The sequence below is a fragment of the Rosa chinensis genome, chromosome 3 (assembly GCF_002994745.2).
Source record: "Rosa chinensis cultivar Old Blush chromosome 3, RchiOBHm-V2, whole genome shotgun sequence".
Lineage (NCBI taxonomy): Eukaryota > Viridiplantae > Streptophyta > Magnoliopsida > Rosales > Rosaceae > Rosa > Rosa chinensis.
In genome coordinates this window covers 21,678,056-21,737,675 of record NC_037090.1, presented here as the reverse complement: position 1 = coordinate 21,737,675, position 59,620 = coordinate 21,678,056, and the positions used below count along the sequence as shown (strand labels likewise).

At 40.6% G+C, this 59,620-nt stretch overlaps 4 protein-coding genes, 1 non-coding gene and 1 pseudogene across 6 annotated transcripts; 2 read left to right on the top strand and 4 right to left on the bottom strand.

Annotated features, from left to right (window-relative positions):
* Positions 1-13,059: 13,059 nt before the first annotated feature.
* On the bottom strand, positions 13,060-13,941 carry LOC121052285. The gene has a single exon (XM_040516998.1). The coding sequence runs from the start codon at positions 13,939-13,941 to the stop codon at positions 13,060-13,062; it is 882 nt and encodes a 293-aa protein (XP_040372932.1).
* Positions 13,942-21,499: 7,558 nt separating this feature from the next.
* Positions 21,500-21,603, bottom strand: LOC112195561. The gene has a single exon (XR_002934621.1). It is a non-coding gene; the product is annotated as a U6 spliceosomal RNA (small nuclear RNA).
* A 12,864-nt stretch (positions 21,604-34,467) lies between these two features.
* LOC112192294 lies at positions 34,468-35,486 on the bottom strand (annotated as a pseudogene).
* A 135-nt stretch (positions 35,487-35,621) lies between these two features.
* LOC112192293 (mediator of RNA polymerase II transcription subunit 27) lies at positions 35,622-40,062 on the bottom strand. The gene is made up of 8 exons (XM_024331952.2): positions 39,641-40,062; positions 39,376-39,541; positions 38,591-39,050; positions 37,015-37,074; positions 36,866-36,934; positions 36,722-36,765; positions 36,480-36,649; positions 35,622-35,888 (listed from the first exon to the last, which is right to left on the bottom strand). Exons 1-7 carry the CDS (start codon positions 39,912-39,914, stop codon positions 36,496-36,498), a joined length of 1,227 nt encoding a protein of 408 aa, XP_024187720.1. The 5' UTR covers positions 39,915-40,062; the 3' UTR covers positions 35,622-35,888; positions 36,480-36,495.
* A 1,720-nt stretch (positions 40,063-41,782) lies between these two features.
* On the top strand, positions 41,783-54,202 carry LOC112192292. Of its 2 annotated transcripts, XM_040516374.1 has the most exons (21): positions 41,783-42,376; positions 43,152-43,216; positions 43,318-43,390; positions 43,667-43,789; positions 44,323-44,492; positions 44,959-45,108; positions 45,873-46,016; positions 47,061-47,121; positions 47,515-47,828; positions 48,560-48,691; positions 49,431-49,550; positions 49,725-49,811; positions 49,990-50,112; positions 50,257-50,377; positions 50,459-50,584; positions 51,328-51,462; positions 51,831-51,982; positions 52,147-52,287; positions 53,092-53,412; positions 53,698-53,828; positions 53,932-54,201. In XM_040516374.1, exons 2-20 carry the CDS (start codon positions 43,160-43,162, stop codon positions 53,806-53,808), a joined length of 2,661 nt encoding a protein of 886 aa, XP_040372308.1. In that variant the 5' UTR covers positions 41,783-42,376; positions 43,152-43,159; the 3' UTR covers positions 53,809-53,828; positions 53,932-54,201. The 2 variants fall into 2 exon arrangements, with proteins under 2 accessions (XP_040372308.1, XP_040372307.1); XM_040516373.1 differs by having other exon boundaries at positions 53,698-54,202.
* A 751-nt stretch (positions 54,203-54,953) lies between these two features.
* LOC112195254 (protein CHROMOSOME TRANSMISSION FIDELITY 7) lies at positions 54,954-57,340 on the top strand. Its single transcript, XM_024335626.2, has 6 exons — positions 54,954-55,180; positions 55,360-55,630; positions 55,721-55,816; positions 55,942-56,010; positions 56,426-56,769; positions 57,063-57,340. Exons 1-6 carry the CDS (start codon positions 55,008-55,010, stop codon positions 57,202-57,204), a joined length of 1,095 nt encoding a protein of 364 aa, XP_024191394.1. The 5' UTR covers positions 54,954-55,007; the 3' UTR covers positions 57,205-57,340.
* Positions 57,341-59,620: the final 2,280 nt, after the last annotated feature.

Below are 59,620 nucleotides of genomic sequence, written 5' to 3'. Positions count from 1 at the left end.
TGTGGTGTGAACTTGGAACTTGGGCTTTTGAAAAATTTTCATGTTTAGGTTGGCTTTGGAGAAACATTGATGTATAGATTCAATGTGACTATGTCTTGTGGATTGATTTTTCAATGTTTGCTCGTGCCTAAGCTGTTATTTCATCCTTGATTAGAATTAGAACTAGGAAGGATTGGAGCATGCACTTTATGCCTCTATTGGCTAAGAAGGTTTTGCGTGTCAGCTGTACCACGTGTCTGGTACGGCTGACCAATCAGTGCCTTAGCAGGTGGGGTATTTTGGATATTTCACTTTTAAAAAGTAGGGATAGTTTCATAATAAGGATAAAGTTTGCTGAGTTTTAATTGGTCAGCGGCACCGCCACGTGGTTCGGCTGACGTACATAACAATTTTTCCTACTGGCTAGATGATCCATGAAAAAAATTACAATATAGGTCTACTCTCGCTTAGTCTTCTCTGATTTGACAATCAATGCATATCTAGATACTATTCAACTATCATAATCTGCTTGTCATAAAAATATTTGGTTAAAATCTCATTCACACAATGCTAGCACCTAAATTTGATTGCAAAAAACTTATTTAGTGACACTTTTTTAGTCACTTCGGGTCTTGGGAGTTTTTCCTGTCTCACAACTTAGAAAACTTTTTTCTCTAATTTCTATGTGGGATCATTCTCATAGCTCACTAATATTTTATTTCAAGCTTTTCAAAATAGTTGTTGGTGACAAAAAAATTTCGATTGGACTTTGACTCACCAATAAATTCAAACTAGAGTGGGAGCTGATCAATAGAAATCGAGAAGTTTCATTTGATTGTTGACTCCATTCACTTGAAGAGGAGGGGCGTGTACTTGCAAAAAACCCTCTGATGTCTAACTCTGTAACTTTCTCAGTCGAGTGTAGTAAACAAGTTGAAATGAGATGTGTCACCGGCTGTCGGGTCTTCTATTTATAGGCGGATCATTACTTGGGTTCCTAGTACTGACCTCTTACTTTTGCACAACAAGTAGCTCATGACTTGCGATGCAAGCCTCGAACTAGTAACTTGTGCCACACACAATGAGATTTGCCTCGGGCCTTACTCCACTCAACCTAATTGCCCGCTGCCACTTGTCGCTTATTCCTTGAATTAGGATGACTAATCATTATCGCATTTATTGCTAGGTTCTTTGCCATAATTGTAGTTCAAAAAACCCATAATGCCCCCAAATTTTCTCTTTGGATACTCGTCCTAAGAGGAAATTTCCAAATCCCAACTCTGACCTAAGCCCGGCTTGGAGGTTCCCTCTCTTCTAACGCAGCACAATCTCCTTTTCCCTGTAGCCTTGATGGTGATTGTCACCTCGAGTCTCGATGGGGTAATACTTAATGCTCTACCAATGTATACCTTTAATTATTAAACATATCAAGTATAAAACTAACTTGGAGGTGGGTTGTCGTCTCAGCCGGTTTGGAATTTTGACGAGGTTACTGCCTCCTTGAGCACTCAAGGCGGTCGACTCTTTGAGCACTCAACGCGATCACCTCTTTATGTGTTCGCCTCCTCAAGTGCTGGCATCCTCGAGCACTGACCTCTTTGAGCGTTCGTCTTCTTAGGCGCTCACCTCCTTGAGTATTCAATAAGGTCGAAAAGATCTTTTAACCACTCCTTTCACTTCCCCATCCTGCCCCCTTGTCTTTCTTACTGTGTGTTCACAACGCAGGAAGAAAAACAGTTAATAGAATGGTAACCTCTCCTATGACTTGACTGCATGCGCTTGCAGTTTGTCGCTCTTACCAAGAGCCGAAATTTAAGAGAAGTTCATCAACAATATAAAAAACACAAATGTATTCAAAGTCTTAGGAGTTCTAAGTCAAACTATGCATGACAATGCTTTCTCCATCAATCGCCTTTATTCGTCTCTGAGGGTGAAATCATGTAAGATAGGGCTGTCGCCATCTCTATGTAAGGGTAAGGCCTATCTTGTGGCTTGTATCCTGATATAGCTGCCCCTGTCTTCTTCATGAGTCATTGTCGAGTTATAAGGTCTTCTCGAGCCTCCTTATTCTGGTTTTCTTTTCTGAGTTGCTCGAGTTCTTGCCTTAACCTTTATATCTCATCCACTGAAGGCAAGTTTGAGCTCCCAACTAGATTTGAGCCAACTCCGTTTGGAGCTTGTATTTTGTCACTCCTAGTCCTTAGTTATAAAAATGAGATTTTTTGATGTGCAACTCTTGGCATCACTTTTTATGAAAAAGCATTACCACAAATGGTTCCTCTTGTTGGTGACAAGAAAATTCTGATTGCATTTTGACTCACAAATAAGTTCGAACTGGAGCAAGAGCTGACCAATAGAAATCGAAAAGCTCTATTTGATTGTTGATTTCGTTCACTCGAAAGGGGAGGGGGTACTTATAGAAACCGTTCGATGCCTAACTCAGTAACTTTCTCAGTCGAGTGTAGTATATAAGTTGGAATTAGATGTGTTACCTGACTGTCGAATCTTTTATTTATAGGCGGATCATTGCTTGGGCTCCAAGTAGTGACCCTTAAACTTGCACTACAAGTATCTCATGATTTGGGTTGCAAGTCTCAAACTAGTAACTTGCGTTACACACTTTGAGACTTTCCTTGAGCCTTACTCCAATCCCCTCAACCTAATAGCGCGCTGCCACTTGTCACTTATTCTTGAATATTGCTGACTAAGCATTACCGCATTTATTATTGGGTCCTTTGCCATAATTGTAGGTCAAAAAATAGTCGATCACCATCACACCCGTTGTATGAGCTCAATGCCTCTCACTTATGGCTTGAGAGAGTCTTGTCTATGGGGAGTTCTTTCTTCATTTGACCATTGTGCCTTCAGGGAGCCTTGTCAACTTGAGACTTTTGTGTCACTCTTCACCTTGAGACTTTTGCCACTTCTAGGGAGCATTTTTCTCTTGGCGCCTTTGTGTTGCTTTGTCTTGGCACTTTTGTGTCATGCTTCGTTCATGGACCTTTACTCATCAACTTCTTTTTGGGACTTTAACCCTTCAAAGAGACTTTCACCTTTTCACTGAGGACCACATTATCCTCTCTTTCTTATTTTTTTTATTCTGCTCGATATATTGTTTTTTTTTAATTTCTTTGCCTTTTTTTTTCTCCTAATTATTTACTCAATTTCTTTTCTTGTACACAATCTTCTCTCTCTATCTCTGCCCGAAAAAAAAAGATTTGGAAGAAGGAAATTTGGTTTTAAATGCTCCAAAACAAAAATGAATGAAAGAACAAACAACAGGAAGGGGAAAAAGAGGCAAGATGCCTCAGATCCGGCTCGGAACCCAGGCAAAAGCGACTATGAAGGGCTTAGAGAAGCGTCATTGACTCTCAACTTAGGAGTGAAAACTCGAGCATAGAGGTTTTCTCTGGAGAAGAAGGCCAGCATCCCTCCTTCATTATTATTGCATCGTCAAACTGCTAATACACTATCGTATTATTACAAAAATCAAGTGGTGTTGGATTGATCTTTAATGTGGCTATGCTTATCAAACATCTTGTTTTATCATTAGAGTCATGGGCTTAGTAGTTCATTATAAAAATAACAGTGATTGGGTTTGGTAACAATGATGTGTATTTTGTTAAGAATAAAGCTAGCGAATTACCTTTTTGTGTACCACTTGCATCTCATCTTTTGGGGTAGCTAATGTAAAAAAAAATCCAAATATCAAAGTATTTTATTAAATGATATGGGAATGCCACATTAACTATGACAAAGTATTTATATCAAAAGGAAAACATCACCAATGATCACTGAGTTATGACCTGTTCGACACTTAACTCACTAACTTTTTAAAAATATTACTTAATTTACTCACTTTATATCTGTCTTGCACATAACTCACTCCCATCTATTGTGTCATTAAAAATTTGTATGGAGAGGATTATTTTCGTCAAATTACATATAAAATATTTAAAAAATAAAATATTAAAATAAAAATAAATTTTTTGAAGAAAGTTATTAGATTTTTTTTCTTTCAAATTTTTATACTTTTATGATAATTTCTAATAAAAAAGAATTAAAAAAAATTCAATTTTAATTTGAAAACAAAAAAAAATCTGTCATTTTTTTATTTAGAAAAAAATGTTTTTCAAGTTAGAAATGTATATTTAGTGTTTCGAAAAATAGACCATCAACTTTAATGGTTTCTAAAAAGAGATTTAACGTCAATGAGTTAAGTGTAAGATAATAGAAAATGTGAGTGGGTTAAGTGATATTTTTTAAAAGTCAATGGGTCAAGTGTCGATCGGGTCATAACTCAGTGACCAGTGATGATTTTTTTGCCTTGTATCAAAAACTCAAATAAAATACAATATAACCACAAAAAATAAAGTAACAAAAAGAAAAAGGGTCATTGACCAAAAGAGCCAGAATGAGCAAAAATTCTCCCATTTACACCGACAACAGATTTTTGTTCTCATCTACACAATTTAACATTAAATGACCATTTTACCATAAGCCTAATTAATAAACTACAGCATTGCTCACACTCTCTCTCTCTCTCTCTCTCTCCCCCACTGCTTCCTAGGCCCAAGGTCATGCTCTATCTTCCGGATAGTTTTGATAAGGATGGAGCCGAGGACAAGAGCAGCGCCGGCCAGGACGTTTTCGAGAAGCCGCCGGAGTCCGCCCTCGTCGGAACCTCCCAGGAGAAGACTCCCTTGCTCAATCTTGATCAGATTGGCGACGACGACGACGATCGTGATTATGAGAGATTTGGAGATATAGGAGATGGGAGCGGCGTCATTGTGGCCGTCGATGGTTGCGGTGAGGAAGGCGATGACGCTGTGGATTTGGGGAGGGATGCGAATCTGGTGACTTCGGAGGCAGAATCGGTGGAATTTAAGGTTTCGAACTACATGAAGGTAGTGAAATTGATTCCAAAGATTCGCAAGTGCTTTGAGTTCTGCCTCTATCCTTCTGCCTACTAGCGAACTCGAGTGAGATGCATGTTGAGGAGGGGCATAGCTGGTCTAGTCTGCTGGAGATGTTAAAAAGTGTGAGAGAAATAACTCGTGAAGTCGAAGATGGGAGTAGAAGATGTGGGTGCTCGGAGCATTTTCTGGGTGCCCAAATCAATTTTTATTTTTATTTTTTTGTGGTAAAATATGGGCAGAAGGCTTAGAAAGGAAAAGAAAAAAAAATGGTTCTATCGGGGGCAATAGACGTCTATTGGGAGGCAATAGATATTTTGAATTTATGTAATGTTTTCGTTTTTTTCCTTAATCAAAGTTTTATTTGTCTAATTTTATGGAGATTAGTTCCCATTTCAGTGATCAAAAGTTCTATTGGGGGGCAATAGAGGTTTTTTGTTCTCTTTTGGGGGGCAATACACGTCTATTTGGGGGCAATAGTCGTCTATTTGGGGGGCCCTTCAATAGAGGGGCAATAGAGGTTTTTAGAAAATTTCTGTGGCCGGCGGTTAGCGACCGGTGACAGAACTCCGGCGAAAGTTGGTCGGAATCCGGGGACTGTGATCGGCTCTAGCGAAGTCTCCCATGGTCTCTCTCTCTCTCTTTCTCTCTCTCTCTAAGTAACAAAGGGGTGAGGGTAAAATGGTATTAAAAAAATAAAAAAACAAAAAAATAAAGCCTTAATGGGGTATTAGGGAAGAGCTCCTTAGAGTGTTTTGGGTAAGAGGGAATTAAAAAAACTTAATGGGGTAAGTGAGAAAAAATCCCTTGAAATGGGGTAAATGGATAAAAAGCCGAAGAAAAAATAATTAGTTGGCTACCGCAATGACTTTTATATCCAAGAAATTCTAGTACTACCTTTGTAACGGCCCCAGTCCCGAATTCTATTCGGAAACCACTGAATTACCATTTGCCCAGTTTTCTTATTAAATTTAAATTAAGTTCAATTAGAAATCATACCATTACACAATTTATGTCAAAAACATTGAGTCCCCATCCGCATGCTCATATATGAATTTGGGCTGCCAAATGATTGTCTGAGTTACCACAGTCATACTCAGAAAATCGTTGGGCTACCACAGTCACACCCAAATAGTAGTTTGAGCTGCCACAGCATGCTCAAATAATAGTATTATGTCGCCAAATGTTTACTTAATGAATTGTTTGGCCACCAACAACATGCCCCAAAGAAAAAAAATCCACAAAATCAATTTTACTTAAGTATTAAGCACAACTCACTAACCAATTCATGAAATGATGTTGTTTGACGCGGAAACCAGTTGGCTTGCAAACTGTCTCTTTTGGGCGTGTGCGCAGGCGTGCCAGCACCGTGGGGTGCAGTCGTCGGGGCAGTCCCTTGACCTGACTTCTTCTTCAAGCGTTTGTGGACGAGGAGAGCACCAACCTCGCCACAAGGTTCTTCTCTAGCCTTCCGAGAAAGGACTTCTTGCCTTACGGATAAGGACTTTGGATGTGATCTCTTCGCGTCACCGAATCGATACTCAACGTCGTAGGTTGAGCAGAGAAATCACTGGGAAGTTTGGAGAAAGCACGGGTTTTGTTAAAGCGTGACTTTAGCTTCGCTGGGTTGCGAGGGCACTGGCAGTCGGCTCGTGAGGAGACTAGGACTGGAAGCACGGTCGCCTGGTTGATCTGGTGATGCTGACAGTAGGCTCGCGAGGAGACTAGGACTGGCGGGCGGTCACCGGGTTTCAACGAGGTTGAAGGTTTGCTCTTGGGAGGCTTTGTAATCGCTGGGATTGATTGATTCGAGAGAGGTATTTTTTCTGTCCTTGAAACCTAGTATTTATAACTAGGGTTTCGACTGTTCCTTGCCATAGAAGGATTATTGATTGAAGTTTCCTATTCAATCTCTGTTACTTGACTCCAATAAGGTTTCGTTTTTCTTATGGATTAAAGAATGGGCGAAGCTGTAACTCAAACTCAAGCAGGCTTATTTTTGGGCCGCAGGTATCGGCCCGCTACGCTAAATCCATTAAAGGATCTTGCCAAAAATACTTTTGGGCTCAAACATTGCCCCCCAGGCCCCGAAAGCAGGCCCGCGAAGATGTAACTGTTTGAAGGGGACTAAAACGACGCGCCAATCGCTTGAAACGATGTCATTAATGAAGGTTGCGTCCTTGCGCTTGCGAAAACGCCTTTCTGTCGTATCATTTCCCTCACAAAATTTCTTATTTAAACTCGCAGCCACTTCATACCTGTCACATCAGAAACTCTCTTAAGTACCTAAAACCCAGAAACCCTCTTACTGCCAAAACCTCCTTCGCCGAAACCCAGAAATGGCTCCTCCAAAGAAGATAATCATCGACCAAGAAGAGGAACTGAATGAAAAAGCCGCCCATGCCTGGGTAACCAACATCGGTGCCCGCATTCATCTCCACACTAATATTCAAAGACCCTTACTCCTCCGGCTCCCAAATCATCATGCCGGACTTGGCCCTGCGCCGCGGGATTCTATTCCAGAAGACGCAATCGCCTTCAATGGCCTACCTGTTCGTCGACCCATCCCAGTCCTCCGGAGGACTCTTGGAGATTTCACAAGTTGGGGTACCCAGAATCATCGAGCAAAGATAGGGCACTGGCCATCCTCCATTAGTGCGGCGGAGCTCTCCTGGTATCGCGAAACGCGCACACGGGATCTAGCTCTCTGGAACGCGGCAGGTATCACACATACTATCGATCTCTGTTTTAATCTTCCGCGCGGCCGCAATTGTTCGCCGCTCGCTGCCTTTCTTTGTTTCTGGAATACCGCCACCAACACTTTTGACTTTCGATTCGGTCAAATGAGTATCACCCTGCTGGATATTCTCGCCATCGCCGGCCTACCCATCGATGGCGAGCCTTACATACACGGTCAGTTTGACTCTGTCACCTTCACCTCGACCATGGCCCAGCATGGTCGCAGTGCTCACAGTGGTTCTTATCCACGATGGTTGTCATATTATAGTCGGGAACACAATGCGACCGGCGGGATCGCTTTCTTGGAGTATTGGCTCTGTAAATTTATCTTCTGCACTTCTTCTTGCAAGCCCACTGGTACTTGGACTTTGCTGGCAACGGCCCTCTACAATGGTCGTAATGTCGGGCTCGGGCAACTGGTGTTAGGCACCCTTTGTCGCACTTTGTACCAGGCCACTATGCATCCCTTTGAGGCTAGCATATCTGGCCCCTTTTGGATCTTGGACTTCTGGATCCAAACCTATTTCCCATTCTTCCGTCACGATGACATTCCACTGCTTCCACCGGCCGACCAACTCTTGGGTCAATGGTTCAGCCGCGAGGCAAGGTACTCATCTCCTCCCTACTCCGAATGCTTTACCTATCTGTATCTCCTGGATGAGATGCCATACTGCGACACAATATTGGGTAGAAGATTCCCACCTCCGCTTGAAAATGGATTCCTTCCTGGGGTTCCTCGCCACAGCGATCGTGCGCGCTTGACCTTTCGCCGCGTGATCTCTTGCTTAGATATCAGACTCGCTGCCGAGGAACTTAGTTACGAGCTTTACGCCCCCAACCATTTCGCTCGCCAGTTCGGCCTTGCCCAACTAGTGCCATTCCCGCTGTATGATGCCTAGAACTACAACACCTCTTGGCGCAGATTTGGCCCCCCTTCTGGGCTTGCGCCAGCACAAAGCATGCCCGCATTGGTTGATCTTCCCGATTGGGCTAAAGACATCGATGTTGTGGATGGGACTGAGGAAGAATATGAGGCATGGTGGGCAGAAGTTTCTGTTAACTGCTGGAGCCAGCGCAATGATGAACTCTTCGCGACCATTTTTGGGGAATTGAGATGTCCCTACCCTGCTGATATCGAGATACTTGATCGCTTCCCTAAAGACGCTGCACGACCTCCATCTCCTGCTGAGCCAGCTCCGCAGCCGGCACGAGCCTCGCGGCAGGCCCGAACTGGTATCGTAATCCGCAAGCCCCCTCAAAATGTAAGTACTTTAGTTTACATTTTATTCCTTCTTTCGCTCTTCCTTTTAACTCAAACTTTGTTGTACCAGGGAAATGTGCCACCTTCTGGCAGCCATGCAGTTAATGCTTCTCCAGCCACCGACCAGTCTGGAAAGCAAAAAAAAGTGATCTCGGAACCTGAGGTTGAAGATTCCTCTTCTGATGACGATCTTTCACAAACGGTAAGAACCCTTCACTCTTAGGACCGCGCTTTCTCCCCACGCTAAGTCTAATCCTTTAATTTTGGTAGGTTGATGCTACCTTGGCTCGCAAGCGCAATCGCTCGGACCCTCACACTGACCCCTGGGCAGAGGATGAACTAATTGCTGATCGACTGGTACAGAACAGGAAACCCTAATTAGAATTTACTTCCCACTTCGCGCATTCCTATAACTGTCCTTGCTCGCAGGTTCGTCGTCGATCCATCAGCTAAGCTAGAGAAGGCTCTTCGACCGCTGGTGAAGGCACATCTGCCTCGCAAGCCCAAGTGCCCATGGGTTCCGATAATCCTCCACCTCCCGCTAGCATCGAGAGGGACGTACAATTGGCCTTAATCCCGGTACAGGTTATAGATGACAGCTCGCCTGAAACGGAAGAAAGATAAACTCCTTTGGACGCAACGCCTGAGGAACCAATCGCTGCACATCCCATAACACAGATAGCGCCTAGCCCAATCTCCGGTGAAGCGGCTCAAGAGCTTGTACCGATGGCCATTCTTCCCGAGTCTCCAGTTGTAGGGGTACATTCTCTTGACAAGCATAATGCCTTGATCCTTATTTTATTCTTTGTGCACCCTAATGATCTCCCTTAACCACAGAATCCTGGTCCTACTAAGGAAGCGGCCATTGCTACGGAAGTACCTGGCACTGATCCTGCTGCCCAGCTGGCGAAGGCATGGCGATCCAGGAGCATGCCCCACATGCTCTTGAAGCGGGAGAAGAGTTGAATGCCGAACCGGAAACGGCCCCTGTTATAGAGCCTCATGGAGCTCATGTTGCTGCTGCTGAAGTACCATCGCCTGAGCCTCCTTCCAGACTGGAAAGGCTTGCTCGAGTACTTGAGGTGGCCCTCCCGGAGTTATAGATGAGGCCAGGGAGGGACTCCAACGTCTTCTGAGCCCCAACATCTTACTGCCTGGCGCATCCACCAGAGCTCTGGAATACTTGAGGGTTCTTTATCGCGAGCGAGCCCTTACTGAAAACGAGTTTACTGAGATAGACGAGCTGCTATAGAATCTTCCCCCACGAATTAACGAAAGAGCAGCTGCGACTGCGCAAGTCAGGCAAACTCAGGCAAGCTCAGGCCCACTATCGAGGTCTCACTCAACAAGCTGACAACTCTCGCGACTTCTCAGGGGACAGGGTTGTCCTTGTTAGGGACTTGCGAATCACGCAAAATCACCTTCGGTCCCAAATTCAAGATCTTCAAGCACAATTGACCGTTGTGACGGCACGCCTTGAACATGAGGAACCCTTACTGGAGCAACCTCTTGCGGCCTTTGAAGCATTGTCTCAGAATCTCTCTCAAGCGCGTGAGGCGACCCGACAAGCAGAGCGAGCTGCTGCAGACGCCAGTTTTCTCTTAGACGAACATCTACTGCGTCTAACCCATGCTGGCCGCAAGCTTTAGGCCTCTATTATTAGGCCCATTTTGTATGAACAATATTATTATTCATCTAATATATTTAGCCCACTTTGCCTGGCCTAAATATATGTTCGACTTTTGAAGTAGTCCAATGCTTACCTTTATTGCTATTGAAGTCGGTTTGAACAGATAATATCGAAACAAAGCGGTTATCTCCTTGAAAACTGCCCCGCTTCCCACGCGTTTTCAAGTGCCTTCATTTCCGAGATCTTTGCATTCAATTCAATTGATACTCTCATTGATGGCGTCGAAAATATTTCAACTGTCCATCACACGGCTGAGGCCATTGTGACTAGCCCTATAAATACCTGTACTTTGGAGAAGTGATAAACACAAGCAAACATGGCTTTACCAGAGATAGTTTCGCGATCCTTACTTCTCTTTCTTCAGTTTCTGAAATCTTCTCCTCATGATCTCACCCTCAGCCTCATAATCCCTAGGTCTTATGGCTTAATCTCAAGACCTGAGTAGGTCTTATGGCCTAATCTCAGGTCCAGCAGCATGTCTTTGGTCTCTGAAAATTCGGATGAGATTCACCGGTCTCAGTTAGACTGAAGAACACGTCGCGCTCCTAACGAGGCAGAACGAGATTCTGAGGGGTCCCTCTTCTCAGACTGCTTGCGTGGAGCAGGAGGGAGAAGGGTGGAAGGCCACTTTGAGGCCGCCTGTTCTTCTTCCGCGGCCTACCTCCAGGGTCTGACTACGAGGCTTCTGTTTTTCCCCTGGAGGTAGATGTGGTTATGAGTCACGCTCTCTCCGAAGACCATCTCCATCCCGGAGGATAATCAACTAGAAGGGTTGGGATGGATTATTTCCTTCCCTCTTCCTTCGGTACAAATAAGAGCAGCTGCGACTCAGATCGAAGGAGGATGTGGATGAAGAGAGGAAGAGTCCCAGCGGTACTGCCCACATCTTCCTTGCCGCAACTAGATCAAGAAACTCATAGCAGATCTACAATCCTTCAAGCCACTTTTGGCCTTGTAATTGTAAATATAACTGTTTCAATTTGTACTACTTTTGGCCGCAAAGCCACTCTATGAATGAATGTTTTTTGAGCACAAGTAAGAAATATTGTTATAAAATAAGGCCTCATGTACAGGCCACCATGTATTTAAATTTTCTTAACATGTATTGTCAAGGAATACAACAAAAGTTGGAAATTCTTCAAAAAAATAAGGCCTCAAAAGAATAAGGCCCCAAAAGAAGGCCTGGAAATTAATCAGAAATAAGGCCTCACAAGAAGGCCTCATGTTACAGAGAATGTGTAGAGTGTTGCCCCCCTAGTGTTCATAGGCTGAGCAAACACATGAGACTAAGGCCACAATTGAAGGCCTGAATACAGAGATGATGCGAGCCAACGAATACTATGGTTGCCCCACAGTCTGGGACGAAGGTTGGCCCGGTGGATCTTCGAACTCCCAAACACTAGGATAATATTTCTTCAGGAATCTCCTGTTTATGGGGTTGCGATGAAGTTCCCCATCCAAATCCATGAGGTGGAAAGCGCCACGTTCCAAAATGCGGTGAACAACAAAAGGGCCTTCCCATCGTGGAGTCCACTTACCGCGACCAGTCAATTTCTCACCAAAGGGCAAAAAAGCTTTCCAAACAAGGTCTCTCTCTTTGTAACTGCGACCATGCGTCCGCTTATCATAGGCGCGAGCGATACGCTGTTTTTCCATTACTAAATTATCCAAAGCCGCTAAGCGCTGCTCGCTTAAGTCTTCGTGTTCTTGCCACATCGCCTGGACATAATCTTCACCGATCAAGTGGTGCTGATCTTGCACATGTAAGGAATGAACGTTGATTTCCAAGGGTAAAACTGCGTCATGACCAAACATTAGTGCATAGGGTGTGGTAGCAGTAGGATTCCTCTTGGAGGTGCGATAAGCCCAGAGTGTCTCATACAAAGTGTAGTGCCACTGTCGAGGGTTTTCTACTAGCATCTTCTTTAACAGGGTAATAATAATCTTGTTGCGGGTTTCTGCTTGACCGTTGGACTGAGCATAATATGGAGTGCTGTGGATAAACTGGATGCCGAATCGTTGACAAGTTGCTCGACAGGACCTCCCATGAAAGCTGCCCCCCGGTCTGAAACGAGCACCTCGGGGATACCAAACCTTCAAATAATGTTACGAAAGATGAATTGGCGGATGGTGGCACCAGAAGCCTCCTTCAACGGTTCAGCTTCAACCCACTTGGTAAAGAAGTCAATAGCCACAATGATGAACTTATGTTGGAGAGAAGAATGGGGGTGAATCATTCCAATCAAGTCCAATGCCCAGCCTCGTGCAGGCTAAGGTTTAATGATAGGTTGCAAGGGAATATTGGGAATGTGCTGGACCGGACCGTGTGCCTGACAGTCTTGGCATCCTTTAGCAAAAGCGATACAGTCCTTCAAAATGCTAGGCCAATAATACCCGTGTCTTCTGATGAGCCATCGCATCTTAGGTCCCGCTTGATGGGCGCCGCAAATCCTTGTATGTACTTCGCGCATTAGTCATTTCGCTTCATGGCCATACGCAAAGCGAAAATCTATGCCATCCTCCCCACGCCGAAGCAGCTCATCGTCCCTGAGGAAGTAATTTAAGGCAAGAAAACGAGTCCTCTTGTCAGCTGTCTGGTCTGGCTGTTTGAGGTAATTGATCAATGGAATGCACCAATCAATGTCAATAGGCTCGAGGACAGCGATGACTGGATCATCAGGAGGGTCAGGCCGTGCGAGCCATGAAGGCAACGTGCGGCACTCGACTTTCAGAATGCGCTCGCGAACCCCGTACTTCAATGTAATGCCTGTAGCCAATTGAGCGAGTTCGTTGGCTGCGAAGTTGCGCTCGCGAGGGATGTACTCCAACCCCAAGTCATCAAACTGATCCAGCAACTCAATGGCGCGATTTAAATAGGGGACGAGCAAACAGCTTGCACATCTGTATTTCTCTTGAAGCTGATTTATCACAAGTAAGGAATCGCCGCGGACCTGAACATCTCTTACCCCTAGTTCCAGTAAGACTTCTAGGCCAATAATAAGGGCCTCGTACTCAGTTTGGTTGTTTGTACACTTAAACTCCAGTTGGAAAGAGTAAGAGAAATGATCGCCCGCTGGGTTTTTCAGGACAATCCCTGCCCCTGCTAATGTTTCAGTCCTTGAACCATAAAAAAAAATACCCAGGGCTGCAAGGAGACTGTGGCTTGATACCATATGGCGTACTCTGGAATGCGCGCCAAATCTGGTCGAGTGGTAGTTATGGGCGCTATCTCTAACTCTCTCACCACCGGGATATCCAAAGTAGGGTGATGTGCCAGAAAGTCTGCGATGGCCTGTCCTTTTACTGCTTTCTGGGGAACGTAATGTAGCGAGAATTCGGACAGGGCCAATACCCATTTGCCAATGCGGCCTCTCAGGATAGGTCGCGATAGCATGTACTTGACCAAATCGGTCTGAGCGATGATGCAAGTAGTAAAAGATAACATTTAGTGCCGCAACTTGCATGCGGAGAAGTACAATGTAAGGCACAGCTTTTCCATTGGAGTATACCAGGTTTCGCAGTTTGTAAGTGTCCTGCTGAGGTAGAAAATAGCATGTTCGATGCCTTCTTCATCATCCTGGGTGAGCAAGCTGCCAATGGAAGCCTCAGCTACTGATATATATAACTTCAATGGAAATCCAGCCCTCGGAGGAACAAGCACTGGCGGACTCGCGAGGTAGGCCTTGATTCTGTCGAAAGCCTCTTGATGTTTAGGCTCCCACACAAACTCAGCCTGACCCTGTAGTTTCAACAATGGGGAGAAGGGCTGGATTTTACCTGCAGAGTTAGAGATGAAACGTCTCAGAAAGTTGATCTTCCCCAGCAACCGCTGCAATTCCTTCTTTGTCCGTGGGGCGGTGGCATTGATGACTGCGATTGCTTTGTCTTCAGGGACCTCAATGCCCCTTTGATGGACAATGAAACCCAGAAAATCTCCTGCTTGAACTCCGAAAACGCATTTGGCGGGATTCATTCTGAGCTTGTGTTGCCGTATGCGCTCGAATACCTTCCTGAGATCAGTGATGTGGTCACCTTTCTTCTGAGATTTCACAACTACGTCATCGATGTAGACCTCTAAAATCTTCCCCAGGATGTCGTGGAAAATCAGGTTCATAGCTCTCTGGTACGTTGCTCCGGCATTTTTCAGTCCAAAAGGCATAACCACATATTCAAAAACACACGCGAAGCCAGGACAACGGAACGCCGTTTTATGTCTGTCTTCTTCTGCGACTAGAATCTGGTGATACCCTACGGTGCCGTCCATGAAAGATAATAATTCATGTCCTGCTACGCCGTCTACTAACATATCCGCGACCGGCATGTGGTAGACGTCTTTAGGTGTAGCGACATTAAGGTCTCTGTAGTCAACGCAGACCCTCATCTTGCCATTCTTCTTGCGAACTGGCACGATATTAGATAGCCATTGATTGTACTTGGCTACCCTGATAATGCCCGATTAATGCATTTTTTTGACTTCCTCTTTGACGAGGACTTGGGTTTCGGAATTCATTCGTCGCAGCTCTTGTTTCACATGCCTCTTGTCAGGGAGTGTTGGTAGTTGATGGCAAACCAAGTCCAGTGACAAGCCAGGCATGTCCTCATACTTCTCCACGAAGCAGTCTTTGAATTCATGTAATAAATCAATGAGCCTCTGTTTCTCGCTAGGCTCTAAGTAAGCACTGATGACCACTTCCATAGGCTCATCTGCTGTTCCGAGATTGACTTTCTCAGTAGGATCTCTGACTTTACGAGCTGTATCGTCCAGCGCTGCTGGAGCGAGCTGAATATCAACCTCAGCATCTTGTTCCTGGTCAGAGAGCTCTTCATGGACGAGCTCTAAGGTCACGACCCGATCGTAGGCCTCTTTTTCCACTAAGTACGATGATAGTCTTTGGTACAGCGAGTGGAAGGCCTCTATCCCTCCCTCTGGAAGGTTATAATCCATTAATCATTTAAGGGTTTGGGCACAGCGTGGCCAGGCTTTCCAAGCCTTCTTTTGCGAGCGTCAGCCCCCACTGTGCCAATTCAGAGGCCGTCACCCCTGTGGGGCGACCTTTGTCATCGATTCCACTGACCTGTAATGGAGTGATAGGCTCCAAATAGTACCTGGCACCTACATAGTTCGCGGAAACGGGGAATAGACGAGGATCCACTTTAATCACCTTTGCTTTATCTGTCTTCCTATTCCACATAACGAGCTCCTGATGAAGAGTCGACGAAACACAATAGCTCCTATGGATCCAGTCTCGGCCTAGAATAGCACTGTAGGCCGCATAGCAATCTGTCACAAAGAAAGCGTAAACTCCCTCAGCCGGGCCAACCTTGATGCGCAAGAAAAGAAGTCCCAGGGTCTTTGTTATAGTCCCTATGAAGTTTTTTAGCATGAGGGACGTAGACTGGATCTTTTCCTTCTTGATTCCGAGTAGGTGCATGGTTCTGGTAGTGATAACATTAACGGCAGCGCCGATATCTACCATGATCTTGCTAACCTTGATGCTACCAACTTCTGTGGTTATATATAGAGGTCTTATGTGTTGGACCATTGCAGGTGTAGGCTTGGTGAAGCTCATGAAGAATTCTTTGCTATGAGCATCCTCCGTCTCAAGCAGGACCGCTTCTTCCACAGGTGTCGTGACTGCTGATGTGATCTGCAAGGGTTGCACGGTGTTCTCCTCGGTTTCGAGGCATTCCTGAGCGGCGACCGGCAGTGCATACTGCGTGGGAAGGACGTAAACCATGTTGCAGGACGTATCAGCCGTATCTGTCTCCTCCATGTCGTCATCCAGATTAAGCTTGGGCTCTTTGACAGGGGCGTCAGTGTTGAACTGCTTAGCCAAGCGATCTACCAACGACTCCTCTGTAAGGCCTTTAACCTCACACTACTCGCGTTCCTGTACCACAGGTGTCTGCTTGGGCGAGTCTGGTTTCGGTTCCCCTTCTGCGCTTACCTTGGGGGAAGCGACCACTACACTCTGGACTCTTTTTGGTCTCCACTGTAAAGTATAGGTAGTCTTTTCCTTGCCCCCCAGTCTCTCGAAAACTGAAGGTTTACCTTCTGGTTCTTCAAGAAATAATCTGCGCCTGACATGAGGTCGCCTTGTCGGAGAACTCTCGTTTCGAGCTGGCGGAGGTATCCTTTCTTCGGTGATCCTGCAAAAAACACTGGGCTTATCTGCCCCTGTTGCTTGTTTTTGAAGGCTGCGGGGAGCCACTAATGGCTTAGCAGCGAGTGCCTCCATTTCCTTCTGATACTGCTCCGGTGATTTGACCAATTGCGAAGGCTTGATCAGGCCCTGATCCAGAGCCTCCAGAGCGCGCTTGGCTTCCCACAAACCTGCGTTGCAGTTTCCTTTTCCTGGAAGAGCTTATTTCCACTACCTTCCCTTTTTCCCTAGTGTACCACTTTCCTTCCTTGATGGTGGCAGCTGGAGCAGGTGGGATGTAGGGCTTGGTTAGAACGTCCTTTCGTTCGTTCGTGGCCTTCTCCACTTGTTTCTGATCGACCGCGGCTGCTTTCAGTTTCCTAAATAAGTTGGAGTCCTTTGGGGATGGTGGTGACTCTATTTTCTCTTTCCCTCTTGGGCTAGAAGGTTGATAGTTCCACGATGGTGAGGCCCACTTAATGGGCGGGAGAGAGCCAAAACGAAATGTCTACTCGACCTCTTCATGTGACACTTAGATGCCACACTCTTCTTTACATCGCGAGCATAGGATCACGGGTGAGGCTTTTCCAGCCGTTGTAGCCTTCTGCTTTGCAGGGGTTTCATCCTCGGCAGATTTTCCTTCGCTCCCCTTGGTCCGCAAATCCAAGGTCGTTTTCCTCTGATTTTGCTTAGCCCAGTTCACATCAACCATGTTGATCTCAGTGTCGGGAAAAGGGTTTAAGTCTACGAGCGCTGCCGCCGTTACTGGGGCTTCCACCTGCAAACTGCCATTATTAAGCCATACCTGAATCTGGTCTTTGAGCTTCACATAGTTTGCGGTATTATGGTTCCACAGGTTGTGGAATTTGCAGTACTTCTTCCCTTTCAACTGGTCTGGCCGAGGAAAAGGTCCTAAGTCGGTCTTCACCATCTTCGCGGCGATCATCTCATCCAGAATCTCGTGTGCCTTATTGGCATCATAAGTATACGTCGCAAACTCAGGTTTGGTGAAGGCCATTGATTTGAGCTTGACAGGTTCCTTGGAGATCTTCAGTTGCTTCAAGGCTGGATTCTTCCTCCCGGTCAACTCGTAAGTAGCGATATCATTCTCATCTTCCTCATCGTCATCCTGAACCACTTCTTCATTGTGGTGATGGTAGTAAGGGTCATAGGTGGCCGGCTGGTAGCTCAGGGCCGCTACAGTGCGATGTTTTCCTGGCACATATGTCCCTTTAGATGCATTCTTCCTTGCATCTGTTTCCCTGAGGAGATGTTCGAAGCTACCTACCTCTGTGATGAGCTCTCCCATTGATTGGATCATGCTGCCATGCTGCTTCTTCCACTGACGAGGTTCCAAACCTTTGACCGCTAGTTTGACTAACTCCTTCTCGGGCAGTATGACATTCAGCTTGGCTTTCTGAATTTGGAAGCGCTGAAGATAGGCCACAGAAAACTCTGTAGGCCTTTGGGCCATCTGGGTGAGAGAAGCCAAGTCAACCTCAGGTTCAATGGCCCCAAAGGTTTCTCGGAATAACTTCTCCATCGCGGGTCAATCTGCTACGATTCCCGGTCAAAGCTTCGAAAACCACCTAAAGGCAGCTCCTGAAAGAGAAGTGCCAAAGATCCTGCATTTGAGATGTCATCATTCTGGTACTGGCCACATTGTACCCTAAACCTGGCCAGATGGGTAGCCGCATTCTCTGTGTCTTCTCCTGAAAAAGTAGAAAAAATGATATTTTTATAACCCCCTGGGAAAGGGTGCGAGCATTACATGAGGCGGGAAAGGTCCCTCATAGACCCCATCCACTTGGGTTCTGGGGTTAGCCAGCCTGATCACCTCCTTGACCTCTTCACGTCTTACATACTCCGGACCCAGAGGCGGAGGAGGAGGTGTTGCCACAGTATGGCGAGCAGCCTGTAAGGGTAGGCTTCGAGACAAAAGCCTTTCTTCCTCCACTTTCCACTGTATTAGGAACAGCGGTAGTGATAACAGGCTCGCCAGCTTGTTGAGCAGTAACACTCTGGCCCTCAGTAGTGGCCGGGTGATTCTCTTCCCGTTCAGTAGACATTTCGGATGATTGAGCAGGATGAGAGAATCGTTGAATCACTTGTTCTTCAGAAAGACCACGACAGTCCGCGCGAGAGTGCAGTCTGTAACTGGAGGTCTTGTGTCTTGAGCAGTTAGCGCAAACCTTTTGGTAAGGGTTTTCGCTCGACTTCCCAATGGCTACGTTCACGAAGAGACACTATTATAGGTCCCATTGGGTTTGCCAAAATGTTTGACGCGGAAACCAGTTGGCTTGCAAACTGTCTCTTTTGGGCGTGTGCGCAGGCGTGTCAGCACCGTGGGGTGCAGTCGTCGGGGGAGTCCCTTGACCTGACTTCTTCTTCAAGCGTTTGTGGGTGAGGAGAGCACCAACCTCGCCACAAGGTTCTTCTCTAGCCTTCCGAGAAAGGACTTCTTGCCTTACGGATAAGGACTTTGGATGTGATCTCTTCGCGTCACCGAATCGATACTCAACGTCGTAGGTTGAGCAGAGCAATCACTGGGAAGTTTGGAGAAAGCACGGGTTTTGCTAAAGCGTGACTTTAGCTTCGCTGGGTTGCGAGGGCGTTACCCTTGCTTCGCTGGTTGTATCGGTGGCAGTAGTACTGGCAGTCAGCTGGCGAGGAGACTAGGACTGGAAGCACGGTCGCCGGGTTGATCTGGTGATGCTGACAGTCGGCTCGCGAGGAGACTAGGACTGGCGGGGGGTCACCGGGTTTCAACGAGGTTGAAGGTTTGCTCTGGAGAGGCTTTGTAATCGCTGGGATTGATTGATTCGAGAGAGGTATTTTTTCTGTCCTTGAAACCTAGTATTTATAACTAGGGTTTCGACTGTTCCTTGCCATAGAAGGATTATTGATTGAAGTTTCCTATTCAATCTCTGCTACTTGACTCCAATAAGGTTTCGTTTTCCTTATGGATTACGGAATGGGCGAAGCTGTAACCCAAACCTAAGCAGGCTTATTTTTGGGCAGCAGGTATCGGCCCGCTACGCTAAATCCATTAAAGGATCTTGCCAAAAATACTTTTGGGCTCAAATAGATGTTATAGTCTCCTCTTCGTAAGTGGGAGGTTGTGAGTTCGACTCACAAAAAACTAGTTCTAGCATTTGAGTTATTTATTTAATAAAAAAAAAAGTATTACACTTTGGTTTACTTTTTCATAGATTTTTATACTTGCAATTATACAACTCCATAGTCTAAAATTAGACATCATAGAATTCTCATCAATTTTCCGAAGCATTGATGGAGTAGAAATTGAATACTCAATAATATCGAAGTCTCACCACCATATGATCAAAAATGAAGAACATTTCAATCTAGTCTCATAGTTTAGACCTAATATAAATAAGGGAAATTCGTCCAAACAATGTCTGAACTTTTTCAGACTATTAATTTTCATACCTATATTTCAAAAAACATCAAAATGGTACCTGACGATTTAAGCTCGACCCAACTTCCATACCTAGCAACAGTAAAATCATTAACTTTGTTAACTTTTGAAGGGTATTTTCATCATTTTACTATTCATCCTCCTATCTCTCTGCAACTTCACCCTTTGTTCTCTCTTCTGGTTTCATTTCTCTGCACCTTTCATGTCATCGATCATAGTATTCCAACTAGTTGTACACCTTAATTTCTATCATCTCATCGAACAATGTTCTCACCAAAATCATATTCCCTACACGAGTAAGAGAAGAAAACATTGTAGTCCATGCAAAACATCTCTCTCAGGCATTTGATCGAACACCTTCTGGGCTTCACCAATTCGTCCCATCTTCGAATACAAATCAATCCATAGGCACGCCTTCGTCTCCTTCAAGCCCTTCAATTCCAGGCAGAAAATACAAGTACTCCAAGAACCCTGACCCTAGCTCGCACCCAGTGTTTCTCCGAGTCATCAGACCCACGAAGCTCTCGAGTATCTCTAGAGAGAAGCTAGAAATCAACCGAAAAGCCAACATCTCCGTCGGCGACGACAGGCTCCTCTTTGTGAAATGGGCATCATCAGTTCACTTTTCTTGGTTGATCTGATTTGGGTTTTCTTTTTTGACTTGTTTCTATGGTTGTTTTTCTCAAGAGACATGTGTTTGTTCAGACTACTTTGATTGATTTGTATTCGAAGCTGGGACGAATTGGTGAAGCCCAGAAGGTGTTCGATCACATGCCTGAGAGAGATGTTTTGCATGGAGTACAATGTTTTCTTCTCTTACTCGTGTAGGGAATATTATTTTGGCGAGGACATTGTTCGATGAGATGATAGAAAGGTGTACAACTAGTTGGAATACTATGATCGACAGCATGAAAGGTGCAGATAAGTGAAACCAGAAGAAAGAACAAAGGGTGAAGTTGCAGAGAGATCGGAGGATGAATAGTAAAATGACGAAAATACCCTTCAAAAGTTAACAGAGTTAACAATTTTACTGTTGCTAGGTACGGAAGTTGGGTCGGGCTTAAATCGTCAGGTACCATTTTGATGTTTTTTGAAATATAGGTATGAAAATTAATAGTCTGGAAAAGTTCAGACACTGTTTGGACGAATTTTCCTATAAATAATCCCAAACTGAAAATTAATCAACTACTCAAAACCCAAGACAATTATACAATATGAAATCACCTCAAAAGGTTACACCAACAAATTACAAATCCAATATTACAACTCTCAAGCTTAATAGCTTCAATTCGAACCATAGAAATAAAAATTCACATATGCAATTTAAAAAAAAAAAGTTTAAACTATTTCTCAATTTATGCATGTGATCATTGTGCAAGGCCTATGCTAATCTTCTCTGTATCGTTTTCTTGAGAGTGAAAAGTCTTATAAACACATAATTAGCCAAATTGTACATAACCCCACAGATTCTCCGTTTCATCCTTTGGATAAAGAAAAGGGAAAACAATTTGGGGACTGCAAGTTCTAGCAGCAGTAGTGCAATGGACACAGAGGGACTACATCAACCAAATACATGTCTTGGCAGCTATGATAACATTTCTGCCAATTATATGGAGCTGCCCCTAACAATTAATGATGGAATTAAAATGAGCAGATGGGAATCATTTGGGGTTCAGTTTAGATATGCCTTTCCATGGTGATGCTATTAATTGAGATAATATTGAAGGCAGCAATTAATGGTGGCCATAATGATGTTGGAGGGAATTGGTGCATAGACCCGAGAATGGAGGTGGTATGGAAAGTGATATCATATGGAGCTGCCTCCTTGCTTATTTGGAGATAACAATGCCGAAGTGATGAATGGTTGCCTCCTTGTTTGTTTGGAGGTATTGACATGGGCGATGATGATGGGCTTCAATTTTATTGAATTGTTGCAAAGGCCTTTCACTGCTTCCCCAGCAGCTGTGATTGCCATTGTGGAGTTGGGGATATGCAGTGAAATTTTTATTGAGTAGAACCTGATGAAAAGTATAAGTGGTCAAAAATATATTGACATGATAACAAAATGTTAAATGGCAAATTAAAAAAAAAAAAAAGTTGATTGTTGAAATTCTGACAACACACATTATAAAAATGAAGGTTACATATATCTGTACCTTTGGTAAATCACTAATTCGATTATCCAGAAATACTAAGTTTGTTTGCATCACCTTCATTTCTACCTCTTTGCTTTCTGCATATATGACTTCTCATCTCAACCATCCTAATGGAATTTAAACTCCTAAACACGCTCTAAGAGCTTCTGTTTTATGTCATACCATCTCAATTTCGCCTCAACTTATGGTTCAAGGGTTCCAGAAGGCAAGAACGGTGTGGTTGGCGGGTTTGATTTTTCGGTATTCTCACCTACCCAAAATTTACCTTTTCCATTTTTCTCATTTACTTTTAAGATTATTACTCTGTGATTTAATCATACTCTTGCAAAATCCAGTAAATCTAGTACTTATTAAATTAGTTGCATAAGTGATCCTAACCTATGTCACGAATGTGTAACAATCCCCAAAGGTATTTATAATTTTTTTTTTGTTTTAATTATTAGTGGGATGATGGTAGGCCTAAATAGAAAAATCCAAAAGACCGCACCAAATCGACTAATTTGGTTAATTTGGATTTTTTTTCCCGAAAATGACACACTTTAGGCCGGTTAGGTTTCATTATGCTAATTACCTAAGTTGGTCTTGGTCCTTAAATTTGATTTTTGTGTACAAACTCCAAATGATATCTGAATTATTGCGAAAGATATTTTTGGTACCTACAATTTTTTTTTTTTAACCCCAAATGGTACCTCAAGTATTGCGCCGTTACCAAATATAGTATTTCCTTACTTTTGTTTTTGTTTTTGTTTTTTCCCCTCCCCTCTTTTATGTCTTTATTGGTAATTTGACATGAGTTGACAACGTCAACTATTACTTGGAAAAAGAGAGAGGTCCAAATACTAATTTTGGAAGTATAAATAGAAGCTCCCATCAATATTAAGCATATGGCCATAAATAACATTAACTTGAGCCAAGTATACGTATCGATATCATGTGATTGACAATGTATAATCCGATTAAAAGGGGCACATGTCTGTAAATTAAAGCTGTTAAACAGCTGACGTGGCATGCTAACTCAGCTTCGGTGGGGCCCACTTGACAGGTAAAATTCTAAATTTAACCCTAGAGAGCTCAAGTGTTAGTTGGGAGCCATATCCCATGGTCGATTCTTCTTCCTTTTCCAAGCACCTCTCCCAATTAATGTGCTGACTTAATGACCGCTGCGGATTAACAGGGAATTCGCAATTACTAGTCTAATTTTCAAAACGAAAGTTTCAAACTTTAAAGAACATGAAACGAAATCACAACCAAGATTGATCTAAATCATTTTGGAATAGAAATTTGAAAGAACTGGGGAAACTGGATCAGACATCTTCTTTGTCGAAAACGAATCGATTGAATTAGGGAAAAATGATGATCGCTACGTTCATTGGGCTCCGAGCTTTTGCTTTGGAGGTATTAGCTGAATAATTGTTTGTTTGCAGGAGGTTTTGGAGGTTTCAGACTTCTGTGTGTCTTGAATAGAGTCAACGCCTTCGTTTTACAACCTCTATTTTTGAGTAGCAGTATGATGAGTCGAAGATCGGTTCGCAAAGTCCTTAGCAATTATAGAAGCCTCTGGCCAATGTTCCCATACCCTTCCCTTTCCTCCTACTCAGTACCATTTCTATTACCTCTTGTTAAGATTTGGCTATAAAAGAACTGAATCATATGCTTTTATACATTACGCCCAGAGTCTTCGAGATCTCTCGACCTGTTCTCGGTGGCTCAATGACCCGTGACTGGGTCCGATCAAAACGTCCTATTCTGACCACCCCCGGTTGGCTCACCGACATCAATCGCTTCGTCTCAATGTCCCCGCCATGTCTCTAGTCGTCATTCATCAAATCGTCAAGTCTAGAGAGAGAATCGACGACGAGAAGCTTGAAACTTTTCCTGCTGTTCGTGGCAATTTCCGGCGGCTCCGGCAGCCGATTTAATTGCATGAGTCTAGTGTTAATTCCAGAAATATTAGCTTGATGTGCCCCAATCCTCGGTTCGTTTATCCGTTGGATTCTGGGAACCACCACGAATGAGGAGTTAAGCATAGAATTGGCAACTTTCAAGTCGTGCACTAGAGGATAAATTCCCAATCTTGAATTGAAATTCTACTCTTTGGTACTTTCGACAGTTTGGATGAACTGTGGTGTTAGAATTGAAGTTGAAATATGCTGGTTATAAGTTTGATTTTATCCAAAAAAAAATATGCTTCTATACACTGACGCCATAATCCATAACCCATTTGATTCTTAAGCCAATACCAATCATTAAGCTGCCATTAAAGCTTTCTATTTACTTAACTATATCTTAGACGAGGGTAGCATGATGTCAGCAAATAGCAAGCGAAGAATTGATTTCCATCTGGGTTTCTGATGCCCAGGGCAGCCTTGAGGCTTCGACGTGCGAGGAGGAAGGAAGATGACCTCAATGAGAGCTATGGTTAATTTGGGAATTTTACCTATCAAGTAGGCCCCACCGAAGCTGAGTTGGCATGCCACGTCAGCAGTTTAACAGCTTTAATTCACGGAATGATCTATTAGATGAGAAATTATAGTACATGAGTGTTTTTGATGAAATTGGAAGTTGAGGGACTGAATTGATTTTGGACCCAAACCACAGGATAGTAACCAGTATTTAGCCCAACTTTATTTATTTAAATTGAATATTCATCTATTTTCAAAGGGTTTTGATCGAAGAGTTCTATAAATACTCTTCTCTTGAGACAAAGAGTTAACCTAGCTCTTTGTTATTGCTATCATTATATTACTCTACATCTTCCTCCTTTCCATTCATATTTCCTATTCCTTCGGTAATCGATAAACACTTGGCACCCCCGTTTACCGTTAGTCATGCAAAGCAGATTAGATGTTTTGTGAGACTTCAAGAGTTGTATCTTGGAGTTGTAGACCACTGTCATAACTTGCATGTAGGAAGGCATCTACGACTTTAGGACAACAAATGATGTGCCTCTCTTGTACTCACAGGCTTGACTCTTCAATTATCTTCACCTTTATATTATTTGTGTTTATATGTTGTACTTAATTGATTTTATAGATTTTGTTGCTTGATTAGGTTTCTTAAAAATGAATATTTGATATAATATACCTAGCAACTGATGTCCTCAATTAGTCAACTTTGGCCTATGCATGGTGTCTTCTCTATTGCTTTACTGGTCCTATCGTCAAACAACGAGTTCTATGCAAGGGCCCTTGGTATTTTCGATCTACAACAATGGTTCTCGTAGATTATGATTGTCATCTTAATGAAGTTAGATGTGATGCTCAATGGTATTCAGGTTTTAGGTCCAAATCAATGGCCCACCTTCGGCTTTCACTACTCCAGGCTTGGTGCAGAGGGTGGGTGGTCTCTTATGTAACGTCCCGAATCTAAATTTACTAGTTTACAAGTCTTTCGATGGGTAAACGACATTTACATTTACTTTTTGGCTCCGTTTCGACATTTTAGGGGGCCCTCAAAGTTGACTTTTTGTTCGGGTCAAAATTTGAGAAAATTTCCTTCATGAAAGTTGTAGTGGACGTTAAACCGAGCGCGTGCATATGTGGTACGTAAAAATCAGAGCTCAAATGCGAAAGTCATACGCGAAAATGTGAAAGTTACTGTTCACGATAAGTAGTATATATTTGAATTTCTACTGTTGGCCGTTAACTTTTCTTTTCTCTTTCTCTCTCCTCCTCCCCCCGCGTTTTTCTCTCTTCCTTCGGCGATCTGCAACTCCAGTGTTCTCTCTCTTCCGGCCACCTGACGGCGCAAGACCGGTGGCTACGGACTCGTCTCGACCTCCTCGTGGCTCCTACGGTGGTATCTCATGATAACTTGGCCGGAAAATGACGAACCAAGTCGTGAGAGTTTACTGTAGCAATTGATCGTTGACCTCAATTCCGGTCCCCTCCGGCGACAAAGCCAGGCTTTTTAGAAGTGCCTTGAGGCGTACTTGAAGCTCCCCAAATACCTTGGGGCGATTTGCAGCGTGGAGAGAGAAAGCATAATTAGAAAATTTTACTCTACTTCGGTTTGCTTAATTGTTCGGCCACTTAGAGGTATTTTCAGACTTGGCCATAGTTATGAAAGACGCTTGGAATGTTGAGTTGTTGATGCTGGTAAAATTTGGTAGCCAGATATGGTGGTTGACCGGCGGCGCGTGAGGGCGCGTCCGGCCGTTCCTGGTGAGTTCGTTTTGGTTTAGTGGGTAGTATATATTGTTACGAATTTATGGATACGTGTTTGGTGGAAATTGGAGGAGATTTGGTTATTAATCGGAATTTCCGAAGTTCAATAGTTTGGTTATTGATTTATGAGAATTCCACTATCGGATTTTTCTCAGCTTTGCCCTAGAAACCTTCAATTAATAGATGCAAATGATGAAGTTTTGGTTTAATCAGAGAAGAAATAGAAATGTTGATTTATGAGAATAGGACATTGGAATCGTATTTTATTCCGGATTGTTATTCACGAATTATAATTGTGTACAGGGCGATATACCGAATTATTGCTCGACGAAAGAACTTGTATGCGTGATCGCCTCAATAGTATTATGAGTGGACATTTATTTTAGGGCTAAATACAAATTACTACCTTGTAGTTTGGGTCCAAAATCAATTCAGTCCCTGAGCTTCTAATTTCATCAAAAACACCCTTGAACTTTCAATTTTGATATAATAGGTCCAATTTGTTAGTTTTTCGACAATTGAGTTATTTAACTTGTTAACGTGGCTCATATATGGCCTATGTTTTATGATGTGGTGTTGAGGTGACCTGCATAGTCAATTTAGGACTGAGTCCTACTATTGAAAATAAATAGTTTTTTCAACAAATAATTCAACTATAACTTGAATCCATAATAGAATATTGACGAATTGGACCTATTAGATCAAAATTGAAAGTGCAGGGGTGTTTTTGATGAAATTAGAAGTCCAGGGACTGAATTGATTTTGGACCTAAACCACAGGGTATTAACCAGTATTTAGCCCTTTATTTTAAATTAAATGTGCATGCAGTATATTATTAATTTCCGATTGAGGTTTAATTTATTATTTGAATTATTGAGTATTATGAGTTTATGAGCTTGATTTCTCTAGATTTATTATGCTCTATGAGTCACGGGATTTTTATTGGATTTTCTTTCCCAGGGCTTTCAATAGATTTTCAAGCTAATTATTTATGAGTTATTGAGTTGGGAAATGATTTTCAGGAAGTGACTGATTCAGAAAATATTATGAGAATTATTGATTTCGAATATCAGTTTTTATGAACATATACGAGTACGAAGGATTTAGCAAATATTTGAGCATAATTGAATTATCAAGATTTATTGAGCTTTGAGCTCCGCACTTATCAGCCTTGAAGTTAGATTGAGTTTTCTTTCCAAAAGCATTTATTGATTTACAGATATTTGATTTATACTTTCGAGGATGCTTTCGAGGATTTAATGAGATATTGAGGTTTGATTTAGCGAGATAATCCTGAGTTATGCTTTCGGTGAATTTTTAATGTTTTGTTGAAGTAACTGCGAGTTTCTTTCCTGAAGCAAGTAATTGAAAGAGGTTGTTTCCAGTTTATTGAGGAGGCTATCAGTCAGTGCATGCATGTGTTACCTAGTTGGCAGTCCCTTCTAGGTAATAGTCCGGTTGGCAGTCCCTTCCAGACTACAGTCCGGTTGGCAGTCCCTTCCAGACTACAGCCCGGTTGGCAGTCCCATCCGATGCGTCATCTGGTTGGCAGTCCCTTCCAGATGACATGAGGTAGTTAGTTGACAGTCCCTTCTAACTACCTGTGGTTAGTTGGCAATCCCTTCTATCCACCGCCTCCTGTTCCGGTTGGCAATCCCTTCTGATGTGTCTTCTGGGTGGCAGTCCCTCCCAGATAGCATGAGATGACTAGACAGCAGTCCTTTCTAGTCATCAAACGAACCTCTTGAAAATGATTTTTAAAAAGGATTGAGGATAAGATTTTAAGAGATTGCAGTAAAGATGATGATTAAAAGTATTTTCCAAGATTGTTACTGCATGCGAGATTTTAGAGAATAACTTGGGAAAGCATTAAGTTTTACTTATACATTCGAAAGTACTTATTTTTTTGTCCACTCACTCTAACGGATATTAGATGTTTTTTCCCTGGGCCCTTCGGTTTTAAATGCCCAGTTTGCAGGCCAGTTTAGCTTGAGGTCGAGCGTACTTGGGGTTGAGGCATAGCTGTCATAGCTTCCGCATTATAAAAGTATTGGTCGTTTATCTTGTATTCTACCTTCTTGTACGCCTAAGAAATAGATTGCTCTGATAACTCTTGAGATTAATATTCTTAAGTATCAGAATTGTTTGTGAAATGGGAGATGTTGTGATATAGGGAGCAGGGTGGCTCCAGGAGAATAAGGATGGATGATTTAGAAGTGTAAATGCTTTTCTACAGGTTTTGGGTTGTCCATTTTTAGGGGAAGTTCTGTCAAATTTTTTGTAGAATTTCTTCTAAGGTGGGCCCCGCAGGGCCTCTTCGGATTTCAGGGTGAAATCTGGGGCGGGTCCTGTCATCTTAAGTTGTGTCTTGGAAGTGGATGAGCACCGTATGCAGATGTATGATTCAGGTTGTGTCATCGTGGTGACGATGTGCACAAACCTTTGATTCTCCACAAAAGTTTAACATTTTATGTGAGTTTTGCTAATGATTGAAAATTTAAATTCTTGAATGTTCGTGGAATTTGTATTGTGTGTGGTTTTTTGGAGCATGGTTCTGCTGGATGTAGGGTTCCTCCTTGGGTTGGAGGCGATGCCTCTTGTTGCTGCTTCTTGGACCTCGGGTGCATCATTGCTACCGTAAGGCTTTGCTCCTTCATTCAGTGGTGCAAGCGGATGTTGTGATAGCCATTATTACCTCAGGCTCCCCCCTTGTTGTTGGGTCTAGGTATCCCACTTATGCATACCACATGTTGTTACCCAAGCGGCTATCCCTCCCACCTGTTGCTCAAACGAGCTTAAGTACTCCTTGTGTCCCTCTCCTTAGAGCATATGCAACAATAGACATTGCCTATAGGCTGAAAATATATAAAGATTGATACTATTCACATGAATTGCCTTTGCCTTCATGTTTTTTATGCCGCAGTTGAAGGCAATAATAATAGGCAAAGTATAATTTTAAATATAAAATCTATTTTGATAAGATTTTGAATTATCTTTGGATATTACATGTCATATATCTTTAAATATAAACATATATTAGATTTAGGATAAATTGTTGGTCTATCAACGTATGACATGTGTCAATGCTTCAATCATTATTATCGACAAAATATCTCATATTTTTGCAAGTTTTTATCCAATCTCAATTTGACACGTGTGAATTTCAGATAAATAATTATCTTCATAACAAAATATCTTTGATTTCAGATAAGATTTCCGGCCAATGGAAATCTCCCACTTGTTGTTACTTTAACTTCACATGTACAATGATTGACAACAAATAGACCTCATACTTCATCATCTACTCACACAACCTCATTCTACATCTCAATTTCTTCTGACTTCTTCCACCCAAACACTTCACCACATTCCTCCTCCTTCAAATGGAAGAGTTGAACAAGTGGCTGTTGCAGAGGCAACAAGAAAGTGTAGAAGACATTGAGCGGATCCAAGCCACAAATGGTCAGCTTTTTTCCCATAACTTGTTCTTTGATTGACGATTGCCCGTGATGCAGCATGTAGTAAAACGTACCCATGACCTACACAATTGAGTTTCTTCACAAGGAAGCCAATTAGTATTAGACATATTTAGAACACAGTGGAAGAGAAGGGAAAATAAACAATGAACAAAAGAGAGATTTGTAGCTTAGGAAAAAACTTTGGTGTGGAAAATGCCCATTTCACCAATGGGGTGTATTTATAATTTTTTCTAGGGTAATTTTTATTATTTAAAATATATGTTACCGTTTTTGTCTGTTGGGATATGTTACCAATGAGTTTCTTCAAATAAATACCCTTTTTTTTTTCCGACATAGTTCAAAAATTACTGTTGCTATCATGGAATCTACCAAAAAATTTAATTTATTTTTTAAATTGAATGAAGATGATGACTTGATATCATTATTTAGCAATTTTTTTATACAAATATGGGTGTGGGGGACTATTTCATGTCGTTCAATTGAGAAGGCAAAAGTTGCCTTTTGAATTGGTTGGGCAGGTGGCCCCACCACCTTGCCTTAGACTATTTCAACCCGTTGCATTTGATTTTTTGCCCGAGTTGACCAAAAGGCTGCCTTTTGGTATACGTAGGACTGTCAATTTCAACACGACTCGAAACCCGCACGAAATAAAGGGGGTTGAACCCGCACGATTAAAAAGCAGGTAGGCAACGAGTCAACCCATCATGACCCATTTATGTCACACCCTGAATTTTGAATAAATAAATTCAAATCCGAAACGCGATAACTTAACAAGTACAAGAAAAACACATAGAAAATTTTTCATTTAAATTAAGCAACTAAACAAACCGAGCTCACAATGTCAATACCGACTCGTTCTTTAGAGTCACATATTTACAGATAGTTTACAATTTAAACTGAATGACAATTCAATAAGTAAACACACCCACCACAACTCACTACACAGCGGAAGACTTAAAACTAAGATTACCCTTTGACGTCCACGCTACCGAACGTACCCCTTAGCTTCGACGATGATTAATCGATATTCTAACCTACACAATAAACCCTACACCATAGAATAGTGTACTGGGTTGAACAAACAAACCCGGTAAACTTTTTAAGCTCGTATGAGTAAACTCAATTAAAATGACTCACGTCACTCATGCTTATAATTTCTCAATTCGTGAGATAAATTAAAGCAACAACATTTAATTCCACAAAACACAACCACGAAATCACACTTCTTTCCTCTCAACATAAAGCATTTATCACCACAATGACGTGATAAAACATTTCTTGAATCTCTACGAGTCTCAACCACAACTGCACTCACATCATTAAAGTAAATAAAACCAGTAATTCCCTGCTTAGACAATTAGTTCAAGAGATCACTAAAAGCACACAATTCAAATCATAGCAACTCCTGCATATAACTTAGTTCAAGAGATTACATTAAAGCAAACAATACAAAAGGCAGTAATCCCTGCATATAACTTAGTTCATGAGATTACATTAAAACAAACAATACAAAGGCAGTAATCCCTGCATATAACTTAGTTCAGGAGATTACGTTAAAACAAACAATTCAAAAGGCAGTAATCCCTGCATATAACTTAGTTCAGGAGATTACTTTAAAATTCAACAATTAGAAAGAAAAGGAAAATCAATGAAGAAGTCAAACAACTCACACTAAAGTCAATAATCACCCATCAACTCCAAACTAAAGTCTATAGTTGATGATCACCCATCAACTTCGACTAGAGTAGATGATCACCCATCAACTCCCAATAAACACCAGATCTGAAGATCAGAAAACGGTCACCATTGTGACTCCAGATCCGAAGATCAGAAAATGGTCACCACTGTGACTCCAGATCCAAAGATTAGAAAACATTTACAAAGAATCCCACATGACTCAAAATGTTACCCCAACTCAATTACTCTTTCAACTCGACAAATCAACAAGCCCCTGATATAACAAATTTTCCACAAAGAGTAAACGTACAAAACCACATTCTGAATAATTCACAGTTCATACGCACATCACAATGTCACGCCATCCATAGATATATTTCACGTAAATATATATATATATATATATATATATATATATACACGTAGTCATTCATGCAGGAATGACCACTAATACCAACTATAGTTCTATAAATTATACTTCTCGAAAATCATTTTATATCAAAACATTGTTTTGACTTACCCATAAACCGTTGTCAATCAAGTTCATATATTTTAAAACAAATAATTTGTTTCGATAAATACGATTTTTCATGCTAACAATTAAATATACTAAATTAAAATATAACTACTTTATCAACCGAAACACCGTGAGATTTACTCATCTCCAAATCCTGCTGCGTCTTCACACAAACCAAGACAAGCACAAAATCATCCATACTCTGCTCACACAATTCCGTCAATCACCTAATCACATCAAGGTCGCGTTTAATACAACACAAATCACACAATTCACAAAACACAATTACACGACTATCCAACAGTCAGATCCTCACCCGAGACCATCCAACAACCTAGGAACACTTCTACGATCAATAAAACAAAACTGCAAGTCGATCGAACGGCCGAATCCTCACAGACCGAAAACCGATCGAATCGAAAATGCTAAAACCCTAACATGCTCAAACGATCTCCAAAAATTACAAACTATATAGCGAAATGCTCGTATCGACGAGTAGATCGAAATCAGGAATAGAAACTGTCCCCAGGGTGGCTGAAAGCCGCCGGAAAACACCACCACAGTGGCGGCACCGCCACCAGCCCAAAGTCGGAATTTGACAAAACTCACAACATGAAAGTTCTTAATCTCAACTCCAATTGAAACTTTCATAACTAGCATAAAGTTTGAATCAAAGCCATTTGGTCGGAATTTACCTCGCAAGTTTTGAAATTCGATCTTCAATCTTCAAAATTCGATCTCCACACTTTGAATCGTTGCAAACCATCTTGGGAGAAGCATCTACGTCCTCTGGGCTCCAAAAGCCCTCAAGAAACACCGGCTATGGTGCCCGGAATCGGAAGTTCCGATCTTGGTTCGAAGCATCGCCGTCGACAAACTTCCCGGCCTTGTAGCGCCTTCTACGGTGCTTCCCACGATGAATCACCACCACAGATGTGTAGAGGGGACTGAGGAGAGCAGGATTCCCTTTGGAATCGAAGCAAAAGGTGGCCGGAGGAGGAAGAACGACGCTGGCGAAGGTGAGGGGGCAAACCCGGGGTTGGGAGAGAGGAGAGAGAAAACTTTCCGAAAATGGAAAGTTGGTATTTTAGGATATTTTTCCTATTTAACCAAAATGGAAACTTTTTCCAATAGCCATAACTTCTTCATACGAACTCCGATTTTCGCGTTCCACATGTCCACGAACTCGTATTGACGACTCTACAATATCTGTGAATGAAGTTTTCATAGAATCCTAACGTATAAAAAGTCAACCTTTGCAACCCCCCTAAAACCATACTTTTCGAATAAAAAATTCGTCCGAAACACTTCCGCTCATTCCACGAGCCACGAAACCGTCCAATAACCATAAAATTAATTCCAGAAAATCCTTGGAAAATAGATACGAATTTCCGGGGCATCACAATTTAATAAACGGGTCGGCCACGGGTCAACCCGCCAACATAAAGTGAACCCGTATAATCCGATTATGCTATTCTTTTTCTTGAAATTTTAGACGTTGGGAGTATTTGATCCTAGGATTGGACAATTTGAAATATTTTGTTTCATCATTATTGGATTTAATTATTTATGAATTATATATAATTATTTATATTATTCGTCTTATGAAGTTTTTAGTGAATTTAATCAATTTATGCATGTTTTTAGTTAAATGGGTCGCAGTGTTAACCCTTAAATGGGTCATTTTGTCCAATACGACACGACTTATTTATTAAATGGGTTAAGTGGGTTGGAAACGGGTAACCCATTTAATAAATAGGTTGGGTTTGACCGTTTGAGTTTAAATTTTTGACACGATTAATAAATGGGTTAGAGTTGAGTTTGGGTTTGTGTCTTGTGACACGATATATACCTTGACCCGACACAAACCCAACCCGACACGATCCATTGACAGCCCTAGGTATAGGCGAAACCGCTGCAGATGGTCTTATAAAAGAGGATGGTTGGGGGCTGTTAATGCCCAGCTCTCTATAGAAGAGTAAGCCCTTGGGAACGAGTATGGTGGCAAAACTCGACCTAGATGAGTTTTAAAGTGAAGGCTAAGGGGCATCTATGGGGAAGAAATCATCCTCTATACCAGAAAGTACCTCGAGGGTGATGAATGCGGTTCTAAAAAAGGTTTTGTGAGACCATCTGTGTAAAAGACCAATTCAGAAGTTTTGATGCAGATTAAGATGACAGTACATTTAAATTGAGTACAAAAGGTGTACTAATATTTTTTTTACTTACTCTGTACTCCTGCTTTTTTCAGTGTCTTTGAGCTTCGTTGTATTTGTATCGTATTATGTGTGGCCTTGGATACTTATTTTCTTAGAACACTCTCCTTTCATATATTTAACAATAGGCAGACTCATCGAAGTGTCTACATTATTGTTAGGATATCATAAGTCATAACATTCAGCAGACACACCAAAGTATCTCTCACCAGAAAAGTTTCAAGACTAGTACACATCTAAAGAGTTTTATTTCAGGACTTTCTTATACCACTACTCCACACCAAGCCTCTTCTCCATCTCAAGAAGATTCTCATAAACCTTTTTCGGGTCAGCAAGAGACTTCGAAACACTCTCCTTCTGCAAGCATCTCTTGGCCCATGAAATCAGCTTGGGGCACTCGGCCTCTATACTGAAGTTTCCAAGTGTCTCACAAGCATGAAAGCAGCTGTAGAACGTGATGAGAGCAATGTCCAGGAAGGCAGGAACCCAAATCTCTCACCCATGAAATAAGGCTTGCCTCCAAGCTCTCCTTCCAACACCTTCAGGACTTCAATGAATTCCTTCTTTCCTGCCTCCTGCTCTTCTCCTTTTGCAGGCCATATCTTCCTGATTGCATCATATAACTTCTTATCAATGAAATCGGCCCAGAATCTGGCCTGGGCTCTCTGGTAAGGATCAGAGGGAAGCAGAGGAGCCTTATCCTTCCATACCTCATCAATATAATGCACAATGACGAGCGATTCACAGACTGGTTTGCCATTATGGATGAAAACCGGGATCTTCTTGCGGACCGGGTTCATCTTAAGAAGCCGTTGGCTCTTGTTCCTCAGGTCTTCTTCTCTGTACTCATATTTGATTCCCTTCTCGGCCAGAGCTACTCTGACCCTCATCCCAAACACGCTCGCATAAGCGTCCAATAGAATAACCTCGTCCGCCATGGAAACTGTTCACAAAGTTCTTCTAACTAGCTTATAGGTATGCTAACTAACTCGGAGACTGGTAAGTAAGAAACTAAGAATCCCAACAAAATCAAGGGGGTTTTATAGAGGTGTTTGAGGTATAGTCGTGGCTGATTTTGAGATAGGTGCCTGACGTGTTGCATGACGTTTGCTTGAGAAAATGAAGTGTGAAATGTTCTAGCTTGTTCAGGACGATGTGATAGTCAGGAGCAAACAAAAGTAGACATCATCCTTGGTTTGTACCAAAAGAAAAAAAAAAAAAGAAAAAAAAAAGGGAGACATCCTTGGTACAATACTGATAGAACATTTTCATCACACCTAGTAAAAGGTTCACATGCTATCTGCTGAACAAGGAGTTTCTAAATTTACAGATTTTAATAAAAAAGTCACAATTAAGAACCTCCTACTGTTCACAATATGATCACATACACGAACTCTCCAAAATATATGGATATTCTGCGGATGTCTTTTTATAAGTCAAAGCTAGTTAAAAACACCCAGACATGCTACGTCCTCTGACACAACTCAATATGCCCGACTAAAATAATTACCTGAATCAAAGCAAAACGCTTAGTTAGCATAATGAAATGGGAAACAAAACACATCAAACTATATACAACAGACTAATTAAAGAGTAAAAAACAAAAAATAAAAGAAAAAGAAGCAGAGTAATTCAAGGAAAAAAGAAAAGAGAAATGGTCAAATAAAGCATGATTTCTAACCAGTTACCACATATCTTACTTATAATATTCCGGATTTTCAACAACTAGAAAATAGTTTTTTTCCTTTGGACAAGTTGAAAGTTCAAAAATTGTGATAATTGTTGTCACTTGACCATCTTTACCTACCCATTTGGATAGGCACAGATTGTAAAGTGCAACACTAACAACCACCACAATTCAGATTATAGTTAAAACTGTATCCAGGAACCCAGAAAGAGAGATAAGAGCGGAGTCTCAGCATTCAGACCAATAGTAGTCTTCAAAGAGAATCCTCAACTTTCAGTAAAAGTCTATACTGACTGGTTTTGTTGATCTTTTTTTACAGCCGAGTAACATTCAAAATTCAGGTGGAAGCTCTTTAAATGACAAATTATCTTCTGGCTTTCCAATCCATTATGTATGATGATGATGACAATTTACCTGTTAGTGGTAGAGATCACCTTTCCTCCATAAAACAACCTACATGGTAAGTCTCGGTAAGATTTAAACTGGAGGATATATTCGATGTGGAGAACTGCCGGTAAGGACGATTAACCGGGGGCAACAGTAAAGCTGATTGTCGGTCCATAGCTAGCAGTCGTTCGCACTTACTGCGCTCAATAGAAGAAATTAATAACTTCAAAACCACTAAAGAAATTCAAAGTTAAAGGAGAAGGTTGTACCTGCAAACTTTTGTGAATAGAGTTTGGTAGCTGCAGATCCAGAGCTATAGAATACATGTAGAAAGTTAGACATAATTGTGTAGATTCTGCCCCTGTGCAAATAAATTAGTTCAGTGAGTTAACATGAACATGATAGAGACTAACCAAAAGGGAATATAGAGCTGTTTCAGCTTGAACTCCAAGAAAGTACTGCAAGGCCAAACCAGCATGTTCCTGCAATAATAATCGATAAGTATTCTAACCGAGGCCCAATTGCATAAGAATGAACTTCAACCGGAGTGTAAAGCTTATACCGTGATATGTTTAAACACATGATAAATTGAAAAACCTCTTGCATGAATGTAGCTGCCTCCCTGTTCAAGAATGAAATGAGGAACATGCACATCAGGGCAATTCATATCCTCTTTAAAAATAAAGGAAAAAAAAGTGAATATCCATATCAAGTGGGACCAACAAAGTTGCATGTTATCAGAAATCTAGTGAAAATCTGAAGGCTTGTCAAATAGTACGGAGGAAAACAATACATTATCTAAGGTAGCATACAGTCTGTATTACGGCTGATCAAGTTATAATCAGCAAATTAACTGAGCTCAGTATGTTGGAGTAATTGATGTAGTTAGCTTCCTAGCATAGACAGGGTTGCTCAACTAAATCAGGATTCATTAGCTGACTTCTTACGCTTTCCTTGTTGTCTATATCCCATAACAGCTATACAGTACATCAAGCTAATCTCTCTACTTTCAAGTTTATATCAGATCAGAGCAGGAGATCAATATTTCGAATCCCTCCCAAATAAGTTGAATTCCATATAATGGGCAGAAATGATGGAGACTGATGTAGGACGAAGCAAGCATGAGAGTGAGTATGGTTATGGAAGCACCAAGAAAGATAGAATTTTAAAAAATAGAACAGTTTTGGAAGATAAACAATGTTTGTAGCTGCTGTAATCTAATAGAGCTTAGGGAAATAGAGAATAGAGGGACTTTTCTTAAAAGATGAAACCATATATTAAGGCTTCAAATACTCCTTGGGGAGACATATGAAAGACAAGGTCCTCGAAGAACTGAAGACTTCGATGTACTCTCTGATTCAAACAGACTCTTAACAGCTCTTGATCCAAAAGATGTTCTAAATAAAACTAAATATTCTCATAGAATGACTGTTCTTTTATCAGTTTATTCATTTTACTGACTTGGACTCTTAAAGTACAATGGAGACTTAATAGATCTAGACTCATATACATAATCTAAGTGAAACTTAATAACTTTTACAATGAATCTTGGTTTATTATATTACTAACTTATACTGACTTGGACAAGTAAACCATGGAGACTTCTCATTGGACCAAACAGGCTGTAGCTAATGGGCTTTGTCTTGAGTATCCAAAGCGGACATTTTTTTTTCTAAACAAGCTGTAGCTAGTGCATGGGAGACTCACATGTTTCTTTTCTAATCACGTGGTAGCTGCTGCATTAGAGACCCACATGTAAGAGAAGGAGGGGAGGAGGAGAGAGGGGGAGGGAAGGGGGTGGTTTGGAGTATAAAATAAATGTTGGCTGGCAATCTGGCATTTAAGAGATTAAACTTTCGAAAATAATGATAAACCAACAAAATTTATTAAATTAACAAGAAGCAGAGTTTATGAGTTTGTCTTATTTTGATCCTGAGAGTCACTATCAATTCTAGAACTGGATGTCAAGATGTTAAGACCTATGGTTAGAACCTACATACGTATGCATGTCAAGTCATGCTCATATAAATACGATCTGGAACTACTTAAGCATGAGACAACTACTGAAACAGATCAAACAATATGAAATGTGAATCCTACTATTAAGTAATAATAGGCATGCAGGTAACATAGATTACCTCTTCTGGAGAAAAGAAAGCTACTGCATCTGGGTCAATAGAACCAGCAGGATGCAATGATACTACAGCTCTGAAGACAGACGGAAACAGCAACTCGATGACAGCAACCTTATCTATCGCAACATCAGCCAGTGGAGTTGCTCGTAACTTACTCGAACTATGAAAACTATGGTCCTTCACTGTTTCCAGTGGATTCTCATTAGCTGGCAGTGACGATGCTCTTTTTAACCAATCCAATCGTTCGTAGGTGAAAACTTTCAAGTTAGGCACCTTCTTTTCCAAGCTCATTAAAACCTCTGATAGTGTCTTACAATCTAGTAGCTCTTCTTGATTGTGTGTAGTCAATGATGGGGAAACACACGGTTTCTTTGAAACTGGTTCGTCACTCTGACTGTCCGATCCATCATCAAGGTGAGGAAAAAATCTTCTTTTCTGATCAGTGAAGGCCTTCAGAGCTAACCTAAAATATCGACATCATTCAAGAAATGGCTTCTTAGTTCAATACTCCGATTCAAAAAGTGAAAACAGAAAATAACAACCAGCTGCCAAATCAGTTGCGGCATTAAAAAATCACGATTCTGATTGATTCCTAAATAACAACTAACACTGTCTACTTATTAAAACCACACTCTTCTGCGAACCACCGAAAATTCATTATAATCAAGAACTATTCTCCTATTTCAATTGGACAAACTAGAATCCAGAACTGCTTTTGTATGAGGCAAGAGTATAAAGAGGCAATGTGCATAAGGAAGAAGATGAATTCTATCAGATTTGAGACTAACCTGGTCCTGTCCACTGCGGACGCGCCGGCCTGTCCGGCGAGCTGCCGTTTCCAAGCATAGGCGACGACGGCGCCGTCGGGACAAACCAACGGCATGTGCAGTCCCCAAGAATTACTTCGCGACCGGAGAGAATCATTCAGAACTCCAGACTCTTCTAGCTGCCTTCCTACCAAAAATCAACCCCAAAAGCCCTCAGAATTTTTCAAACCTCGGAGCCCTAAGAGAGAGAGAGAAAATGAGAAACAGAAGGAAGGAAGGAAGGTACCTATGGAGCGGAGGTCTTGGAGGTGCTGGCGCATGGAGGCGTCTTCATTGAGGAACAAGTGGAGCGGCTTGGTGCTCTGGTGAGGCTGCGCCGCCACGAACAGGGCCTCCAGAAGGCGGTCGGCGCCGAGCCTAATGTCCGCGATGAGGCGACCGGCTTGGCCGAGGCGGTCCATCGCCAAAGCCACCTGCTTCGGCGGCGCCTCCGCCGCCGTGGACCCTACCGAAGCTGGCGGAGTAGTAGTCGTCGTCGTCTGCGGTGGCTGTTGTTGCATCGTCTGAAACGTAGCGACAGGGCTTCGATCCCAAATCACTCTCTCTTCTTTTCTAATAATATAGAAAGATTCCACCGGCGACCCGGATGACCCGGCCCGTATCCGAAACCCGGCGCCGCGTAAGTATTACTCTAATATCGTTTAACTACAGCCGTCAGATGCATGTGGGACCTACATGCACAGGGACGGTGTAGATTTAAAGACCCATAACCTAAATTAAATTCATAACTGGAGTGGAGCGCAAGAGCTTCTTCTTCTTCTTCTTCTTCTTCTTCTTCTGCTTCTGCTTACGGTGTTGTTCTCTGTAGCAATATCAGAGCTTCACTTCAAGGTTAGAACTTTTTACAGTTTGATAATTTTTTTTAATTTTTTCTGTTTCGCTATTTCATACTATTAGTGTTTGGGCGTTTGGCTATCTTCTCTTTTGGGTCATTGACCCAAAGCACCAAAATAACAAAAAATTGTCCCACTTACCCCAGCAACAGATTTTTGTTCCCACACACACAATTTAACACAAAATGACCATTTTACCCTCAACTCAATTAAATAACTACAACCACTGCCACTCAATATCAATCTCTCTCTGGTCCCTCTCTCTCTCTCTCTCTCTCTCTCTCTCTCTCTCTCTCTCTCTCTCTCTCTCTCTCTCTCTCTCTCTCTCTCTCTCTCTCTCTCTCCCTCATTCCACACTTCCTACTGACTTCCGACTTCGACGCATGAGCCAGGCCGTTTCCAGCTCCGGCACTCGATCCACACAGCCTACCTCTCTCTTCCAGACTCCGGTGTCGAGGACCAACCCGCCGGTGCTGCGCATCTCATGCGTCGATCCACTCCCCGATCTTCACCTTGGAGCGACGTTGAGTTCTTGCCCAGATTCCGGCGTTCGATCCACTCCGCCGTCTCCGTGGCCTCACCGAGCGTTCGATCCACTCCGCTGCGCGTCACCGACGTTCGATCCACTCTGCCGTCGCTCCGATATCGTATCCTCCAATGCTAAATGCAGGCCGGTGGCAGAGGAGAAAGGAGAAAGATGATTTGGCCAATTTCGCAGCTCCGGTGCCCAAATCAGGACGTGTAGTGGAGGAGGAAGGCCTCTGGGATGCTGACCCGTCGTGGCAGAAGTTGCCGCACCGGAGGATTAGAGGTCACTGGTTCCTGGGTGCCCAGATTAGTTTATGGGTGCCCAGATTAGTTTATGGTTTATTTGTTTTTTTTTTTTTGGTAAAATAGAAAGAAAGAACAAAGAAAAAAAAGGTTTTATTAGGGGCTAATAGACGTCTATTGGGGGCCAGTAGACGTCTATTGGGGGGCAATAGATGTTTTGAATTGATGTAATCTCCTCGTTTTTTTTCTTTAATCAAAGTTTTATTTGTGTAGTTTTAGAAAGATTAATTACCATTTCGGTAATCTAAACGTCTATTGGGGGGCAATAGACGTCTACTGGGGGGCAATACATGGCTGATAGTCGTCTATTGGGGGCCAATAGACGTCTATTAGGGGGCAATAGATGTCTATTGGGGGCAAAAAAAACTTTCCGGTGAGATTTTCAGCAAGTTCCGGTGGGCGGCAGCCGGTGACTGGAATCCGGCGGCCGGTGACCGGATTCCGGCAAAAGTTGGCCGGAATCCGGCTGCCGGTGACCGGATTCCGGTGATTGGTGACCGGATTCCTGCGGCCGGTGACGAGCTCCGGCGAAGTCTGCTATGGTTTCTCTCTCTTCCATTTTCTCTATCTCTCTCTCTAAGTAACAAAGGGGTGAGGGGTAAAATGGTATTAAAAAAAAATTAAAAACAAAAAAAAAATCTTAATGGGGTATTAGGGAAGACTTCCTTAGAGTGTATTGGGTAAGAGAGAATTAAAAAAACTTAATGGGATAAGTGGGAAAAAAATCCCTAGAAATGGGGTAAATGGACAAAATCCCTTCTCTTTATGTATATATGAATTTGTGTCTACTTTTTCTGGAATGTTGGGTTGTTTCGAGGGGTTTGATTAGTTATTAGTAGGCCTAGCATCAGAGCCCGTGACCCGCAAACCCGCATGATAAAAGTCCGCACGAACCCGCCCAATTATTAATCCGGGCTGAGAAAAGCCCGCACGCCAAAAACCCGTAAATTAACGGGCCGTGCCGTGCTAGACCCGTTAAGCCCGTTGGAACCCGTTAAGTTATTTCTGAAAATTAAACCCTTTCTACGCGGCTTCAGGAATCCATGACTCTGCCTCTTTCTTTCAGCAATCCGCTCTCTACCTCTCTCGTAGACTCCATGACTCCATCTCTCTCTTCTTCATCCAAACCCACAATTTCAGAGTGAGAGAATCTGAGCTGGGATTGGGTTCTGAAGTGCTTATTGGGATTTGGGTTTGGTGGCCGCGCTCTGCTTCTTCTTGTTCTGCTACTTGTGTTTCTTATTGACTCGGATTGATCACCGACTCGCTGTCCCACCGAGTCCATTCATCAAATCGGGGTGAGTTCAAATTCTCGGTTTGTTTTCTATGTTGGTGCCACTTTGTATCAGTCTCGTGCTGTGATCTGAATGTTTGATCCAGATTCGTTGCTTAGTTTTTGTTCATTCTCGATCTTTAGAATCCGCGAGTTATTGATTTTGTTTGGTAACTGTTTCATTTGTGATCGATTCGAATTGGAATCAATCGGTTTCAATCTTCGATTGCTTTTGTGTACTGGATTGCTAATTCAAACTCGGTTTGCGATTTTGATTGTTGACTGGTAAGAGCAGTAGACTGTTAGCACTAGTTTTCTTTGGCTTCTGCTAAGTTGGGATGTTGTGGACCAGATTTGTGGTCGGTGTAGGGCTTCTTTACTCTCACTGTAAGAACAAATGCATTAAAACCAAAGTAGGACAACGCCCACCAGTGGCTACCAGACCATTTTTCTGTAGTCTGTTTGGAATTTGGTAACTGAGGTGGGAATTGAAAGCTTGAAGGAAGTGCTAATGTGTTACTGTTGGATTAGTAGTGCAATGAATTATGAATTAAAAAAAAAAGTAAAAAAAAAAAACTGCTTACGGGTCTTAACGGGTTCCAACGGATAACCCACAAACCCGCCGGGTTTAGCCCGCGAAACCCGTTAAGCTAACGGGTTCTTACTGGGTCGGCCCGTTAAAAACCCGGCCCGTTAAGAACCCGCACTATACCCGCACGTTGCCAGGCCTAGATTAGTAATTGATTCTTTGTTTATAGAGGTTTGGCTAATTGTTGTTGTTGTTGTTGTGTGAGGTGTAGAGATATAAATGGCAGGTTCTAAAAATGCCTCAAAGAAGAAGCAAAAGCGCGGTATCGACTTCAAGGTAATGAACTATTTGGGATTGAGTTTACTAAGCTCTGAAAGTTTGACATATGAATCCTGTGTTTTTTCTGTTTGTTATGTGTTTTATTTTGTTGTTTGCAGAAAATAAAGCGAAAGATTGGCAGAAAATTGCCACCAGCACAGAATGCTACTAATACTGAGATTAAATCTAAAGGTATTGACTTCATCCGTTTTTGGATTATATATATAAAGCTATTGTTTGTTGTAAATGTTCTGTTACTACATCAAAGGGAAAATTTTGTCGTCTCTTTTAACATACATATTATTTATCATGGTGGAAGTGGCTGAAATTTTGGCCGTTGTTTTCTTTACTTGAAAGTTAGATAGATATTATCCACCAGAATCAATGTTGCTCCTGAATTTTTAGTTCAAGTTCTTGTGGTTAACTAATATCTGGAATAAGTATTAAATATGGGTGATTTATGATCAGCAATTGTTCTCCCCGAGCAGAGTGTGGCATCCGAGAAGGCAGGATTAGCAGTGAACAAGAAAGGCTTGACTTTGAAAGAGCTTCTTCAACAAACATCTCATTACAGCTCAAAAGTCCGTAAAGGTATTTCTCTATTATTTACAGATTTCATTTTCAAAACATTAGCGGTATCTTGTAAAGTATGCTCCTTAGTTCAAAAAGCTTCAACATTGTCCTTATTATCTGCCATTTGGAATCAAGAAGGGAATAATAAAGTAAGGTTGAGAAACCAACGGTGGTAATGTACAGCATAAGTTTCAATTGAGTTTTCTTTTCAGCAGCCAAAGAAAGGGTAAAACAAATTTAATGCATATGATTAACACCCGTATATGCCTAATTCTGGTGGTTAAGATTTTCTCTACATTTGGGAGTCAATTTTTGCAATGTTTGGATATAGACCATAGACATTAATCTATGATTGCAACCTCTTTCTTTGATCATAAAGTCACTACATCAATGATTATATTATTCTGCACATTCATTTTATATTTACTGTGTTAAATTTGAATAAGTTACTTTCTTTCCAATACTTGTGTCTTTAGGAAGTATATCTGCCACATTTTTCTTCTATTGTATCTGCTTTTGACTCTAACATTCAAAGTTTTATCTCTCTGTAGACGCATTGTTGGGAATTAAGGATTTATTCCTTAAGCATCCAGAAGAGTTGAGGTTGCATAAGTATGCTGTTATTGAAAAGCTGCGGGAACGCATTGGTGATGATGATAGACTAGTTCGAGAAACGCTGTATCAACTTTTCAAGTCAGTGATTTTCCCTGGATTTAAGGAGGTAATTTTATGGTTTTCTAGTTTTTATGAATGTTTATAAGAAGTAGGAGAAAGGCAGTTATATTTGATTGTTCCCAACTGAGAAACTTTTGGGTGGTTAGTTGTGCTATTTCCTCTTGGTTGTTTCAAAATATATTCATCAACTCATTGTAAGTGTCATCCAATCATTGCCATGTACAACATGTGGCTAAAATTCTGCATGGTGGAGCAATAGGTATCTTGTATAATCAAAGCCAGTTCTTAGCTCGGGTGTCCTTCTTTCTTATGAGGCTTATTCTTTTGTCTTTCTTTTCTTTTTCTTATTATTATGAATCTTCATACTGTAAACAACAACTTAATAGTTCAAAACATATACAGCTCCTTTTGTTGCTCATATGGATTGTCTTTTTTTATTTATCATCATCATTTTATCGTTAGAATTGTTGGATTTAACTGACACTTTTTGTTCCTTTTTTTTTCTTGTCCAGGATAATCAAGAGCTTTTTGTTTCCTTGATGATGGCCTATATATTTAATTCAATGACACATTTAGCAATTGACGTTCGACTGATGGCTTTCAAAATTTTGGAGCTTGTTATCCAGTACTATCCACCTTCCTTTTTCTTGTATGCTGAAAAGGTATCTAAGACTCTGCTGTGAAATGTTTTGTGTCATTCTTTTATTAAGATTTTTGCTGGATGTTTTATTTGGAAGTAAGAAATTTGAGGATTACTGTTCATGTTTTGGTTATTGACTGTAAATTGTTATATGTTTTCTTGCTCTCATGCTTATATATTTTTTTCGTGGGATGGAATTTTGGTATATTCTCACCTGTGACAACATTTTTGTTTAGATCATCATGTTTTGAAATAGCACACCATCTCCTGCTAAATATTAATAGAAATAAACGGGGTAACTTTTGGGGCTACGATACCATATGTAAGGTGTTGCAGAATGAAGCCTTATTGTAAAACTATTCAGTTTTTTCAAGGCTCCAGTGGTATGATGTCTGTTTCTAATTCCCACCATTTCTCCTTGGGTTTCATTTGCTTTCGTTTTACTCCAAAAGAGTAGGTTACTGGATTTTGGTAATAGATGTAGGTGTTTAGGTCTTTATTTGAGGTAGAAATGGTGTCGAACTTGTTGAAACAGATACTTTTTGGCATTCCTCATACTCGAAAGGATCAAGTCTTTATCTTCATATGGTATCTTTATCTTTTACTTCAATGTTTCTTTCTTTATTTTCCCCCTGTTTTTAGTCGCTACATGCTGTAACTCTTATGCTGGCTGCTAATCCATCTACAGTTTAGATTAACTCAAATGACTATTACAGTGTCACAACTCTCTTGTGTGTTTAGGGATAACTATTGATACTTTTTGGATGTTTGCTTGCTTATTGACAGATTCTTCAAAACTTTGAGGATATTTTGCGAAAGAACCAGTTTTATTTAGAGGACAAGAGCAAGCTGAAGAATGCTCTTTCTGGGTTGGAGCAATGCTTGTTACTGCTTCCATGTAACAAGAAAGAAGTTGGCTCATGTGAACAGGTACTTTTTGTTCTCTCAAATTTTGAATACTACCTTCTTTGGTCAATGAATACTGCACGTTTTCTTTTATGTTTTGGTAAACTGTGTGCATCTTGCACCGCTTGTTGTCTTGTATGGTGGCATTTCTTCATTCCATGTTACTTCTGAAACTTCTGCTGCCATGCTTTGTTGTTATTAGTGTTGCTGATTTGCTATCCTCACCATTGCTGATCATCATCCTACAAAATTTTCACCAATGAATTCTATATCTATTGATGCTTTAGTCTCTCTTACTTTAAATCATGTCTTCCGGTTATGAGAAGTGGGGAAGCTTTATGCTTGTGATAAAAATTTCACCAATTGATCCCTTGTGCTTAGCCCAAGAGGTGAGGGAGGGTGGGCTAATATCTTAGGGTTGGGATAGGTTAAGGGTTGGACCTGAGGTCCTTCCAATATAACTAGTTTTAAAAGTTATACATTTTACTCTCATGATCGCAAAAATTTACATAGCACCTAAAACATGCTCATAAATTGTTTGAGTCTTAATATGTGCTATTTTTGAATGCATTTGGTTTGCAACTAAGCCGAACCTGTAAAGAAAAGGGTTTATTGTGAATTTGTGATAGAAACTTTTTATTGTAAAGTTAATACTTAATTGACCGAAAAAAAAATTAATACTGAAAATTTAAGGGCTGGTAGGTATGCATCCAATTTTTCAGGTAAATCATTATCTAATCATTTATTTTAAAAGGTGTTGATCATGGTCCAGACATGATACCATGAGAAATAAGATTGTTCAAACATGTGAAAAAAATTTCTTATGTCCATATGCAAATACAAAAAAACAGGTGAAAGTTTTGAAATTGTCTTTTATACTCATTATGTTTATGTCATGCATTATATTATGCTGATTTCAGATCAGACTTCTAAAGCTGGATGAACAATTTGCATTGGGAAAGGGTCTTTGAATTTTGCTTAATGAATTAAGCTTACAACTGTTTCATTTGTCATGCAAACGGCTTTCTAGTACAGTAATACACTAATACTTGACTTTTTACTTGATAGAATGATGCTGGACAAGCGATGCTGCATGCTTTTGACCCTGATGTGCCTGCAAAATCTGCTGGTATGTCAAATACTTGTGCCTTGTATCTATATAGTGTTATTGATAATGTTGTGCTGATGATTCCCTTCGTCTAGTGTATAGATCAATATGCACTTAGTAGCTGAAATGCTTGATCTTTCAGATGAAGTACTTTATATATGTGATATTAGTAGTCTCATAGTCTGCGACTCTGATTTCCTTAGTTTCTGATGCCTTGCATTTGGTACTGTTTCTTACAAGATGAGAAATCACAATTCACTGTGATATTATTATCTATAGTTTGTTCCTTAGTCCTTACATTCTGTTAGTAAGTTCAATTTGTGGGACAAGGCATTCAACTTCTGAGCTCCATTTTATTTCATGTGTTCTGTTTACCTTATATTGGCCTATCATCCTCTCTCTTTCTTTCTGTAGGGTTTTCTCTCATCATCCCAAAACTAAAAGACCTTGTGCCAGTTCTAGTCAATTGTTTCCAAGATTTTATTCCTGCAGTACAGACTGGTGAACATCTTGATGTGCAATCATTTGATTGTATGGTGTCTATACTTCACAGTATAAATCATGCAGTCCGGTTCTTTGTTTATATGATTGATGAGGGTACGTCAGAATCACGACCTTCTCATGGGGAGCTTGATGTGGCTATGTTGGGTGGAACTATCTCCATGACGCTGATGAAGAAGTTACTTGTTCTGTTTCCCCTGAACATGAGAAATCAACTTTCTGAGAAGGTAAAACAAGAAGTACTTCTTAGATCTCATCGTTTAACTTGCCTACTTTTTGCATGTCTCTTGGTTGGTTCAGTGTCACTTTCTTTTGAATCTGTTGTATAATAAGTGATGGCCTTCCTGTTTTTAATGGTATTAAAAATCTATAATATCCTCAATATTTCTGTGCTGAGCTACAATGGTTTTCTGAATTGTTTGCTATCTAATTTTCTCAAAATTGATATGTTGAGATATATTTAACAATACAGCTGTATATTCTCACCCTCAGTGTTTCCATTAAAACATCAACCTTTAATATTTCATTTTGTAAAAGTTGGGACAACTATATTACTAGTGGTATAGCATATTCTCTGTTTGACATGTGTACGTTTTAATTCATCTGTGTTATTTCTTGTATCTCTTGCAATTTCTATATTGTATTTTTGATTCCTACTATTCAGTTCATTTGTATCAAAAGTTTAAAACATGTTGAGGTTTTAGTCGAAGGTTGTAGCATATTTCCAGAAGTTTTTTATTATGCTGTGGGAGTATTATATTTGGCCAACACCTTGGCAACTCTCATTTTGTTGAGACCTGTTTACAGGAAGAATTTTATAGGATTTGTGCTGTAATATTCTTCTCTGTAGCTCATCTCCCTCTTCGTGAGGAATCTCTATTTCTCTTTACTAGATATTTATTGATTGTTCTTTCTCTGTTGCAACTTAAATCAGTTCTTTTCTGTTTCTCATTGGCAGGATGATGTTAAATATTTTGTCTTGGACAGTGTGATGACAGAAATATTTCTGCACTTAAGCAAATGGATCTGCCCTCCCAGTGTTCTGTTGGAGAAATTTTTAGAATTTCTAGAGAATGCGCTGCTTGGAAAGGTTTGATCTTGCTCTGTAAAATTTGATATTAATTACAAAATTGCATGCTCTTGGAAAGTTAGGTCTGTTCATTGTACTGGAACAATTTCTTGAAGATACTGATTAATGTGCAATAATCAGATACATCTGTAGTTTAAATTACTAGCATTTTACTCTTCTTCAATCTTTACAGTAATGTGAAAGAGGGAACCCTATGGTGGTGGTACATGTAGCAATATTCATTGTGTTGTACAAGTCACAATTTGCTTGTTTTGTTGTTTCAGTACAATGAGCTCGTGCATTAGCAATGAAATCTTTTCTAATGACAATGTGACAAATTGATCTCATTTTATTAGCCACAATTATCTATACTTGTGCATTGTATATGAATAGTGTCAAATGGAGCCCTTTAGACCTAAGGACATCTCTCTCCCTTTAAGTACAAGGATGTGTGGGTCAGGTTTGTGCATACAAATAATGGTTTGGTGCTTATCTAAATTGCCTGACAAAAGCCAACTAAATATGCATGCTGTGTTTGATATATTAACGCAATTGATAGATAGTTATTTTCAAGATCCAAGTTTCAACGTAAAATTATTGTTCTACAATTGCTTCAATAGTGTTATTTATAAAAGATGCATATAGTGTAATTAGTATATCTGGTAGGCAGTAAGGTAAAATGATTACACTGTTTTTGTATTGAGTTATTCTATTGTTATTATTCTAAATGGCTTTTAAATAATTGGGAATTTGTTTGCAGATTTGTAGTGATAGACGCTCTGGTAAAGCAATCCAGGAGAAGCATTTAATTTCACTTCTTCCTTTTGTACCAAAACTTGTTTCGCAAGTGGCAAATGACTGGAAGTCTCGTCTTCTTCAGGTGACCTGTCTCATTAGACTATATTATGTTAAACGGATTCCTTTTCTTCACAATTTTTTTTACTTTGATTGTGTTGTTATTTTAGTTTTTGGTCTTAGACAATTAGAGTTTCCTAAGTTGCACATACAATGGTGAAAATTTGAAGTGATGTTAATGAATCATCCTTGGTTGCAGGCTTTTACTAAGGCATTCAAAGATTGCAATCCTGTGTCATCTTTAAAATTAGCCTGTCTTTCCACAATGGAGGAGATGGTTGTTCCTGTAAGCCTTCTATACCCTTTCCTTGAATTTCTGCAAGCTTTCTTTTAGTCTATCAGATAGAATTTCTAATGCACCAGAAGAAATAAATCAGTCTTTTTTTTCTTTTTCTTTTTTTTTCTCTGTCCCTCGTTTCTACTTTAAAATTGATTTTGATATTTATTTTTCTTACGAACCGTAGAGACAAGGCATGCTGTACCTGGATCCAAGGGATCCCGAGATATTAAACTTTCAGATTGCCTGGATAAGAGAGCTTCCCATGTTGCTAATCCTGCTGGGTGATAAGAACACGTCCCACTCCCAGGTGAGTATTTAACCTTGTGAAAGAATTACCAGTGAAGCAGTTCGGAACAAATAATTGATTTTTGACAATGTTAAATGCCTGATCTTAAAAAAAAAAAAAAAAAAAAAAAAAAAAAGTCCTACTCTGAATCAAATGCTTTTGCAGGTTGTGTTACACCTTTTACTTCGGTTGGGACAGCGTGCTTTCATGAACTATTCCTTTGCATTGGAATATGACAACATGCAATTCTCACTGCAAGAATTTTTCTGCATATATCAAGATGATGGTAAATAAACCATTCCATTGATATTAATCATCCATTCGCTGACAATTAGACCTCTTACGGTACTCTGTTTCATTCTTGTAGGAAATATAATATATGGTCCTTTTGTAAGGCTGCCCAGAGAATCTCAGGAACTCTCTCTTTGTTGCCTTCGTTACATCTCTAATTTGGATTTGCATATGTTGAGGTCAATAGCTTATTGTTGCCTATGTAAGTTTTTCATCTGCCTCAGTTTGATTCTGGATGGTTTATCAGCTTAGGCTTTGTTATGCTGTAATCAGCTTTTATTTAATGTTGCTTAAAGCTCTTTTAGTATTTTCATGCATGGTGCAAATAATTGTGTCCACTTAGTATGCAAATTATTCTTGCCTTATTAACTTATGGAGGAACCTTTGACATTAATGGATTGACACCCAAATCTCTCAAAAACTTATGGAGGAACCTTGTGTTTCTAATTTGGATACACTTGGGTAGTACTGGTAGTAGTACCAAATACATTCCTCAGTGCATGGGATTTTTATTGGGTGATAGAGCTATCTTTTGCAGAAAGAATCAGGAAAAGCCTTATCTGCTTTAATTTCTGAATTTGAAAGATGACGTTCTTTTTGAAATCTGATGTGAAAGTAAAACATCATTTCAAAAATCTTTCTTCATCACTTTTCTGGACCTTTCATAGCGGAATGAAGGTATTTCCTTTCAAATGGAAAAAGTGATGTGTCTTTCAAGTCTTGATGTTACTATCAGTATATTATGTATGATGTTTGGTGATAGGGTGTGTAAGATACGATTAAACATTTAAAGAGTAATTGTCTTATATGCTAAAACTATGGAGGAATTATATGTGTTCTCCTTTATGGTTTCCAGCAGATATGAACACTGTTGAAGTACAGAGAGGTACTGGCAATTTTGGAATACTTTTTTGTAATACTTTCTTTCTTACCTATCCATATCAGGTCCAGAATTGGAACAGTATGTAATAATTCGAGTCATAGAGATCCTGCATTCAGCTTATAAATCTGGACATATTCAAATTGCGGATCACATTAGTTTCTTCATCACTTTGCTCTCCCGCTTCAGAGTTTTGCCAGGTATCTCTAATAGAAGTTCTTCTTTTGCCTATTTAAGTTATGCATATGAATAGCATACACCAGTCTATTTTTACTGCTTTCATCTCAACTATTTTCAATTATCTATTAGCAATATGCTTATTTGTCTATGTACCAGTTAAATTGTATATGTAAGACATTATTAACCATTTAGAGCACTGCTTCAGAACAAGTATGTCTTGCTCCAAGATTTGGAGAAGGAATTTTGAACTTATATGTATGGTTTTGAACTGTGTTCTTCTGATTGTCAAAATATCTGATGCCTTGATGTTAATTACTGTGCAACCTACATGCCTGATGTATGGAAAAACTAGTTGGTTTCTAAACCTATATGGATTTTATCTTTGCAGAAAATGTTAATGCTGTTATGGAGAGAGATGTGAACATCTCAAATCGGGGGACTTTTAAATCAATCACTGGCATTGTTTGCTCGTGTCTGTCACAGATGGGCGATAGTTCTCTTGTTTTTAAAATACTAGAAAAAATGGTACTAGATCAAATGGTGAGTTGATGCACATCAATCACTGGCATTGTTTGCTCGTGTCTGTCACTAATTTGTACATCAATGTCCTTTTAATTTGTTTTTCCTCATTTGTTGACTCTGGTTGGCAGTTTGTTCAAAAGTTATGCTTTTCTTGTTGACTCTGGTTTGTATTTTTGCTTCAGTTGCAAAACCTTCCGCTGGACAATGTCTGTGCTATGCTTAGGATGCTTATTGCACTGGACTCTGAAGAGACAATAATTTCTGAACAAGCTTTTGTAAGCTTAGTCAAAATCCTTCCTCGATATCTTATTGACATTGTGCATGTAAGTTTCTTTTTTTGTTAAGTGTACACTCCCCTCCCCATAAGGGAAGAAATAAAACTTGCTTATTTGTATTAGTACTTGGTTTTGTGGCATGTGTCACTTAAAGGGTTGCAAATATTATTGAATCTCTTATTATTTGCTTTCTCATTAAACGCTTCTTTATCTACATCACACTATTCCATGAAAGGAAGTAACAAGCATGCACATAGATGACTCTTTACTTTAAAAAGAAATATGTTAATGGTATCTTTCATTTTTTCCCTTTGATCAAGTTTAGCGTTATAGTTTGAGTTTAGTTTCATATCCATATCATTTATTTCTTTATTTTGATAAGAAACAAGATGCTGTTAATAAAATGGAATCGTGCAACATAGAACCAGATGTCTACTTAAGGGAGAAAAATTGTCCTAACTACCTAGAAAACAGAATCAAGGATTTATGTTGTACTTGATTCTAAAAAGATATCAAGACAAACCATTTAGGAACCACAGCAATGTAATCTGAAAAGTCAGCAGGGTATGAACTCTCACTAAACTAGGACAACACTGATACCCAAAGAGGAGCTGAGAAGAACCCAAAAGATGACAGGCACAATTGTTATTAAATAGTTGTCAATTTGATGATGTATTTGTTGCAGCATGTGGTGCTGACTTATTTCTATATTTTTTAATGTAACGTGCTACATGCTGTGCCATCATGCATACTCCTCCTTTCTATATAATGTTAGGTCCTTTGGCTTGATTTTCTTAGGTCCTCTGCCTTGTTGAGGTCATAATACTTTCAGTTTTTTGCCTTCTGATGCAGTGCATTGCTGAAGATGATGGGAAGGCCTCTGGTTCCCTTTCCTCGAGTGCATGCTGTTATTATCTTGTTCCTTGCTTTTTCTTATTTGTTAAAAGTCACAAACTTCTGCGTCTTGTGTTGAAGACGTTGGGGTCATGGATAAATGAAAGTTTGTCAATTTTACCTTGCGATCATACCCACTATGAAACAGACATTTCAAGCAGGGTAGAAGCAATCATTTCAGTTCTTCTCTTGTTGCATAAGGATGACAAAATTTGGCAAATTATGTCTTCATTCAAGGCAGAGATTGACTGTATTTTGCAAAGCATCATCTCTATACAGGTATTTGAGATTCCACCCTTGACATAACTTATATGTTCGAATAGTCTTGACAATTTCTTTTTGGCACATCAGAAAGCGGACCCTCAACTATCAAAATTTCCAAATATTATATAGAATGGAAATAAGGGAGCCCTTCTATTGAGGACCACTATAATGAGAGGATTAGTTGAGGATGTGATGTGATGTGCTCATATTTATGTGTATGTTGCACACATAGATGAAGGGATTCAATCCCTAATTGTTGTGTGTCTATCATGTTGAGATCTTTAATATCTGTTTGTGCAGTCCTCAGAGGAAATCAGCGTGACCCTTCAAGAAAAGAACAAATTGAAATGTGCACATGATAGACTAAAGAACGCCACAAGTGCATTGCGTGCTGAGATGCAGTCAGTCTAGAAGGATGTCCCTACCCCTAAGTACCTGACTGAGTCTTCTATTTCATCACCATCTTCAATTTTCTCACGCTTGTTGAAATTCATTTTGTTATTTAATTAGTTCATTTTGGAATTTAATGATTAGGAAATTGGAGAACAGATGGTAAATATCCTCCTGAGAGTAGTTGGGAAGTGGCTATGGTCATTTCAATCTGCGTCAATGATTCAGCTTAGCTACTTACTTGAAGCCACGGAGCGGGTGCATGTCTCCGGGATGCACTTGTCTTCCTCACTTGTGGAAGAACAGCACACACCTAGCATAGTTTTGGGGTTGAGAGTACGAGGCTAAATCAGAGCCTCAAATCTCATTGTACGGTTATGGTGGGTGTCAAATTTTGTTGTGAAACAGACTTATAGTTGGTTTAGTACGTAATATACCTCTCTAAAAACTCTCTCCTTGGGAGCTTTTGGTCGGAACATTTTGTATCAGTTTTGTTTTAATTAGCTCTAATTTGAATCCAAAGATAACAAATAACAAAATCAATGTATCAGAAATACCAGTCTGTCAGTAGATATCAGCTTACTGACTAGTATTTGGGTCTAGTAGTAATGCATTCCCTCTTCAACAATGTTGGTGGAGGTCCCAAGCTTGACTCCCTCCCCCTCTGATGTGTGGTTTGCCATGAAAGAGCGAACAAATGGAGATGGTTCAACTGGTAACAAACGCAGAGTGACTTGGGAAACTTTAATGTTTCTATCTACTATGCTAAGTATGAGTAGATGCAGGATTTTGGGTAAACAAAGTTGAGTTTTGGGTTAATCACCTGAAATAACCGTCTTCTTTAGATAAAATAACCAAAAGTTTTGGGTTACCGAAGAAGAAGATCACCCTATTTTTTGGATCAAATAACAACTAGTCCATTGTGAGTAGAATTCACGATCTCTCACGAAGAAGAAAAGACCACTCAATGTGATACAGTCAATTTCCTCGTTTATGAACTAAAGATACATTAAAGTATGGTTGGTAACGAAATGGGGATGAAGAAAATACCCAGGAGCATGACCCGACCCGCTAAAAATTGAAAGGCTAGGCGGGAAAGTTAATTAAATTGTCTGCCCAAAAAAATTTGGGCGCCAATTCAAAGTAAGCGACTAAATAATGCGTATAATCCAAAATTCCAATTTCCACAATCGAATTCCTCTCGTTCATTCATTGATGCGATGCAATCAAAGATCAGTGCCTTCTTCAAACCCTCTTCTTCTTCTTCTGTTTCCCCCAAACCAGCAGACCCACCTCCTATTTTCGACGACGACGGCCAGGAATTGAGCATATGGGAAAAGAAGCAACACCAACAATTCTCCACCTACAAGCGAAGAGCTCCAAACCCACCAAGGTATCTTCTTCACCCACTTTTTATTTCATCTTAAATTATTTCTGTACTTGGGCTTGGTGTTACTTTGAATTCGGATATTTAGAATATTGGGTTTAATGTAGTTTCTTAGATTTCCCTTTTGTATTAGTAATCAGAAGTGAAAATTTTACTGACCCTTTTTGTTATTTTGTGTATGAAAGGGGTGGGAGTGAGTGTAGTTGGGATAACCAGTTGGCAAAGACACCCATTTCGGATGTCGACTCTCCCAAGCCTGAATCGACAGTATTGGGAAAGACAGTGACCAAGAACAAGAAGAGAAGCTATGCTCAGTACCATTTAGACTTGGGTCAGTCTGACTTTCTTCTGCACACGTGTTCAGCGTGCGGCGTCATGTATGTGACTGGAGATGAAGAGGATGAGAAGGCTCACAAGGGATTTCACAATGACTATACCCGCGGAATACAATTCAAGGTGCAAATGCTATGACTTGGGTGTTTGCATTAGATTGTTTAGGTTCATTTTGGGTGCTTGTTATGTCAAGTTGCTGATTGAGTTTTGCAGGGTTGGTGCAATGAGAGGGTTGTTCATTCGCTTAAAGTTGGAGGAGGTCGGATTCTTTTGGTGTTGGATGGTGATCCTCCTGCTCAGAGGAACAAGGTTCAAATTCTTGTTGTTGATCTAATGTGGAGGATGATTTACAATTGTTAGTACCTTGGATAAGTGGGATAGCACAAAGGAAGCTCAACAATTAGCTTAATAGGACTAGTATTTTATTGTGGCAGGTTGAGAAAGTTGTGACAATGATGGAGACTGAGCTTGGCAGTGGGTGGATTCTGCCCAAGTTGTTTAAGGTGACTGTCAATCACTCTTACTTGGTCCTATTAGAAACATGCTAGCAGGGTTTTTGTTACACCAAATGGCTTAGAATTCTTGAAGTACTATTCATTTCTGTGTTAGTTGTTGAAATTTGAATATTCAAGACTTGTTCTTGAACGATTACAAAAGCAGTCATGCCCTGTGATTTAAAGCAACGCAAATTGCTATGTTTCCTAAATACTTGTGCTTTCCTCAGCCATGTCATTTGAGTCTTTGGGTATTTTTTTTTGGCGTATTATGCATTTATATTCTTGCAATTTATGGTTGGTAAACCATCTCTTCTGACAGTTTTAGTGGATAAAGAATGGTTTTGTATCTCTTTTTCTCTATATGGCATGATTTTGTATATATCATCTCCATTACAATTTTGTCTCAACCTTTTGTTTGCAGGTATATCTGTTTGTTTTGTCCACAAGAATTGTAGGCTGTCTGGTTGCCGAACCTATAACAAAAGCACACAAAGTCCTATCTTGTGCAGTTGATGGAAGCTCAGGTTCTGCTAGTACGGCAACAAATAAAACAAAGTTAACTACTCTCCAGTTTGGGGAAATCAAATTTCACAGGGAAGTCATTAGAAAAGCCCCTTCTGCTCCTGAACCATTGAATGAGTGTTTCACTGGTGCTATCGTTTGTGAAAAGGAAGCTGTACCCGCTGTCTGTGGCATTAGAGCCATTTGGGTCACTCCAGCTAACAGAAGAAAACACATAGCCACCCACTTATTGGATGCCCTGAGGTAACTTAAACACTCCAAGTCCTTGATTTTAATTCTCTTATGTGCTATTTTGGAGGGACTTTTTTATTTATTTTCTTTTCTGATTCCCATCAATTGTATGGTATCTCAAACTCCAAGGAACAAGGTCCTTGGGAACTAGGATATGTTATATTTTTCTCTTCTGCAAGACTGCAATACTGGTGGTATATGAGTCCATCTCTGCCCTTTACAACACTAAACTAAAAGATTGATTTACTCTCTTGATGCATTTTTCATTAGTATTTGGTTGCTTTCTTATTCTTTTTCCATCACAGGAAAAGTTTCTGCATGGGATTTGTCCTTGAGCACTCTCAGTTGGCATTCTCTCCACTAACATCGGCTGGAAACGCATTGGTATCAAATTATATTGGCAGTGGACATTTCTTGGTGTACAACACAAACAATGTCGTCTCATAACACAGATAAATGGTTGTAGTTGTTCTGTAGGCTGAGTTTTTTTTTTTTTTTCCTTCTTTTTGAGGAAGATCTACCCACACTCCAGATCCTAATTATTTTATAACTCAAAATTTTTCAGACACTTTGTTAAATTAAAAAAGTTAATAAAATGCCTGTTCTCCAAGTTTTCATTCTCACTTATTTCAGTCTTTTCTGCAACACTAGTTTATCTAGTTCGTCCCCTAAGTTGTTAATTTTTCTTTAAAAATTAGTTATAATCAGTCTTCAAGCACTTGAGTGGATTTCTTAAATAAAATGATAAAATGATGAATCAACCGTATCTAAGATTTTCTGACCTCCTCATAATGGAAAGCCTGCCCCCAAGTTTCTTGTAGCATCGGCCGGCAAGATCCGGTCTTTTGCTTATTGTCTCCGGAGAATATTCTCTTACTCATACCAAAATCAATGATTTTTTTTTTTTTTACTACATTCCACTTATTACACTGTAATTTTGAGATTCAATTACTTCAATCCCTGATTTCTAATTTAATCAAAATGATCCTTGTCTCAATTATCACACAAGGTCCAATTTGTTTAGTCTCTGTCCAAATTGGTCGTTAACTCGCTGATGTGGCAACTTCATCCACGCCAAATCAACTCAATGAGACTTATTTTAATGGTGAAATTTCTATTAGAAAAATGCATAGTAGCACCGGACAAAAGTTGGAAAAACAAAAAAGGGTTCTTGACCCAAAGTACTAAAATAGATCAAAACTATCCCACTTATCCTACCAACAAAATTTTATTCTCACTAACACAATTAAAGGTAAAATGACAATTTTACCCTCTATCTAATTAATGAATTACAAATGCCCCTCTCTCTCTCTCTCTCTCTCTCTCTCTCTCTCTCTCTCTCTCTCTCTCTCTCTCTCTCTCTCTCTCTCTCTCTCTCTCTCTCTCTCTCTCTCTCTCTCTCTCTCTCTCTCTCTCACGCTTTCGGCCAGCGCACCGCCTTCAGCTTCGGTCTCTAGTCTAGATGGTCGGTGGTGAGACGAGGATGTCAACGGAGGTGCTACATCGGTGAAGGTGCAGATCCACGACGACCTCAAATGCTGCTTCGTCATTTCCCAGCAAAACGAAGCAGAATCGCGCAGAGACGACGGCCAGGCGTTTATGGTCGACAAGCTCCGCAGGCTCCTAGTCGAGGAGCTCCGGCGTGAGGTCCGCAGTTGCGACGTTACGATTGTGTAAAAACTCACCATCCCTCTTTGGATTGAGATCTGACTGTGGAACGTCGTTGTTTAAATGGTCTTGGAGATCTGAGAGTGTGGGTTTGTATGTGTCTTTTGTGTGTTATAGGTCGTTGGAGCTGAAGGTGAAGAGGATGGAGGAGGAGGACAGAGACCAAAGCTTGAAGGCGGCGGAGGAGGAGCAGTCGGCTCAGGCCTCGTCTCTTTTTCTACATGTGCAGGGCTCATAGTTGCTAGTTCGATTCGTTTTGATTACTGAGTCTTCTATTGATTGAAGGATCTGTAGTACAAGCTGTGCTCATGGCTGGTGATCATCTTCTGTGCTCAATCACTGGTCAATATGAAGATCATTGAAAACGACCTCAAGCAGATATCTATGGTCATGATAGTTTAGCATTTTCTACCTTTATTTGTGATTTAATGATAATTACTTCAGGTTGACTAATGAGAATGAAAGAAAAAAAGAGAAAAAAAATTTATTGGGTGGCAATAGATGTCTATTAGAGGGCAATAGACGTTTTGAACTGATGTAATCTTTTTTTTTTTTCTGTAATCAAAGTTTTATTTGTCTAAATTTAGGGAGATTAGTTTTAATTCTAGCGACTGAAAGTCCTATTGGGGGGCATTACATGGCTGATAGTGGTCTATTAGGGGGCAATAGACGTCTATTGGGGGGGCAGTATATGTCTATTTGGGCAATAAACCTTTCCGGTGAGATTTTCAGAAAATTTCGGTGGGCGGCGGCTAGTGACCGGAATCCGGCAGTCGGTGATCGAAATTAGGCGAAAGTTGGCCTGATTCTGGCGGTCGGTGACTTGGCTCCGGCGAAGTCTCCTATGGTTTCTCTCTCTAAGTAACAAAGGGGTGATGGTAAAATTATATTAAAAAAAATAAAAAAAACTTAATGGGGTATTAGGGAAGACCTCTTTAGAGTGTTTTGAGTAAGAGAGAATTAAAAAAACTTAATTGGGTAAGTGGAAAAAAAAAACTCTAGAAATGAGGTAAATGGACAAAAACCCAACTTTTGTAAGTTTCATACAAATAAGGACACGGAGCCCAGGCTCAAGAGGAATGAAGTAGACCCAATCTCTAATCTTTCATGCACAATTACGACTTAAAATAATTTTTTGTTAAAATTATTGCGATGCCATTGTGCGGTACGCTAACTCCAAAATAGGGGTTTTATT

Bases quoted from the DNA above. Each gene is read 5' to 3' on its own strand.
- LOC121052285 (XM_040516998.1), bottom strand. From the start codon at position 13,941: ATGGGTATTGGCCCTGTCCGAATTCTCGCTACATTACGTTCCCCAGAA.
- LOC112192293 (XM_024331952.2), bottom strand. From the start codon at position 39,914: ATGCAACAACAGCCACCGCAGACGACGACGACTACTACTCCGCCAGCT. The intron at 39,542-39,640 runs GTACCTTCCTTC...GATTTTTGGTAG, and splicing joins CCAAGACCTCCGCTCCATAG to GAAGGCAGCTAGAAGAGTCT. The intron at 36,650-36,721 runs GTACAACCTTCT...TATTGAGCGCAG, and splicing joins CTATTCACAAAAGTTTGCAG to TAAGTGCGAACGACTGCTAG.
- LOC112192292 (XM_040516373.1), top strand. From the start codon at position 43,160: ATGGCAGGTTCTAAAAATGCCTCAAAGAAGAAGCAAAAGCGCGGTATC. The intron at 44,493-44,958 runs GTAATTTTATGG...TTTCTTGTCCAG, and splicing joins TTTTCCCTGGATTTAAGGAG to GATAATCAAGAGCTTTTTGT. The intron at 50,378-50,458 runs GTAAATAAACCA...TCATTCTTGTAG, and splicing joins CTGCATATATCAAGATGATG to GAAATATAATATATGGTCCT.
- LOC112195254 (XM_024335626.2), top strand. From the start codon at position 55,008: ATGCAATCAAAGATCAGTGCCTTCTTCAAACCCTCTTCTTCTTCTTCT. The intron at 55,181-55,359 runs GTATCTTCTTCA...TGTGTATGAAAG, and splicing joins AGAGCTCCAAACCCACCAAG to GGGTGGGAGTGAGTGTAGTT. The intron at 55,631-55,720 runs GTGCAAATGCTA...TGAGTTTTGCAG, and splicing joins CCCGCGGAATACAATTCAAG to GGTTGGTGCAATGAGAGGGT.